This window comes from Phyllobates terribilis, unplaced genomic scaffold, assembly GCF_046119375.1.
Source record: "Phyllobates terribilis strain yellow unplaced genomic scaffold, ASM4611937v1 Scaffold_9__5_contigs__length_417890890, whole genome shotgun sequence".
Lineage (NCBI taxonomy): Eukaryota > Metazoa > Chordata > Amphibia > Anura > Dendrobatidae > Phyllobates > Phyllobates terribilis.
The window spans coordinates 26,213,497-26,285,585 of NW_027362769.1; positions in this window are offsets into that span (position 1 = coordinate 26,213,497).

Genomic DNA, 72,089 nt, shown 5'->3' on the forward strand with positions numbered 1-72,089 from the left:
GGTATTCACCACCGAGAGACAGTATGGACAATGTTACCTGGTGGTCGCAACAAATACATACAAGTAAGTATGATAATGTGTCAATAACTAACATGTAACCGACAAATAGACACATAACCACAAAAAGATGAATAAAATACCAATTTTATTAAATAATTCATGTAAAAATATATATAGAAAGAAAAAAGGGGGAACAAGAAATGGTAAAAATGGGAAAGGTCAATCAGACCACACACAAAAAAGACACCATAAATAGAAAGGTAAACCCATCAATATGAATATATGCCTACCAAAATGTATATGTTTCCACAAATAACAAATAAAGTGCACTGTGCAAAAGAGTACAAAAATTATTATTAAATTCATCCATATAACACAATTATATATATATAGTAAATAAATCCAAGTGGATATGTATTATTGGATGAATCCATAGATATGCGTACATATAATAAGTATTGCACTCCACCAATAAATATAATAAGACCATATACATTAGAATGCAAAATAATAAATACACAGATAGGTACTAACCCTCAAGGTAAGTAGTGTCACATGTGTGAGTCCTGCATCCAACGCACGTTTCGCTGTCGCTTTCTCAAGGATACTGAGGTGAACATGGGAGAGAGTGTATATATATAAGAGTCTGGATCCGCCATAAATGATTATAACCAGGTGGAGCAGGGAAAGAAAAATTAGTACCATGCATGGTAACATCCGGAATGGCGTCCCCCCAACAGCAGGTGCGTCTCAGAAGAGCGCAACCACCCAGGGAGACGATAAACCGGAGTGCGTTCCACAGTGGAACACATAGGGGCCGGAAATGCGCTCCACCGTGGAACGCTGGGAACGGAACCGGAAATGATGTCACTAAAGGAAATTGCATAAGCGCTGATAAGGGGTGAGTCCGATAATAGAATGATGCGTTCCACAGTGGAACGCAATGAGCAAAGCCCAGAATGGTAATAGCGCTGAATAGCAGCCTATAATGAGGAAACCATAGAAATACAGAAAAGTGGATCAATTAAAGTGACTATGTGAAGTGCCATAATGAGACCCAAGGAGGAGTATAGAAAAGTATATATAGGTGAAAAAATATATCAATATGAATGACACATAAATAATATATATATATATATATATACATATATATATATATATATATATACATATATATATATCTAAAAGAGAAATATATATATGAATGATCTCATGTGAAATCTCTAGTGTAGAAATATAATACAAAAGTGTATCCTAGCCCAAATTCATGTGAGTGAATGAAATAAAATAAAAAAATATATAAAAATAGAATTGTACAATACAGACAAAAATAATCATATATGAAATAGACATCAATGTGAATAAATGTGTATTATAAACATGTGCCTACATATTCTAAAAATGAATATGAAATACATAAGCAAGGTAAAAATTCTATACAAAGACAATTATATGAAGAATCAGATGAAAACGGGATCCTCATAGGCAGCCCAGTAGACCCAACTTCACCTCAGAAAAAGAACGCAGGTGGGCTAAACAGAGAAGAAAAAACAATAATTAAAATATAAGAAAGAGAAATAAAATAATAAAATAAGAAACAAAATAAAAAATAATGATAAAGCGCATAATAAGCTTCATAGACTAAATCTGAAGAACTCACGGAAAACTCACAAAAAACTCACAGGAAAGGGGCAAAACTATAGGACTCATTAAGGCCATATGGAGAGATAGAATTTAGAATAGTAATCCATTTTATCTCACTCTGGGCAAGAGCCTTCTTCCAATTGCCCCCCCTGATACCTGGATACACTCGATCAATCCCACTTACCTTTAAAGATGATGGATCACAGTTATGATACTTCTTGTAATGGCGAGGGATGGTCTTTAAATCTTCAAGGTTTTCAATTTCGCTGGCTGCCCGGATGTCCAATACATGCTCGTGTGTCCGCCTTCTCAACTCTCGTGATGTCATTCCGATATAGATTTTATTACAAGGACATCTTGCGCTATAAATAACGCCAATTGTATTACAAGAGACAGTATGGGTGATTTTATAGTTCTTTGAGCCCTCTGCATTGGTGAAATTGTTGGTGCATTCTATGTTAGGACATGCAACACACCCACCGCAGGGGCGACATCCCCATTGAGGTCCTTTTGAATTGAAAATAAATTTCTTACCAGATGTCAGATGACTATGGACTAAAATGTGCTCTCCGATAGGTGATGGTAGGACGGTTGGAAATGAATGGTGCTAATGAATGATCTAATTCAAGAATACGCCAATGTTTTTTGAGCGCAGCCCAAACATCGGAACTCCTGGCATTAAAGGTAGAAATAAAACGAACAATATCTGTTGTTTCTACTTTACGTCGTTTATATAGTAGGTCCTGGCGATCCGAAAATTTAGCCCTCCTATAACTACGTTGAATAACCTTCTCACTGTAACCCCTGTCAAGAAAACGTTCTTTCAATTGGTTGGCTTGAATTTCAAATTCCGTATTATTTGAGCATATGCGGCATATCCTTAAAAATTGTCCGGTGGGAATATTGTTAACCAGACTCTTGGGATGTGACAAAGTAGCACACAATAGTGAATTAGCCGAGGTTGGTTTTCAGTACACATCTGTCTGAAGAAAACCATCATCATCTATGTCAACCAAGACATCCAGAAAATCCATTTTACATCGTCCAGCTTTGAAGGTAAGTTTGATATTAAGATTGTTTACGTTGAGAATATTCATAAACGATGACAAGTCAGCACCAGAACCCTGCCACAAAAAGAAAACATCATCGATAAAGCGACCCCAAAAAATAACTTTATCAATATTTGGAATGGGGTTGATAAGGAAAATGTCTCTTTCCCACAGCCCCAGGAAAAGATTAGCACATTTTTTTGTGTGTGGTCTGATTGACCTTTCCCATTTTTACCATTTCTTGTTCCCCCTTTTTTCTTTCTATATATATTTTTACATGAATTATTTAATAAAATTGGTATTTTATTCATCTTTTTGTGGTTATGTGTCTATTTGTCGGTTACATGTTAGTTATTGACACATTATCATACTTACTTGTATGTATTTGTTGCGATTATATTCTGTAGATTTACAGAGTTTCTTTTTTCACTATGGACTTTAAAGCCAGAGAGGCCATGTGGCATTCACAGGCCACATCAGTTTTTAAAGGGAAAGGGATATCATCAGAGAACATCACTCAAGTTGATATTAATGAATGTAAGCGTGTTTTGAAATCACTTTATCATAGACGCATATGCTCAAATAATACGGAATTTGAAATTCAAGCCAACCAATTGAAAGAACGTTTTCTTGACAGGGGTTACAGTGAGAAGGTTATTCAACGTAGTTATAGGAGGGCTAAATTTTCAGATCGCCAGGACCTACTATATAAACTACGTAAAGTAGAAACAACAGATATTGTTCGTTTTATTTCTACCTTTAATGCCAGGAGTTCCGATGTTTGGGCTGCGCTCAAAAAACATTGGCGTATTCTTGAATTAGATCATTCATTAGCACCATTCATTTCCAACCGTCCTACCATCACCTATCGGAGAGCACGAAATTTACGTGACATTTTAGTCCATAGTCATCTGACATCTGGTAAGAAATTTATTTTCAATTCAAAAGGACCTCAATGGGGATGTCGCCCCTGCGGTGGGTGTGTTGCATGTCCTAACATAGAATGCACCAACAATTTCACCAATGCAGAGGGCTCAAAGAACTATAAAATCACCCATACTGTCTCTTGTAATACAATTGGCGTTATTTATAGAGCAAGATGTCCTTGTAATAAAATCTATATCGGAATGACATCACGAGAGTTGAGAAGGCGGACACGCGAGCATGTATTGGACATCCGGGCAGCCAGCGAAATTGAAAACCTTGAAGATTTAAAGACCATCCCTCGCCATTACAAGAAGTATCATAACTGTGATCCATCATCTTTAAAGGTAAGTGGGATTGATCGAGTGTATCCAGGTATCAGGGGGGGCAATTGGAAGAAGGCTCATGCCCAGAGGGAGATAAAATGGATTACTATTCTAAATTCTATCTCTCCATATGGCCTTAATGAGTAGAGATGAGCGTTGTTCTACTCGAACTGTTCGCCAATCTCAAATTCGAGCTGTTTTGGGCGGTGTTCGAGCCGGTCGGCGAACACGAACAATTTGAGAAAAATTCGGCTGTTCGAGGTTATGTTCGATAACTGTTCGTGCACCAAAATCATAACTGGATTTTTTCTCAGTAATGATGAAAATTAATGTTAATACGCAGTTTGAGTGTACAGCGGGGCGGGGGGAGGGGCAGGGGATGGATCTCTGCAGGAACAATGAAGATCTCCATTTTTTTTTCTCTTTCCCGCATTTGCAGTGGGGAGGTGCAATCTGTCAGCCTATCAGCAGCGCACACACGGAGCGAAGTGCTTTTTTTCACACAAGCAAGGGCATGTGTGATTGGCAGTGTATGTCACATGTCCTTGCCCTATAAGACCAAGCCATTTTCCCCGTCGCCACCATTTTCTCACTGCTGCAGCTGCGTGTTAGACGGCACCGCTGTTGCTGTGTGCGCTATACCTAGTTAATTTCAAGCCAATTTTCGCACAAATATACAGATAGCTTGGGAGTAGGGAATAGTTGTGATTGCAGTCCTTTTAAGGACTAGGTTACAGCATTTCCTACGACTTTTATCAGGCAGGTCTGTGCTCTTAAATAGATAGATTGTGGGAGTAAAGACTAATTGTAACTGGAGTCCTTTTCAGGACTAGGTTACATCAGTTCCTATCAGTTTTTGCCAGGCAGGTCTGTGCCAGTGCTGTGCAAGTTTTTTTCACAGCATTTGGCTGAATCTAGCAAAGCTAATCCTTTTTGGCCTATTGCAGAGTGTGTTAGTCAGTGGAGTAGCCTATCTGTGTTGCAAGATATACCACCTGTGTATAGAATACCAATTTTTTTACTGCACCTAGTGAAGTAAAATCTTTTGGGCATAGCATCATTCTATTAGTCCATCTATACTGACCTCCATCAGGTTGCAAACTGAATATAATTTTTTTCTGCATCTAGCTCTGAAAAAATATTTGGGCTTCTAGCAGTGTGTGGGACTTGGTCTATTAGTCCATCTATACTGACCTCCATCAGGTTGCAAATTAAAAATAATTTTTTTCTTCATTTAGCTCTGAAAAAATATTTGGGCTTCTAGCAGTGTGTGGGACTTGTTCTATTAGTCCTTCTATACTGACCTCCAGCAGGTTGCAAATTGAATATAATTTTTTTCTGCATCTAGCTCTGAAAAAATATTTGGGCTTCTAGCGGTGTGTGGGACTTGGTCTATTAGTCCATCTATACTGACCTCCATCAGGTTGCAAATTAAAAATAATTTTTTTCTGCATCTAGCTCTGAAAAAATATTTGGGCTTCTATCAGTGTGTGGGACTTGGTCTATTAGTCCATCTATACTGACCTCCATCAGGTTGCAAATTAAAAATAATTTTTTTCTTCCTTTATCTCTGAAAAAATATTTGGGCTTCTAGCAGCGTGTGGGACTTGTTCTATTAGTCCATCTATACTGACCTCCATCAGGTTGCAAATTAAAAATAATTTTTTTCTGCATCTAGCTCTGAAAAAATATTTGGGCTTCTAGCAGTGTGTGGGACTTGGTCTATTAGTCCATCTATACTGACCTCCATCAGGTTGCAAATTAAAAATAATTTTTTTCTTCATTTATCTCTGAAAAAATATTTGGGCTTCTAGCAGCGTGTGGGACTTGTTCTATTAGTCCATCTATACTGACCTCCATCAGGTTGCAAATTAAAAATAATTTTTTTCTGCATCTAGCTCTGAAAAAATATTTGGGCTTCTAGCAGTGTGTGGGACTTGGTCTATTAGTCCATCTATACTGACCTCCATCAGGTTGCAAATTAAAAATAATTTTTTTCTGCATCTAGCTCTGAAAAAATATTTGGGCTTCTAGCAGTGTGTGGGACTTGGTCTATTAGTCCATCTATACTGACCTCCATCAGGTTGCAAATTGAATAAAAAAAATTTCTGCATCTAGCTCTGAAAAAATATTTGGGCTTCTAGCGGTGTGTGGGACTTGGTCTATTAGTCCATCTATACTGACCTCCATCAGGTTGCAAATTAAAAATAATTTTTTTCTGCATCTAACCCAGCCAATAGTTTTGGCCTAATACCACAGTTTGGCCACTCAGCTCTGCTCGGTTACCATCCATTGTTTTTTTGTGCAAACAACTCCAGAGTTGTGAATTAGTTAACCACCAAAATGAGTGGAAAAAGGCCTGCTGCTGGTGGAAAGGGGAATAGGCGTGTTGGGAAGGGGAAAAAAGGTTGTGTCCGTGGGGTAGGTGCAGAAGAAAGACCATCTTCCAGCCAAACTAAAATGTCTACTTCTTTTAGCGGACAATGTGATAAGATCCCTTTCTTACGGCCACGCCAATCGCTACAAATTCCAGATGAGGCACAAAAACAGCAGGTGCTTCAACGGATATCAAGTGCTCCTTTAAGTGGGCTCTCCTCCACATCAACTTCAACATCACAAATACTCCAGTCCTCAAAGGTGTCACCCAAATCGCACTTGCTTCCTCACAGCTCCCAAATCTCCAGCTGCCCGTCTGAGTATGAGGTAGAACAGATGGTTGAGTCTGCAGAGCTGTTTACTCATACTATAGCCTGGGAATCAGAGGTCGACTCCAGCGCTTCTGTAAATCCAGACGAGGAAATGATCTGCACTGATGCCCAGAATCTTTATGAGTCGGATCCAGGACCAGACGCAGAAGGTTCTGACCATAATGTAGACCCTCATTCCCAAACTGTAACTCCTGTTGGTGGAGACAATGAGGAAGACGATGATAAGACTCAAATACCTGATTGGAGCGACAACTTTAGTTTTTTGTCAGGGCAGGAACAGGTTGGCTCTGAGGACGACGGGTGTGATAACGCACAGGGTGATGATGATGAGGTCGGAGATCCCACTTACTGTCAACCCACAGTCAGCCAAGAGATGAGGTCAGAAGAGGAGGTGGAGGAAGATGCTAGTGACGACGAGGTCAGGTTGCGCCTTCCTGGACAGAGACATAGTACTGGAAGCACGTCAACAACTGCATCCTCAAACACAACTCTGCCTCTCACCACAAGTCGTGGTGGCTCTTCAGGTCGCATGGGTGCTAAGCCTTGCATAGCCTGGGCATTTTTTCAGATCGATAAAGATGACCCAACTCGTGTTATCTGTAACATTTGTCAGCAAAAGCTAAGTAGAGGCCAAAAAATACATAGTTTGAGTACTTCATGCATGAACCGGCACATGGACATGAAGCATAAGTTGCAGTGGGAAGCTCAGTGTGCTACAATGCGGTCTAGCCGGCCGGGCCAACCACCGTCTGCCATATCTTGTGCATCCGCGGCCTCTTCATCCTCTGTGACTGGGGGGACAGCAGTCACACCTGTTTTGGGGCGCAGACCTGCCACCTCTTTACCCGCAACAGCCAGCGTGATTGGCAGGTCATCATTTTCTTTGGAGGTGGTAACACCAGCTGGTCTTGAGCGCTGTCCGACATCGATAGCACCACCTTTGGATCAAGGCAACCTAACATGTCCGCCTGCATCTTCCTCACAGACCGTCAGTTTGCCGGGGACACCCTTATCAACCCCGTCTAAGCACAATAGCCAGCCCTCGGTCCCTCAGATGTGGACAAGTAAAAGACCATTTCCTCCTAGCCATGAGAAAGCTAAGAGGTTGAATTTCACCATCTGCAAGCTCTTGGCTACAGAAATGCTGCCTTTCCGCCTGGTGGACACAGAGGATTTTCGAGACCTTATGTCCGTCGCAGTGCCCCAGTACCAGATGCCCAGTCGGCACTACTTCTCAAAGAAAGGTGTGCCTGCGCTCCACCAGCATGTCGCACACAACATCACCGCTTCTTTGAGAAACTCTGTGTGTGACAGGGTGCATTTCACCACAGACACTTGGACGAGTAGGCATGGACAGGGGTGTTACATGTCGCTGACTGGGCACTGGGTAACTATGGTGACAGCAGGACAAGGGGCTGCTGTCCAAGTCTTGCCGTCCCCACGAGTTGTGCGTCAATCCTCTTTATGTCATTTTTCCTCCACTGCTTCTGCCTCCTCAACCTCCTCTCGGTCTTCCACCTGCACCCAAAGCCTGTCTGGTCATGCCACAAGCTTTCTAACTGCGCAGAAGGGATCCTGCACACCTCCTTACTATGCTGGCAGTAGGGCTCAACGTCATCAGGCGGTTTTTACATTGAAATGTCTGGGAAATGTGAGTCACACAGCTGAGGAGTTGTGGTCAGCTCTGGAGAACCAATTTCATGAATGGTTGTCTCCACTGGACCTGAAACCAGGGAAGGCCGTGTGCGACAATGCTGCAAACCTGGGTGCGGCCCTTCGCCGGGGCAATGTCACACAGGTGCCTTGTATGGCTCACGTGTTGAACCTGGTTGTCCAGCAATTTTTAGCCCACTATCCCAGACTAGATGGCCTTCTGCAGAGGGCACGGTCGCTGTGTGCTCACTTCCGCCGTTCGCATCCCGCAGCTCAGCGACTTACATCTCTACAGAAGTCGTTGGGCCTGCCACTTCACCGGCTAAAATGCGATGTGCCTACCCGGTGGAATTCAACTCTGCACATGTTGCAGCGACTGTGGCAGCACCGACAAGCCCTGGTGCAATACGTTCTGACGTATAGCCTGGGCCAACGAGATTCAGAGGTGGGGCAAATCACGCTGGAGGAGTGGTCTCAGATCAGGGACCTATGCACCCTTCTGCACAGTTTTGAAATGGCGACGAAGATGTTTAGTGCTGACGATGCCATTATCAGCATGACTATTCCGGTGATTTACATGCTGGAGCACATGTTAAACAGAATTCGGAGTCAGGTGGTGGCACAAGAGGAGGTGGAGGAAGTAGAGGAGGAGGAGTTGTATGCGGAAGGGCTAACATCTGCAAGGTCCAGACGGTCGGCAGCACCAAGGCGGCAGGCATGTGAGGGTGGGGGAGATGATTTTACCAGGGCGCATGGTAGCAGCCAAACTAGTGAGGAAGGTGCAGGAGCCCAGGAAGAAGTGGAGGACGAACTGATGGAAGACTCATCAGATGAGGGAGACCTTGATCACATTTCTGTTGTGCGAGGTTGGGGGGAGAGGACAGAGGAAGGAAGCATGATTGCTACCTCGCCACCAACACAACAGGGACTTGGTGCTCCTGGATGCGCAACACACATGAGTGCCTTCTTGCTGCACTACCTGCAACATGACCCTCGAATTGTGAGAATTAGAAATAATCCTGACTACTGGGTTGCCACACTGTTAGATCCCCGGTACAAAAGTAAATTTGCAGAAATTATTCCTGCCATAGAAAGGGATGCACGCATGCAGGAGTATCAGCAGAGACTGTTGCAGAATCTTACATGTGCTTTTCCACAAAATACCAGTGGTGCACGTAGTGAATCTCACAGTTCCAACTTGCCAACCGTGGGACCGTCAAGTGTTCAGCACTCAAACCGTAACAGAACCACAGTATCTGCTGGTAACATCAATTTTGCGGAATCATTTCACCACTTTTTTAGCCCATCCTTTGCAAGGCCACAGTAGACAAGAAGTCTGACACATAGTCAACGCCTAGAGACGATGGTACAGGAGTATCTCCAAGTAAACATTGAAGCCACGACTGTGTCACTGGACCCTTGCTCTTTTTGGGCTTCCAATCTGGATAAATGGCCGGAGCTAGCCACTTACGCCTTGGAGATCTTGTCATGCCCCGCAGCCAGCGTTCTGTCTGAACGTGTGTTCAGCGCTGCTGGTGGTGTGCTGACAGATAAGCGCACGCGGCTCTCCACTGATAATGTAGACAGACTCACGTTCATAAAGATGAACAAATCATGGATCCGAAACGACTTTTCTACCCCTGTGTCATCCTGGGGAGAGCAAAAGCTTGATGATTGGTTAAAATCACCCTACCAACCGTTTTAAGCTTTCAAATTACTAATCATGTTTATCTGTATCTTGACTGGAAAATAATTTGGGCTTTGTAGCAGTGTGCAGCACTGATCCTATTAGGCCATCTATAATAAGCTTCACCAGATTTAAAATTAAAAATAATTTTTAGCTGCATCTAGCCCGGAAAATAATTTTGGGGCTCCGAGATGCGCAAGACACATAAGTGCCTTCTTGCTGCACTACCTGCAGCATGACCCTCATATTGTCAGAATTCGAAGTAATCATGACTACTGGGTTGCCACACTCTTAGATCCCCCAAACTTTTCGATCAACCTTTTCATTTTAATAAAGACCAAAAAAATGGTCATTTTTGAAATTATAAGCATTAGCAGGTTGTTAGAAACTGAAATCAAACAGTTTTCAACTCAAAACTTTATTCTAGGTGATGTTACATTTTCACATAGGACCCCTTGTTCGAAAGGAGCTTCTGAACTCTCTCGTCCATTGAATTTGTCAGGTTTTGGATGGTTTCTGCTTCAATTGTTTTGCATGAGGACAGAATACCCTCCCAGAGCTGTTGCTTAGATGTGAACTGCCTCCCGCCATCATAGACACTCCTTTTAATGATGCTCCAAAGGTTCTGAATGGGGTAGAGGTCAGGGGAGCATGGGGGTCACACCATAAGTTTGTCCCCTTTTATGCCCATATCAGCCAGAGATGCAGATGTTTTATGTGCAGCATGAGATGGTGCATTATCATGCAGAAAAATGATCTTGCTGTGAAATACACGGTTCTTCTTCTTGAACCATGGCAGGAAGTGCTGTTTGAGAAAATCCACATACATTATGGAGTTCATCTTTAGCGCCTTCAGGGATCCTAAAGGGGCCGACAATCTCTCTCCCCATGATTCCAGCCCAAAACATTACTCCACCTCCTCCTTGTTGGCGCTGTAGCCGTGCTTGCGTGGGGTGTCCATCAACCAGCCATCCTCCACTCCATTCATCTGGACCATCGAGCGCTGCACGGCACTCATCCGTGAACAAAACAGTTTTGAAATCAGTCTTCATGTAATGTTTGGCCCACTGGAGCCGTTTCTGCTTGTGTGAAGTGGATAGAGGAGGTCGACAGGATGGCATATGCACAGCTGCAAACCTCTGAAGGACCCTGCATCTTGTTGTTCGGGGGACGTTGGAGGCACAAGCAGCTTCAAAAACTTGTCTGCTGCTATGACAAGGCTTTTTTGCCGCTGCTGTTTCAACCTGACGTAATTGCCTGTAGGAAAGAGTCCTCAATTTGCCCTTATCAGCACGCACACGTGTGTACTGTGAATCAGCTACATACTTCTTGATTGCCAAGACACTTAATCCTGATCATCGCACAATGTTGATTGTAGTTATGCCTTGACCTAAACACTCCACAATTTGTTGCTTCTCAGCAGCCGACACATCCTTTTTCTTTCCCATTTTGGCAGAAAATGTAGGCTGCTTAATAATGTGAGAGAGCCTTCTTAAGTAGTCTTGCCTTTCATTGGACACACCTGCCAAACTAATTAGCACAGGTGTCTGCAATTGCTTACAGTGATATAAAGAGCCCTGACACACATCACCATCAATGAGTTTAACTGACAAACAAACAAATTCTTCCCTTATCACTCCTAAACACTTTTTGCATAATAATTTGGAACGCGGTGTACATGTGCTTTTCCACAAAACACCAGTGGTTCACGTAGTGAATCTTACAGTTCTAACTTGCCAACCGTGGTCTGTATGGAATTGTTCAATAAAGGGCCCAAAATTAAGATAACATAGATGGGAGAGGTCTCTATGAATAGGAATTCCTAAGTATTTGATACCCTGTGAGGGCCAGGCAAAGGGAAAGTTGGACTGGATGGAATCCTATATGGATTTAGGGAGGGAGACATCGAGGGCCTCAGACTTCGCTGCATTGATTTTAAAATTTTACCATGTAACAAAGTGATCTATTTCAGCCATAACAGCAGGGATGGATATATGTGATTGAGTGATATATACTAGGACATCATCAGCAAATAGAGAGCACTTGTACTCGGTGCCTCCCACCTCAATCCACCTAATATTGGGGTTATGGCGAATTGATGAGAGCAGGTGCTCCGTCACTAGGATGTATAAGAGAGGGGACAGAGGACATCCCTGCCTTGTCCCATTGGTGATTGTGAAAGGTGATGAAAATGTTCTGACGCACCCCCTGGGCCTTGGGACACCCGGAGCCGGACCCTTTTTGGTGGATGCTGGTGGTTGTAGTCTTCGTGGCGGCGATCCGGTTCCGTGGCTCAGGGCGGTCAAACCAGTGGCGGAACTATTTATGTGGTTTTGATGTTTAAATGTCCGACTACGCCACCCGTGGATTGCGGTCAGAGTGAACCGCCGCTACAGGGCAGACCGCTAAGGCTGGTGTTGTGGGTGCAGCAGAGCGTAGCATAACTCCCCACGGGAGGAGTATAGCCTCAGGGCAGTGTATGCGGAGGATGGGGGTGATGGTGCAGGGCAGCAGCAGTAACGACACGGAGTCAGTGATGCAGTTCAGGGCCTTTACTCACAGTTCTTATTATCCAGACCACGTCTGCAGGTAACGGCTGCCCACGTCGTACTGTGCTCACCAGGTGAGGGGCTCAGACAACTTCCAGATAACTTTGGAGCGCTTCACAGGACCCCCTTTGTGTGTCCTTTGTCTGGCCTTTCTTACCAACACTTCTGTCCGGCTGCCTCGGGCCTCCTCTTGGTAAACTTGGCGCCAGTTTCCCTGACCCTATGTGGTGCCTTCCTAGCGGGTGGAGCAAGGGGCTGCGCCACATAAAATGTCAGAGCCTCCGGTTTCTAGCTGAGGGTCGTTTCCTGCCTCCACTAGTTCGGGGACCGGTCTCCCCCTTTGGCCTGACCCCTCCACGCAGGTGGATTCGGGCGTGCGGTGGCGACTCGCCCGTCCGCACCCCTGGGATCCCTTCATTCCTCGTTCCTGGAGCCTTCTCCGCTCCTCTTCCTTCCTTCTCCCTCTTGCAGGCCTGGGCCTCTGTTACTAGGCCCGCCTCCGGAGCAGAGCTCATGCAGAGCCCCTGCTCCCTGCCACTTCTGCTCAGACTTCTCTGCACTGAACTAAGATGGTGCCCACCTTTTATACTCCCTTCTCAATGCACCCAGGAACTGCTTCCTCCCTGCTCCTGCACTGCAGGGTTCCCCTTCCTCAGTGTTCCCTCCCCCCACTCCAGCCAGGGACAGGGACTGTCGTGCCCATCTCAGGGGCATATTGGTCGCCCTGCCCCACGGCAATGTGGTGTAATGCATGCAGGTGTCGGGTCCTGATCCACACTCCATCCTTATCTGAGAGTGAGATATCACACCTCTGGGTGAGGTGCAATACGTCTGTAGCAACCGAGCCCTCGGTGCTACAGTTCCATTTATCTTCAGCCTAGGTGACGTATTGTGATACAGGGCCGTGATTTTGGCTATAAAAGGGTCCCCTAGACCCCTACCCCAAGCTTTTTAAGAGAATCATATATGGCGTGCCAGGAGACTCTATGGAATGCTTTCTCAGCATCCAACGAGAGTATCTACTTACAAATTTTTAACTGCATCTAGCCCAGGAAATACTTTGTGCCTAGTAGCAGTGTCTGCTAGTCAGCGGATTATCCCGGCTGTTAAGCAAGCTACACCACTTGTAGTTTGGACACTTAATTTTTTCAAAGGAAATGCTTCAGGACCACGGGATACTTAGTGAAGAGCATCAGTAGGCACCCCAAGGCATAGGGGCTGGGACTGGCACTAGGATGCCTTGCGGTGGACAGCCGAGCTCGATCCTTATAAAAGCTTTTTAACTGCAGCAGCTTTAGTGGACGCTACTGGAGCTGGAATTACGCGGCTGCTGGCATGAGACTTGCCCTCCAATAGATCCTTGTAAATGGATTTAAAGTGTATTCATTCAAATTAGAGGGACAATTTAAATTAAAAAGCTTAGAGCTGCCTCCACCACAGGGGGGCTCTCTCGACCCACCAGCGGACAGGCACCAGTATTGGGAGAGGGGGGCTGGCCGTCAGGGTTCACCGCGGCTCTGGCACAAACCCGGCGACACGGAGGTGGAACAGGCAGGAGCGGACTGGCCGTCTCGGCTTCTCACTTTTTGGATTTTAGAAGGGCATGACATGCCTATATCTGTGTCTCCCCCTCCTTTTACTCCTCCACCTCTTTTCTTTTCGCATGACTATATGTACTTGTCACTTTTCCATGTGTTAGTTGTGTCTTCTGAGCAGTTTGTCAGCTTTTGGACACCTTTGAAGGTGTTTTCTATGTGTTTCTATGTGTTTTTGTTTGCCTGCCATTGGTTTTAACGGTGTTCGAAGGTGTTCGACGAACAGTTCGACGAACAGTTCGGCGAACACACGGGTGTTCGACGAACCGAACCGAACTCGAACACTACGGGGGTGGCTCAACACTATTAATGAGTCCTATAGTTTTGCCCCTTTCCTGTGAGTTTTTTGTGAGTTTTCCGTGAGTTCTTCAGATTTAGTCTATGAAGCTTATTATGCGCTTTATCATTATTTTTTATTTTGTTTTTTATTGTATTATTTTATTTCTCTTTCTTATATTTTAATTATTGTTTTTTCTTCTCTGTTTAGCCCACCTGCGTTCTTTTTCTGAGGTGAAGTTGGGTCTACTGGGCTGCCTATGAGGATCCCGTTTTCATCTGATTCTTCATATAATTGTCTTTGTATAGAATTTTTACCTTGCTTATGTATTTCATATTCATTTTTAGAATATGTAGGCACATGTTTAAAATACACATTTATTCACATTGATGTCTATTTCATATATGATTATTTTTGTCTGTATTGTACAATTTTATTTTTATATATTTTTTTATTTTATTTCATTCACTCACATGAATTTGGGCTAGGATACACTTTTGTATTATATTTCTACACTAGAGATTTCACATGAGATCATTCATATATATATTTCTCTTTTAGATATATATATATGTATATATATATATATATATATATATATATATGTATATATATATATATATTATTTATGTGTCATTCATATTGATATATTTTTTTCACCTATATATACTTTTCTATACTCCTCCTTGGGTCTCATTATGGCACTTCACATAGTCACTTTAATTGATCCACTTTTCTGTTTTTTCTATGGTTTCCTCATTATAGGCTGCTATTCAGCGCTATTACCATTCTGGGCTTTGCTCATTGCGTTCCACTGTGGAACGCATCATTCTATTATCGGACTCACCCCTTATCAGCGCTTATGCAATTTCCTTTAGTGACATCATTTCCGGTTCCGTTCCCAGCGTTCCACGGTGGAGCGCATTTCCGGCCCCTATGCGTTCCACTGTGGAACGCACTCCGGTTTATCGTCTCCCTGGGTGGTTGCGCTCTTCTGAGACGCACCTGCTGTTGGGGGACGCCATTCCGGATGTTACCATGCATGGTACTAATTTTTCTTTCCCTGCTCCACCTGGTTATAATCATTTATGGCGGATCCAGACTCTTATATATATACACTCTCTCCCATGTTCACCTCAGTATCCTTGAGAAAGCGACAGCGAAACGTGCGTTGGATGCAGGACTCACACATGTGACACTACTTACCTTGAGGGTTAGTACCTATCTGTGTATTTATTATTTTGCATTCTAATGTATATGGTCTTATTATATTTATTGGTGGAGTGCAATACTTATTATATGTACGCATATCTATGGATTCATCCAATAATACATATCCACTTGGATTTATTTACTATATATATATAATTGTGTTATATGGATGAATTTAATAATAATTTTTGTACTCTTTTGCACAGTGCACTTTATTTGTTATTTGTGGAAACATATACATTTTGGTAGGCATATATTCATATTGATGGGTTTACCTTTCTATTTATGGTGTCTCTTTTGTGTGTGGTCTGATTGACCTTTCCCATTTTTACCATTTCTTGTTCCCCCTTTTTTCTTTCTATATATATTTTTACATGAATTATTCAATGTTACGTGGTGAAAAGACTTGTTTTGGCCTAGTGAGAGAGAGAGCTGGTTGAAGATCTACAAAAAGCTCCGGCAGAAGAGATGCTGATTGTTTTAATTGTGTATTTCTTACAGGAGTTCTACAAGCAAAAGGTCATAAGAATAGGTTGTTATTGAACTTTGTAAATGTTATGCCAATTTGACCATGCCAAATTGTATATAAAGTTATTCAACTTTTACCACTGTCTCAGAATTGGTCAGATTCACCAATTAAGACGAATGTCGAGGACGACATTCAAAAAGGAGGGAAGAGTGTGACATGCAGAAATAGTGTTGTTGCTTCAAAAGCATCCAGCAACTGTTACAAATAACAAAAGCACAGGAGACAGGAAGTGTTGTGCTTCAGAAGCATTCAGCAACTAGAGGGGTTAACACAGTCACAGGAGACAGGGAGTGTTTCAGCAGAGCCCCATGGGGATTGTGGGGAACTTGTTATTGTAGTCTGGCTGAAGCCGAAGAAAAAGGTGGTATGTTATCTGGATCTGACAGAGGGCAACTGAACAGGATTCAGATCAGGAGAAAAACTAAACACAGGTCAGATAAACTCCCTGAACTAACAGTGCAGAGTATTATTGAGCAGGAAGATAAGCACTGAAAGGAATTGTGTCACGGGGATCATCTCCCTCATCAAACCCTCCCCCTCTCCATCTCCATGCAGGATAAAGAATACTGTGTACTAATGTGTCCTTGTGAAGGAAAAGCCTGTGGTTGTGTATGCATAGAAGTGTGCTGCTAAGAGATCTAACCTATGCTGAATTATGCTACTGAAGAGACTGCAATACTGTGCCTTGTGAAGAAACTACTGTATTGTTACGGGAGCTGGTTGCTCAAGAAACTCAGACTGTACTATAATGAAGATTGTTGCTGTAATATCCTTGAATTGCACTGGCCGTGCTTCAGATTCAATTCCACTGTTAAACTGTTGAAAAAGACTTGTCAGATGTGTCTGATCAGCAATTAAATCTATCGTGTGCCTGAGAGAAGCTACAGCCAATGGTCACCCTGAGTAACGGTTCCCCCAGGATTCCAAAGAATTCATGAAACCCGTCTCGCCCTATCTGAACCTAGCGGCATGCGTGTAACACCTTGCTGCCCCTGCAAGCTGCAGACCTGCCACCGCTGCTGACAACAGCCACAGTTGTGGCTAAGGATGCAGTTCTCATTGTGATTGTGTAGCGCCCCGTGGGTTCGGCTGCTACAGGGGTATTGCACCTCTGCCAGACGTGTGATATTCCACTCCCGGGTAAGGATAGAGTATGGACCAGGGCTCAGTTAGCTGCATACAGCACACTCACCCCATTTCCGAGGGACAGTTCAACGGTGCTCCCATTAGACAGAAATGCAGGCACGACAGACCATGTCCCTGGCTGGAGTGGGGAGGGGGGAGGAATACTCAGTGATGTAGAAGCAGATAGGGGTTGGTTCCTGAGCGTAGATAGGAGCCCATTGGTTGCTGATCACCTGGCCTCATGTTTCTAGAGGGAGGTATAAAAGGTGGGCACCATCTTAGTTCTGAGTCAGTTCAAGCAGGAGGAGAAGAGAGAGAAGGAGTTCGGCCAGAGAGGGCTGACAGGGAGCTGTGGCTCAGTCTGGTCCCAGCTCCATGAGGCAGGCCTGGGGAGAGGGCCAGGAACAGAAAGGAACAGAAACAGAAAGGAACAGCAAAGAAAGAGAGGAAGAAACAGAAGGGCTCAGGAACAAGAAGGTAGAAGGGACCCTAAGAACCCACGAGAATACAGGGTGAAGGGTCAGGCAGATTAAGGGTACCAGATCCCAAGTTGGTGGAGGAGAAACTACCCTCAGCCAAAAGACCGGAGGTCGTGATCATTTATTGGTGCGACACCTCATCAAACCTGCTAGGAAGGCACCATATAGGACAGCGGGGGACGGGGGCCCACGTTTACCCACGCAGATCCGCGGCAGCTGGACAAAAGTGGGTCACTGGTGAGGCAGGCCAGAGAAAGGATTGAAGGGGGTCCTGTGCCATGCTCCTGAACTGCCTGGGGGTTGACCGAGCCCCTCACCTGGTGGACACTGCACGGCTTGGGTGGTCACTGCTTGCGCAGGAGTGACCCGGAGCATCTGAACTGTAAGTAAAAGACATTGGACTGCAGTACGTTGTCTGTGTACTCTTTCGCTCCTCCAGCACTAGCGGCACGGGGACTCTCTGCACCATCACCCCCACCATCCACCGCACTGCCCTGGGGTTCCACTCTTCCCGTGGGGAGTTATATAATCTCAGCTGCACACACCATCAACCTCAGGGGACTGTCTTGCAGCGGCGGTTCCTAATAACCGCAATCCACGGGTGGCGTAGTCGGACATCACTTAAAACATCTAAAAGACTGCCACTGGTCTGACTACCCTGAGCCACGGGACCGGGTCGCCACTACTACCCCCATCGTCTCCCTATTGCCCGGTTCCGAGTGCCCCACGGCCCAGGGGGCGAGTCAGCTTTGGCATAGTCGGCAGGATCGTTACCAACCCGCCACAAGCGGGTATTGCACGCCTGAAAAGAGACTGTTTTATTGTATTAAAGATGGCGCCCGCCCCAGAAGAACGAGCGCCATAATGTGCATGCCGAAAGACAACAGGAAGCCACCTCCCATCGTGGGCCAGGTCCCAGAATGGCGCCAAAGAAGGAGTCCACCCCCAACAGCCATGAGTATGGCTGTGGAAATGTCCGTCAACGTGGGGGGGCTGCCCCTGAGAGTGATTGTCAGCAGAATGCCACAGGACCACCCCCCATGGGGGCGGAAAGAGAAGAAAACTGTGGGGCAGGGGGTGGTCTGGATCAGTCTGGCCAGACCACACCCGGAGATGGAGAGAGGAGCCAGCTCCAACACCTTGGCGATGGGCCTGCTGCAGGCCGAACCACCATGCAGCTTCACGGAGCTGCTAGAACACCTCCCCAAGGGAGACCCCGAGTTTGCGCGCGCTGCGCTGGAGGAGCTGGACCGGAGGATGGTCCGGGCGCAGCGGGACGTGATTGCCGGGTGGAAGGAGGAGATGGTCCGGCGGGCCGTGGTCCCGCAGCAGGAGGCGCCGCCGGCACGCAGCAGCATGCCTGCCTCCGAGGGCAGTGAGAACAGAGCGGAGGCTGAGGGCGACGCCGTGGAGGAGGCCGCGACAGCAGAGGCAGGTAACGGAGACGCCCTTACCCCGAGCCCTAGGGCCGCCGACCTGCACCTGCGCCCCGTTGCAGAGCCCGGCATACCTGAAACCGCTGCAGACGCCGTGTCTCCACCGCTACCAACCGGTTCCCAGGCCGTCGACGCCGCCAGCGAGCCCCGCCCCACGCCGTGCCCTATGACCCCGGGCGTGATCAAGAGACCACCATCGCAGGCCTGGTCGCAAGGCCCAGCGCCCTCGGGCGCCGCTGCCCTGCCAGAGCCCCGTGCTTTTGCTGTGCCACCCCCCGGGTGCAACCAGGAAACGACCACTGCGGGCCTGGTCACAAGGCCGAGTACAGCGGGGCGCCGCCGACCCGCTCGCTCCCCCTGCTCCTGCAATACCACCTCTGGGCGCGGATCTGTTTGCCCAACATACCGGTCCGGATGGGCTCCCTTTCAGCTGGCCCTCCGAGTATGTTAACCCCCGCCTTCGGAGAAGCCCGTCTGCGGAGGCTGGAGTACCATCTGAGCCCCTCATACCTGCTCCGGAGCCTCTGGAAGTCTCCCAGCTTCCGTTGGAGGATGCTCAGTACGAGTGGGATCCGACCGGAGAGGACCTGATGGGGTTCACGCAGGAAACACGGGCGAACGCAGCCAGCCGACGGGAGGCCTGCCGCCAACAGCTAGAGATGTTCGAGAGGGAGCAGCGAGAGCGGCGCGTGAAATAGGAGAAGTTGCAGGCCCGAAGTGCGGAGCAGAAAATGAAGGCCCGGCGAGATCCCCGAACTGCCCGCGGTCCCCGAGTCACCGGGACTGTCGTAAAATTTCAGATAGAGCATGGCTTCATCAAAGATCCAGATACCATCAGTGATGTATTCGTGACCCGGAGGGATGTAGAGAGCCACCTGCCAGAAGGTCATCGAGGGCGGGATCTATATCCAGGGGACGTGGTGTCTTACACCCGACACCAAGGCGTGAAGGGATGGTACGCCCTCCACGTCCACAGAGTGGTAGAAGAGGAGGAGCAGTACCACTCGGACCCCGAGTACCGAGAGGGCCCGGAAGGGCCTGAAGATTATGAGGAGCAAGGAGCAGCTGGAGGGTATCGCTACCAGTGAACAGTGGCATACCAGTGTACATAGTTACCCGTCTGGGTACAGATAGCTGTTGTGGGACTGTTTCCACTGAGAGTGTGGGCCCCGTTGGGACTGATGTGAAACTGTAAGAAGTTGCCCCTTTCCTAAGTTACCTGGCTGAGGACTGAGAGCAGCCATCCCTTTATCCTAAACTGGCTGGCGACTGAGAACAGCCATCCCCTTCCCTTCCTGGCCGAGGACTGGGAGCGGCCAATTCCCTGTATATAGTTGCGCTTCTTAAAGCGCCCCCTACTGGTTTTATAAAAAGACTGCAATGTCTACCTCAAGACAAATTTGCTGGACTGTTGCACCTTTAAGAAGAAAGAACACCTGGTCGCAAGTTGCACCGCGGCCAGTACACAAGAATATGTCTTACTTAAAAATGTTTTATATGAAAAGTTTTATATGCTGCTAGGTAATAATGCAAATGTTTTATATGCTGTTTTATATAAAAGAGTTCCAGTAATATGAAAGTGTGTTATAATGTTTTGACAAAAGAAAAGTGTTTCCCATAAAGGGAATTGAACTATGCCGTCTGTTTTCAAATGTGAAAAGTTTTGAAAAGTTTTGCATGTCCTGTACTTAATTGTTTTTGCTCTTTTCCAGCCCGAGGACGTGCTGTGGTTTACCGGGGGGGAATGTAGCGCCCCGTGGGTTCGGCTGCTGCAGGGGTATTGCACCTCTGCCAGACGTGTGATATTCCACTCCCGGGTAAGGATGGAGTATGGACCAGGGGTCAGTTAGCTGCATGCAGCACACTCACCCCATTTCCGAGGGACAGTTCAACAGTGCTCCCATTAGACAGAAATGCAGGCACGACAGACCATGTCCCTGGCTGGAGTGGGGAGGGGGGAGGAATACCCAGTGATGTAGGAGCAGATAGGGGTTGGTTCCTGAGCGTAGATAGGAGCCCATTGGTTGCTGATCACCTGGGCTCATGTTTCTAGAGGGAGGTATAAAAGGTGGGCACCACCTTAGTTCTGAGTCAGTTCAAGCAGGAGGAGAAGAGAGAGAAGGAGTTCAGCCAGAGAGGGCTGACAGGGAGCTGTGGCTCAGTCTGGGCCCAGCTCCATGAGGCAGGCCTGGGGAGAGGGCCAGGAACAGAAAGGAACAGAAACAGAAAGGAACAGCAAAGAAAGAGAGGAAGAAACAGAAGGGCTCAGGAACAAGAAGGTAGAAGGGACCCTAAGAACCCACGAGAATACAGGATGAAGGGTCAGGCAGATTAAGGGTACCGGATCCCAAGTTGGTGAAGGAGAAACTACCCTCAGCAAAAGACCGGAGGTCGTGATCATTTATTGGTGCGACACCTCATCAAACCTGCTAGGAAGGCACCATATAGGACAGCGGGGGACGGGGCCCACGTTTACCCGCGCAGATCCGCGGCAGCTGGACAAAAGTGGGTCACTGGTGAGGCAGGCCAGAGAAAGGATTGAAGGGGGTCCTGTGCCATGCTCCTGAACTGCCTGGGGGTTGACCGAGCCCCTCACCTGGTGGACACTGCATGGCTTGGGTGGTCACTGCTTGCGCAGGAGTGACCCAGAGCATCTGAACTGTGAGTAAAAGACATTGGACTGCAGTACGTTGTCTGTGTACTCTTTCGCTCCTCCAGCACTAACGGCACGGGGACTCTCTGCACCATCACCCCCACAATCCACCGCACTGCCCTGGGGTTCCACTCTTCCCGTGGGGAGTTATATAATCTCAGCTGCACACACCATCAACCTCAGGGGACTGTCTTGCAGCGGCGGTTCCTAATAACTGCAATCCACGGGTGGCGTAGTCGGACATCACTTAAAACATCTAAAAGACTGCCACTGGTCTGACCACCCCGAGCCACGGGACCGGGTCGCCACTACTACCCCCATCGTCTCCCTATTACCCGGTTCCGAGTGCCCCACGGCCCAGGGGGCGAGTCAGTTGCATTACTCCATGTCTGTGCCGCAGGCCACAAGGTAATTTCCTCCTCAGCTGAGCTACTCAGCTGTGTGTCTCTGGGTTCACACTAAGTGCGATCCACAACTTCATCATCATCCTCTCTGTTCTCCCATTCCTCGCCCTGGGAGTCACTCTTCTCCTCTTCCTGCCCTGACAGTACAGTACAGTCCGCGTGAGCCTCAGGTATCTGAGTCTCATCAGGATCACCTCCCTCCGTGGGTTAACATCTGGTTACAAGGGTTAGGATTCTGCTTGGACCCTACTTCGTCCTGCCCCAGATCCAACCTAAAAAAATTTGGACATCGGCGCAGATGCTTTCCTCCTCTTGAGTCTATGAATCTTTGGAGCAGACTTCTGATGCCCATGGCATAGAATATGTGAATAGCTCTGCAGATTCACCCATCTGTGGTTCCCTACAGTGAGTTTGGCGGTTGGAGAGCTGTGACACAGGGGGAAACATGAGTAATTGGGGTGCCAACTCTGAGGACTGTATTGTGTGTCATGTTGAGGTGGAGGAAGAGGAGGAGAGGCTACTTGATGCAGCGCTTGCTGGAGCACATGCTCTTTCTGGCCCTCATCTACAAGGCGTACCTCTGTGTGGCTGCCAAAAAAAGGAAATGGAGTAGCCCGTCCAGTAACAGAAGTCGTCAGTTCTGTTTGGATAGAACGTGACGGTGTTGGTTCACAAGAGCTTTCTTAACATTACCACCTACCCCACGTATACCTTGAACATAAAGCCTATTCCCCCTTCCACCACGACCTCGCTTTTTCCCGCTCATGTTGCTCAGATAGTGTGGTTGGAGCATGCTATTAGCAACAAAAAAAATGTTTTTTTACTGTGGATGGGGCCTGTATAAAATAGCATGTATGCTCCAAACAATTTCAAACTGAGATCTTCCCTGCTGTATCACATTTGTAAAAGAAGAATTTTTTTTTTACTGTGGATGAGGCCACGAGCTTTACATGCAGCTGAATTTCGCCGCCACAAGATGACAAGCTGAGATGTGGCATGCTGTATTACGTTAGTAACAGGCAAAATTAGATTTCTAAAGGTGTACTCGTGCATGGAGTGCAATAGAAGCAGTGCACAACAGAGTTCTATGCTTAAATGTGCCCTGCTGTCTTTGTCTGGACACTAATAGCAGAAAAAAAAATCTGCTGGAAGGTCGATTCCACAGCCACACATGAAACGAGTTATCTAAACTATCTGGGTCCTAAAAAGAGAAGAATCTTAAAAGGATCAGGGAGATGTTTGTAAGGCCAAACGCAGCGTCTTTCTACAGCTGGACACCATATGACTGTCTGTCAACCCTGACACACCCGTGACAGTACCCTCCCCTTCTACGAGTGGTCTCCAGACACTTAGGACCAGATTTATCTGGATGAGAGGCATGGAATGAATGAACCAACCGAGGAGCATTCACCTCCAATGCTGAAACCCACATCCTTTCCTCTGGACCGTAACCCCTCCAGTACACTAAGTACTGAAGGGAACAATGCTAAAAATGAGAATCCACAATCTTCGATATTTGGAACTCTAAATTGCCATCAACCATGATTGGGGGCAGCAGCAAGGGAGAGGACTCAAGAGGTCTCACATACTTCTTGAGCAGAGACCTGTGAAACACATTGTGGATCCTAAGAGCCTGAGGTAACTCCACACAAAACGCTGCTGGGTTAATGACGTGCGGTTATTTTATAGGGACCAATAAATCTAGGTCCCAGCTTCCAGAAAGGAATCTTCAACTTGATATTCCTTTTAGACAAACCACACAAAGTCATTAAAACTTAGGTTCGGACCTGGCGAGCGCTTCCTGTCAGCCATACGTTTGTATCTGTCTCCCATGAATTTCAAATTATTCTGAACCCCCTGCCACACAGATGAGAGCGACAAAATAAAACGTTCCTCCTCCTCAGGAACTCCCGAAGCCCCTCCACCTCAAAAGGTACAAAACTGTGGATGAAAATCGTATGCACCCAAGAAAGGTTATCTGCCCGTAGAATTTTGGTGCCGATTGTTTATAGCGAACTCAGCCAGCGGTAAGATGCCCACTCCTCCTGGTTCTCAGAGACAAAACATCGCTGTAAGTATTTATGTGCTCAGTCTATCCATTTGACTGAGGATGGAAGGTAGAAGAAAAAGATAATTGCACCCCCAGTCGAGTACAAAGAGATTTCCAGAAATTAGAAACAAACTGGGTCCCCCGATCTGACACCACATCGGAAAGAACACCATGAAGCTTCTCTGATTACCTGAGCCAGTTTTGGCATTCGGAAGTGCCGGTAAGGTGATGAAATATACAGTGGGTACAGAAAGTATTCAGACCCCTTTAAATTTCTCACTCTTTGTTTCATTGCAGCCATTTGGTAAATTCTAAAAGTTCATTTTTTTTTCATTAAATTACACTCAGCACCCCATCTTGACTGAAAAAAAAACGAAATGTAGAATTTTTTCCAAATTTATTAAAAAAGAAAAACTGAAATGTTACATGGTCATAAGTATTCAGACCCTTTGCTCATTATTGAGTAGAAGCACCCTTTTGAGCTAGTACAGCCATGGGTCTTCTTCGGAATGATGCAACAAGTTTTTCACACCTGGATTTGGGGATCCTCTGCCATTCTTCCTTGCAGATCCTCTCCAGTTCCGTCAGGTTGGATGGTGAACGTTGGTGGACAGCCATTTTCAGGTCTCTCCATAGATGCTCAATTGGATTTAGGTCAGGGCTCTGGCTGGACCAGTCAAGAATGGTCACAGAGTTGTTCTATAGCCACTCCTTTGTTATTCTAGCTGTGTGCTTAGGGTCTTTGTCTTGTTGGAAGGTGAACCTTCGGCCAAGTCTGAGGTCCAGAGCACTCTGGAAGAGGTTTTCATCCTGGATATCTCTGTACTTGGCCTCATTCATGTTTCCTTCAATTGCAACCAGTCGTCCTGTCCCTGCAGCTGAAAAACACCCCCATAGCATGATACTGCCACTAGAGATGAGCGTTGTTCTACTCGAACTGTTCGCCAATCTCAAATTCGAGCTGTTTTGGGCGGTGTTCGAGCCGGTCGGCGAACACGAACAATTTGAGAAAAATTTGGCTGTTCGAGGTTATGTTCGATAACTGTTCGTGCACCAAAATCATAACTGGATTTTTTCTCAGTAATGATGAAAATTAATGTTAATACGCAGTTTGAGTGTACAGCGGGGCGGGGGGAGGGGCAGGGGATGGATCTCTGCAGGAACAATGAAGATCTCCATTTTTTTTTCTCTTTCCCGCATTTGCAGTGGGGAGGTGCAATCTGTCAGCCTATCAGCAGCGCACACACGGAGCGAAGTGCTTTTTTTCACACAAGCAAGGGCATGTGTCATTGGCAGTGTATGTCACATGTCCTTGCCCTATAAGACCAAGCCATTTTCCCCGTCGCCACCATTTTCTCACTGCTGCAGCTGCGTGTTAGACGGCACCGCTGTTGCTGTGTGCGCTATACCTTGTTAATTTCAAGCCAATTTTCGCACAAATATACAGATAGCTTGGGAGTAGGGAATAGTTGTGATTGCAGTCCTTTTAAGGACTAGGTTACAGCATTTCCTACGACTTTTATCAGGCAGGTCTGTGCTCTTAAATAGATAGATTGTGGGAGTAAAGACTAATTGTAATTGGAGTCCTTTTCAGGACTAGGTTACATCAGTTCCTATCAGTTTTTGCCAGGCAGGTCTGTGCCAGTGCTGTGCAAGTTTTTTTCACAGCATTTGGCTGAATCTAGCAAAGCTAATCCTTTTTGGCCTATTGCAGAGTGTGTTAGTCAGTGGAGTAGCCTATCTGTGTTGCAAGATATACCACCTGTGTATAGAATACCAATTTTTTTACTGCACCTAGTGAAGTAAAATCTTTTGGGCATAGCATCATTCTATTAGTCCATCTATACTGACCTCCATCAGGTTGCAAACTGAATATAATTTTTTTCTGCATCTAGCTCTGAAAAAATATTTGGGCTTCTAGCAGTGTGTGGGACTTGGTCTATTAGTCCATCTATACTGACCTCCATCAGGTTGCAAATTAAAAATAATTTTTTTCTGCATCTAGCTCTGAAAAAATATTTGGGCTTCTAGCAGTGTGTGGGACTTGGTCTATTAGTCCATCTATACTGACCTCCATCAGGTTGCAAATTAAAAATAATTTTTTTCTTCATTTATCTCTGAAAAAATATTTGGGCTTCTAGCAGCGTGTGGGACTTGTTCTATTAGTCCATCTATACTGACCTCCATCAGGTTGCAAATTAAAAATAATTTTTTTCTGCATCTAGCTCTGAAAAAATATTTGGGCTTCTAGCAGTGTGTGGGACTTGGTCTATTAGTCCATCTATACTGACCTCCATCAGGTTGCAAATTAAAAATAATTTTTTTCTGCATCTAGCTCTGAAAAAAAATTTGGGCTTCTAGCAGTGTGTGGGACTTGGTCTATTAGTCCATCTATACTGACCTCCATCAGGTTGCAAATTGAATAAAAAAAATTTCTGCATCTAGCTCTGAAAAAATATTTGGGCTTCTAGCGGTGTGTGGGACTTGGTCTATTAGTCCATCTATACTGACCTCCATCAGGTTGCAAATTAAAAATAATTTTTTTCTGCATCTAGCTCTGAAAAAATATTTGGGCTTCTAGCAGTGTGTGGGACTTGGTCTATTAGTCCATCTATACTGACCTCCATCAGGTTGCAAATTAAAAATAATTTTTTTCTTCATTTATCTCTGAAAAAATATTTGGGCTTCTAGCAGCGTGTGGGACTTGTTCTATTAGTCCATCTATACTGACCTCCATCAGGTTGCAAATTAAAAATAATTTTTTTCTGCATCTAGCTCTGAAAAAATATTTGGGCTTCAAGCAGTGTGTGGGACTTGGTCTATTAGTCCATCTATACTGACCTCCATCAGCTTGCAAATTAAAAATAATTTTTTTCTGCATCTAGCTCTGAAAAAATATTTGGGCTTCTAGCAGTGTGTGGGACTTGGTCTATTAGTCCATCTATACTGACCTCCATCAGGTTGCAAATTAAAAATAATTTTTTTCTTCATTTATCTCTGAAAAAATATTTGGGCTTCTAGCAGCGTGTGGGACTTGTTCTATTAGTCCATCTATACTGACCTCCATCAGGTTGCAAATTAAAAATAATTTTTTTCTGCATCTAGCTCTGAAAAAATATTTGGGCTTCTAGCAGTGTGTGGGACTTGGTCTATTAGTCCATCTATACTGACCTCCATCAGGTTGCAAATTAAAAATAATTTTTTTCTGCATCTAGCTCTGAAAAAATATTTGGGCTTCTAGCAGTGTGTGGGACTTGGTCTATTAGTCCATCTATACTGACCTCCATCAGGTTGCAAATTAAAAATAATTTTTTTCTTCATTTAGCTCTGAAAAAATATTTGGGCTTCTAGCAGTGTGTGGGACTTGTTCTATTAGTCCTTCTATACTGACGTCCAGCAGGTTGCAAATTGAATATAATTTTTTTCTGCATCTAGCTCTGAAAAAATATTTGGGCTTCTAGCAGTGTGTGGGACTTGGTCTATTAGTCCATCTATACTGACCTCCATCAGGTTGCAAATTAAAAATAATTTTTTTCTGCATCTAGCTCTGAAAAAATATTTGGGCTTCTAGCAGTGTGTGGGACTTGGTCTATTAGTCCATCTATACTGACCTCCATCAGGTTGCAAATTGAATAAAAAAATTTTCTGCATCTAGCTCTGAAAAAATATTTGGGCTTCTAGCGGTGTGTGGGACTTGGTCTATTAGTCCATCTATACTGACCTCCATCAGGTTGCAAATTAAAAATAATTTTTTTCTGCATCTAACCCAGCCAATAGTTTTGGCCTAATACCACAGTTTGGCCACTCAGCTCTGCTCGGTTACCATCCATTGTTTTTTTGTGCAAACAACTCCAGAGTTGTGAATTAGTTAACCACCAAAATGAGTGGAAAAAGGCCTGCTGCTGGTGGAAAGGGGAATAGGCGTGTTGGGAAGGGGAAAAAAGGTTGTGTCCGTGGGGTAGGTGCAGAAGAAAGACCATCTTCCAGCCAAACTAAAATGTCTACTTCTTTTAGCGGACAATGTGATAAGATCCCTTTCTTACGGCCACGCCAATCGCTACAAATTCCAGATGAGGCACAAAAACAGCAGGTGCTTCAACGGATATCAAGTGCTCCTTTAAGTGGGCTCTCCTCCACATCAACTTCAACATCACAAATACTCCAGTCCTCAAAGGTGTCACCCAAATCGCACTTGCTTCCTCACAGCTCCCAAATCTCCAGCTGCCCGTCTGAGTATGAGGTAGAACAGATGGTTGAGTCTGCAGAGCTGTTTACTCATACTATAGCCTGGGAATCAGAGGTCGACTCCAGCGCTTCTGTGAATCCAGACGAGGAAATGATCTGCACTGATGCCCAGAATCTTTATGAGTCGGATCCAGGACCAGACGCAGAAGGTTCTGACCATAATGTAGACCCTCATTCCCAAACTGTAACTCCTGTTGGTGGAGATGTAGCACCCTGAGGATTCGGCTGCTACAGGGGTATTGCACCTCAACCCAGAGGTGTGATATTCCACTCCCGGGTAAGGATGGAGTGTGAAACTGAGCCCAGAGAGCTGCATGCACTACACACATCCCATTTCCGAGGAGCAGACCAACGGTACTCCCACTTAGAAATGTGCAGGTACGACCGAGTCTGTTCCTGGCTGGAGTGGGAGGGGGGTGGTACATCCCAGTAGTGTAGGGGCAGATAGGGGGAGCAGCCTGGGTAAAGATAGGAGCTCATTGGGTGCTGGTCACCTGAGCTCACACATAGAGGGAGTATTTAAGGTGGGCACCATCTAAGGTCAGTCAGTCAGTCTTTGCAGAGGAGTCAGTCTGTCAGTCTTTGCAGAGGAGTCAGTCTGTCAGTCTGCCACAGTCAGTCAGTCTGTGAGAAGTCAGAGGAAGAGGAGCAGAGCAGCCCCAGAGAGAGAGAGAGGAGAAAGGAAGAAAAACCCAGAGGGGGTGAAAGAAAAGGACTCTGAGAACCCAAAGTCCATCACCGGGTGAAGAGTTGGCAAAAGGGTACCGGATCCCAAACTGGTGGGGGCTAAAGCACACCCTAGCCAGAGACCGGAGGCCGTGGGCAGGATCTGCCACGGCCACCCACCACATCCACCCTGAAGGCAAACCACGTGAAGGGTCAGGGAACCCAAGGCCAAGGGTCTCCCAACAGAAGGCCCGAGGGAGCTGGACCTAGGTGGATCCCTGGTGGGGACGGCCAGAAGACAGGACAGGAAGGAGGGCTCAGGGTCACGCTCCGGACTTGCTTGGGGGTTGGCTGAATCCAGGACCTGGTGGACGCAGCACGGCTCGGGTGGTCACTTGAAGCTGGAGTGACCGGAACATCAGCAGTAAGTAAATACCCTAAACTGCACAACCCGACTCTGTCTTTAATTACCATCTATGCTGCACCACCACAACCCCCATCCTCTGCACCTGACCCCCTGAGGCTATACCCCACCCGTTGGGGGTTATACTATCAAAAGCTGCACCAACACCATCAGCCTCAGCGGACCCTGCTGCAGCGGCGGCCGTAGTGACCGCAATACAACGGGTGGCGTAGTCGACATAAAGAACTTTATAACATCTGTAGGACTGCCACATACTCTGAGCTTGACACCCTGGGCACGGACCGGGTCACAGCCACTCGGAGACTACAACCCCCATCTGATCCGGCTCCGGGTATTCCCTTAAAGAATATGGCCCAGGGGGTGCGTCAGAGACAATGAGGAAGACGATGATAAGACTCAAATACCTGATTGGAGTGACAACTTTAGTTTTTTGTCAGGGCAGGAACAGGTTGGCTCTGAGGACGACGGGTGTGATAACGCACAGGGTGATGATGATGAGGTCGGAGATCCCACTTACTGTCAACCCACAGTCAGCCAAGAGATGAGGTCAGCAGAGGAGGTGGAGGAAGATGCTAGTGACGACGAGGTCAGGTTGCGCCTTCCTGGACAGAGACGTAGTACTGGAAGCACGTCAACAACTGCATCCTCAAACACAACTCTGCCTCTCACCACAAGTCGTGGTGGCTCTTCAGGTCGCATGGGTGCTAAGCCTTGCATAGCCTGGGCATTTTTTCAGATCGATAAAGATGACCCAACTCGTGTTATCTGTAACATTTGTCAGCAAAAGCTAAGTAGAGGCCAAAAAATACATAGTTTGAGTACTTCATGCATGAACCGGCACATGGACATGAAGCATAAGTTGCAGTGGGAAGCTCAGTGTGCTACAATGCGGTCTAGCCGGCCGGGCCAACCACCGTCTGCCATATCTTGTGCATCCGCGGCCTCTTCATCCTCTGTGACTGGGGGGACAGCAGTCACACCTGTTTTGGGGCGCAGACCTGCCACCTCTTTACCCGCAACAGCCAGCGTGATTGGCAGGTCATCATTTTCTTTGGAGGTGGTAACACCAGCTGGTCTTGAGCGCTGTCCGACATCGATAGCACCACCTTTGGATCAAGGCAACCTAACATGTCCGCCTGCATCTTCCTCACAGACCGGCAGTTTGCCGGGGACACCCTTATCAACCCCGTCTAAGCACAATAGCCAGCCCTCGGTCCCTCAGATGTGGACAAGTAAAAGACCATTTCCTCCTAGCCATGAGAAAGCTAAGAGGTTGAATTTCACCATCTGCAAGCTCTTGGCTACAGAAATGCTGCCTTTCCGCCTGGTGGACACAGAGGATTTTCGAGACCTTATGTCCGTCGCAGTGCCCCAGTACCAGATGCCCAGTCGGCACTACTTCTCAAAGAAAGGTGTGCCTGCGCTCCACCAGCATGTCGCACACAACATCACCGCTTCTTTGAGAAACTCTGTGTGTGACAGGGTGCATTTCACCACAGACACTTGGACGAGTAGGCATGGACAGGGGCGTTACATGTCGCTGACTGGGCACTGGGTAACTATGGTGACAGCAGGACAAGGGGCTGCTGTCCAAGTCTTGCCGTCCCCACGAGTTGTGCGTCAATCCTCTTTATGTCATTTTTCCTCCACTGCTTCTGCCTCCTCAACCTCCTCTCGGTCTTCCACCTGCACCCAAAGGCTGTCTGGTCATGCCACAAGCTTTCTAACTGCGCAGAAGGGATCCTGCACACCTCCTTACTATGCTGGCAGTAGGGCTCAACGTTATCAGGCGGTTTTTACATTGAAATGTCTGGGAAATGTGAGTCACACAGCTGAGGAGTTGTGGTCAGCTCTGGAGAACCAATTTCATGAATGGTTGTCTCCACTGGACCTGAAACCAGGGAAGGCCGTGTGCGACAATGCTGCAAACCTGGATGCGGCCCTTCGCCGGGGCAATGTCACACACGTGCCTTGTATGGCTCACGTGTTGAACCTGGTTGTCCAGCAATTTTTAGCCCACTATCCCAGACTAGATGGCCTTCTGCAGAGGGCACGGTCGCTGTGTGCTCACTTCCGTCGTTCGCATCCCGCAGCTCAGCGACTTACATCTCTACAGAAGTCGTTGGGCCTGCCACTTCACCGGCTAAAATGCGATGTGCCTACTCGGTGGAATTCAACTCTGCACATGTTGCAGCGACTGTGGCAGCACCGACAAGCCCTGGTGCAATACGTTCTGACGTATAGCCTGGGCCAACGAGATTCAGAGGTGGGGCAAATCACGCGGGAGGAGTGGTCTCAGATCAGGGACCTATGCACCCTTCTGCACAGTTTTGAAATGGCGACGAAGATGTTTAGTGCTGACGATGCCATTATCAGCATGACTATTCCGGTGATTTACATGCTGGAGCACATGTTAAACAGAATTCGGAGTCAGGTGGTGGCACAAGAGGAGGTGGAGGAAGTAGAGGAGGAGGAGTTGTATGCGGAAGGGCTAACATCTGCAAGGTCCAGACGGTCGGCAGCACCAAGGCGGCAGGCATGTGAGGGTGGGGGAGATGATTTTACCAGGGCGCATGGTAGCAGCCAAACTAGTGAGGAAGGTGCAGGAGCCCAGGAAGAAGTGGAGGACGAACTGATGGAAGACTCATCAGATGAGGGAGACCTTGATCACATTTCTGTTGTGCGAGGTTGGGGGGAGAGGACAGAGGAAGGAAGCATGATTGCTACCTCGCCACCAACACAACAGGGACTTGGTGCTCCTGGATGCGCAACACACATGAGTGCCTTCTTGCTGCACTACCTGCAACATGACCCTCGAATTGTGAGAATTAGAAATAATCCTGACTACTGGGTTGCCACACTGTTAGATCCCCGGTACAAAAGTAAATTTGCAGAAATTATTCCTGCCATAGAAAGGGATGCACGCATGCAGGAGTATCAGCAGAGACTGTTGCAGAATCTTACATGTGCTTTTCCACAAAATACCAGTGGTGCACGTAGTGAATCTCACAGTTCCAACTTGCCAACCGTGGGACCGTCAAGTGTTCAGCACTCAAATCGTAACAGAACCACAGTATCTGCTGGTAACATCAATTTTGCGGAATCATTTCACCACTTTTTTAGCCCATCCTTTGCAAGGCCACAGGAGACAAGAAGTCTGACACATAGTCAACGCCTAGAGACGATGGTACAGGAGTATCTCCAAGTAAACATTGAAGCCACGACTGTGTCACTGGACCCTTGCTCTTTTTGGGCTTCCAATCTGGATAAATGGCCGGAGCTAGCCACTTACGCCTTGGAGATCTTGTCATGCCCCGCAGCCAGCGTTCTGTCTGAACGTGTGTTCAGCGCTGCTGGTGGTGTGCTGACAGATAAGCGCACGCGGCTCTCCACTGATAATGTAGACAGACTCACGTTCATAAAGATGAACAAATCATGGATCCGAAACGACTTTTCTACCCCTGTGTCATCCTGGGGAGAGTAAAAGCTTGATGATTGGTTAAAATCACCCTACCAACCGTTTTAAGCTTTCAAATTACTAATCATGTTTATCTGTATCTTGACTGGAAAATAATTTGGGCTTTGTAGCAGTGTGCAGCACTGATCCTATTAGGCCATCTATAATAAGCTTCACCAGATTTAAAATTAAAAATAATTTTTAGCTGCATCTAGCCCGGAAAATAATTTTGGGGCTCCGAGATGCGCAAGACACATAAGTGCCTTCTTGCTTCACTACCTGCAGCATGACCCTCATATTGTCAGAATTCGAAGTAATCATGACTACTGGGTTGCCACACTCTTAGATCCCCCAAACTTTTCGATCAACCTTTTCATTTTAATAAAGACCAAAAAAATGGTCATTTTTGAAATTATAAGCATTAGCAGGTTGTTAGAAACTGAAATCAAACAGTTTTCAACTCAAAACTTTATTCTAGGTGATGTTACATTTTCACAAAGGACCCCTTGTTCGAAAGGAGCTTCTGAACTCTCTCGTCCATTGAATTTGTCAGGTTTTGGATGGTTTCTGCTTCAATTGTTTTGCATGAGGACAGAATACCCTCCCAGAGCTGTTGCTTAGATGTGAACTGCCTCCCGCCATCATAGACACTCCTTTTAATGATGCTCCAAAGGTTCTGAATGGGGTAGAGGTCAGGGGAGCATGGGGGTCACACCATAAGTTTGTCCCCTTTTATGCCCATATCAGCCAGAGATGCAGATGTTTTATGTGCAGCATGAGATGGTGCATTATCATGCAGAAAAATGATCTTGCTGTGAAATACACGGTTCTTCTTCTTGAACCATGGCAGGAAGTGCTGTTTGAGAAAATCCACATACATTATGGAGTTCATCTTTAGCGCCTTCAGGGATCCTAAAGGGGCCGACAATCTCTCTCCCCATGATTCCAGCCCAAAACATTACTCCACCTCCTCCTTGTTGGCGCTGTAGCCGTGTTTGCGTGGGGTGTCCATCAACCAGCCATCCTCCACTCCATTCATCTGGACCATCGAGCGCTGCACGGCACTCATCCGTGAACAAAACAGTTTTGAAATCAGTCTTCATGTAATGTTTGGCCCACTGGAGCCGTTTCTGCTTGTGTGAAGTGGATAGAGGAGGTCGACAGGATGGCATATGCACAGCTGCAAACCTCTGAAGGACCCTGCATCTTGTTGTTCGGGGGACGTTGGAGGCACAAGCAGCTTCAAAAACTTGTCTGCTGCTATGACAAGGCTTTTTTGCCGCTGCTGTTTCAACCTGACGTAATTGCCTGTAGGAAAGAGTCCTCAATTTGCCCTTATCAGCACGCACACGTGTGTACTGTGAATCAGCTACATACTTCTTGATTGCCAAGACACTTAATCCTGATCATCGCACAATGTTGATTGTAGTTATGCCTTGACCTAAACACTCCACAATTTGTTGCTTCTCAGCAGCCGACACATCCTTTTTCTTTCCCATTTTGGCAGAAAATGTAGGCTGCTTAATAATGTGAGAGAGCCTTCTTAAGTAGTCTTGCCTTTCATTGGACACACCTGCCAAACTAATTAGCACAGGTGTCTGCAATTGCTTACAGTGATATAAAGAGCCCTGACACACATCACCATCAATGAGTTTAACTGACAAACAAACAAATTCTTCCCTTATCACTCCTAAACACTTTTTGCATAATAATTTGGAACGCGGTGTACATGTGCTTTTCCACAAAACACCAGTGGTTCACGTAGTGAATCTTACAGTTCTAACTTGCCAACCGTGGTCTGTATGGAATTGTTCAATAAAGGGCCCAAAATTAAGATAACATAGATGGGAGAGGTCTCTATGAATAGGAATTCCTAAGTATTTGATACCCTGTGAGGGCCAGGCAAAGGGAAAGTTGGACTGGATGGAATCCTATATGGATTTAGGGAGGGAGACATCGAGGGCCTCAGACTTCGCTGCATTGATTTTAAAATTTTACCATGTAACAAAGTGATCTATTTCAGCCATAACAGCAGGGATGGATATATGTGATTGAGTGATATATACTAGGACATCATCAGCAAATAGAGAGCACTTGTACTCGGTGCCTCCCACCTCAATCCACCTAATATTGGGGTTATGGCGAATTGATGAGAGCAGGTGCTCCGTCACTAGGATGTATAAGAGAGGGGACAGAGGACATCCCTGCCTTGTCCCATTGGTGATTGTGAAAGGTGATGAAAATGTTCTGACGCACCCCCTGGGCCTTGGGACACCCGGAGCCGGACCCTTTTTGGTGGATGCTGGTGGTTGTAGTCTTCGTGGCGGCGATCCGGTTCCGTGGCTCAGGGCGGTCAAACCAGTGGCGGAACTATTTATGTGGTTTTGATGTTTAAATGTCCGACTACGCCACCCGTGGATTGCGGTCAGAGTGAACCGCCGCTACAGGGCAGACCGCTAAGGCTGGTGTTGTGGGTGCAGCAGAGCGTAGCATAACTCCCCACGGGAGGAGTATAGCCTCAGGGCAGTGTATGCGGAGGATGGGGGTGATGGTGCAGGGCAGCAGCAGTAACGACACGGAGTCAGTGATGCAGTTCAGGGCCTTTACTCACAGTTCTTATTATCCAGACCACGTCTGCAGGTAACGGCTGCCCACGTCGTACTGTGCTCACCAGGTGAGGGGCTCAGACAACTTCCAGATAACTTTGGAGCGCTTCACAGGACCCCCTTTGTGTGTCCTTTGTCTGGCCTTTCTTACCAACACTTCTGTCCGGCTGCCTCGGGCCTCCTCTTGGTAAACTTGGCGCCAGTTTCCCTGACCCTATGTGGTGCCTTCCTAGCGGGTGGAGCAAGGGGCTGCGCCACATAAAATGTCAGAGCCTCCGGTTTCTAGCTGAGGGTCGTTTCCTGCCTCCACTAGTTCGGGGACCGGTCTCCCCCTTTGGCCTGACCCCTCCACGCAGGTGGATTCGGGCGTGCGGTGGCGACTCGCCCGTCCGCACCCCTGGGATCCCTTCATTCCTCGTTCCTGGAGCCTTCTCCGCTCCTCTTCCTTCCTTCTCCCTCTTGCAGGCCTGGGCCTCTGTTACTAGGCCCGCCTCCGGAGCAGAGCTCATGCAGAGCCCCTGCTCCCTGCCACTTCTGCTCAGACTTCTCTGCACTGAACTAAGATGGTGCCCACCTTTTATACTCCCTTCTCAATGCACCCAGGAACTGCTTCCTCCCTGCTCCTGCACTGCAGGGTTCCCCTTCCTCAGTGTTCCCTCCCCCCACTCCAGCCAGGGACAGGGACTGTCGTGCCCATCTCAGGGGCATATTGGTCGCCCTGCCCCACGGCAATGTGGTGTAATGCATGCAGGTGTCGGGTCCTGATCCACACTCCATCCTTATCTGAGAGTGAGATATCACACCTCTGGGTGAGGTGCAATACGTCTGTAGCAACCGAGCCCTCGGTGCTACAGTTCCATTTATCTTCAGCCTAGGTGACGTATTGTGATACAGGGCCGTGATTTTGGCTATAAAAGGGTCCCCTAGACCCCTACCCCAAGCTTTTTAAGAGAATCATATATGGCGTGCCAGGAGACTCTATGGAATGCTTTCTCAGCATCCAACGAGAGTATCTACTTACAAATTTTTAACTGCATCTAGCCCAGGAAATACTTTGTGCCTAGTAGCAGTGTCTGCTAGTCAGCGGATTATCCCGGCTGTTAAGCAAGCTACACCACTTGTAGTTTGGACACTTAATTTTTTCAAAGGAAATGCTTCAGGACCACGGGATACTTAGTGAAGAGCATCAGGAGGCACCCCAAGGCATAGGGGCTGGGACTGGCACTAGGATGCCTTGCGGTGGACAGCCGAGCTCGATCCTTATAAAAGCTTTTTAACTGCAGCAGCTTTAGTGGACGCTACTGGAGCTGGAATTACGCGGCTGCTGGCATGAGACTTGCCCTCCAATAGATCCTTGTAAATGGATTTAAAGTGTATTCATTCAAATTAGAGGGACAATTTAAATTAAAAAGCTTAGAGCTGCCTCCACCACAGGGGGGCTCTCTCGACCCACCAGCGGACAGGCACCAGTATTGGGAGAGGGGGGCTGGCCGTCAGGGTTCACCGCGGCTCTGGCACAAACCCGGCGACACGGAGGTGGAACAGGCAGGAGCGGACTGGCCGTCTCGGCTTCTCACTTTTTGGATTTTAGAAGGGCATGACATGCCTATATCTGTGTCTCCCCCTCCTTTTACTCCTCCACCTCTTTTCTTTTCGCATGACTATATGTACTTGTCACTTTTCCATGTGTTAGTTGTGTCTTCTGAGCAGTTTGTCAGCTTTTGGACACCTTTGAAGGTGTTTTCTATGTGTTTCTATGTGTTTTTGTTTGCCTGCCATTGGTTTTAACGGTGTTCGAAGGTGTTCGACGAACAGTTCGACGAACACACGGGTGTTCGACGAACCGAACCGAACTCGAACACTACGGGGGTGGCTCAACACTATTAATGAGTCCTATAGTTTTGCCCCTTTCCTGTGAGTTTTTTGTGAGTTTTCCGTGAGTTCTTCAGATTTAGTCTATGAAGCTTATTATGCGCTTTATCATTATTTTTTATTTTGTTTTTTATTGTATTATTTTATTTCTCTTTCTTATATTTTAATTATTGTTTTTTCTTCTCTGTTTAGCCCACCTGCGTTCTTTTTCTGAGGTGAAGTTGGGTCTACTGGGCTGCCTATGAGGATCCCGTTTTCATCTGATTCTTCATATAATTGTCTTTGTATAGAATTTTTACCTTGCTTATGTATTTCATATTCATTTTTAGAATATGTAGGCACATGTTTAAAATACACATTTATTCACATTGATGTCTATTTCATATATGATTATTTTTGTCTGTATTGTACAATTTTATTTTTATATATTTTTTTATTTTATTTCATTCACTCACATGAATTTGGGCTAGGATACACTTTTGTATTATATTTCTACACTAGAGATTTCACATGAGATCATTCATATATATATTTCTCTTTTAGATATATATATATGTATATATATATATATATATATATATGTATATATATATATATATTATTTATGTGTCATTCATATTGATATATTTTTTTCACCTATATATACTTTTCTATACTCCTCCTTGGGTCTCATTATGGCACTTCACATAGTCACTTTAATTGATCCACTTTTCTGTTTTTTCTATGGTTTCCTCATTATAGGCTGCTATTCAGCGCTATTACCATTCTGGGCTTTGCTCATTGCGTTCCACTGTGGAACGCATCATTCTATTATCGGACTCACCCCTTATCAGCGCTTATGCAATTTCCTTTAGTGACATCATTTCCGGTTCCGTTCCCAGCGTTCCACGGTGGAGCGCATTTCCGGCCCCTATGCGTTCCACTGTGGAACGCACTCCGGTTTATCGTCTCCCTGGGTGGTTGCGCTCTTCTGAGACGCACCTGCTGTTGGGGGACGCCATTCCGGATGTTACCATGCATGGTACTAATTTTTCTTTCCCTGCTCCACCTGGTTATAATCATTTATGGCGGATCCAGACTCTTATATATATACACTCTCTCCCATGTTCACCTCAGTATCCTTGAGAAAGCGACAGCGAAACGTGCGTTGGATGCAGGACTCACACATGTGACACTACTTACCTTGAGGGTTAGTACCTATCTGTGTATTTATTATTTTGCATTCTAATGTATATGGTCTTATTATATTTATTGGTGGAGTGCAATACTTATTATATGTACGCATATCTATGGATTCATCCAATAATACATATCCACTTGGATTTATTTACTATATATATATAATTGTGTTATATGGATGAATTTAATAATAATTTTTGTACTCTTTTGCACAGTGCACTTTATTTGTTATTTGTGGAAACATATACATTTTGGTAGGCATATATTCATATTGATGGGTTTACCTTTCTATTTATGGTGTCTCTTTTGTGTGTGGTCTGATTGACCTTTCCCATTTTTACCATTTCTTGTTCCCCCTTTTTTCTTTCTATATATATTTTTACATGAATTATTCAATGTTACGTGGTGAAAAGACTTGTTTTGGCCTAGTGAGAGAGAGAGCTGGTTGAAGATCTACAAAAAGCTCCGGCAGAAGAGATGCTGATTGTTTTAATTGTGTATTTCTTACAGGAGTTCTACAAGCAAAAGGTCATAAGAATAGGTTGTTATTGAACTTTGTAAATGTTATGCCAATTTGACCATGCCAAATTGTATATAAAGTTATTCAACTTTTACCACTGTCTCAGAATTGGTCAGATTCACCAATTAAGACGAATGTCGAGGACGACATTCAAAAAGGAGGGAAGAGTGTGACATGCAGAAATAGTGTTGTTGCTTCAAAAGCATCCAGCAACTGTTACAAATAACAAAAGCACAGGAGACAGGAAGTGTTGTGCTTCAGAAGCATTCAGCAACTAGAGGGGTTAACACAGTCACAGGAGACAGGGAGTGTTTCAGCAGAGCCCCATGGGGATTGTGGGGAACTTGTTATTGTAGTCTGGCTGAAGCCGAAGAAAAAGGTGGTATGTTATCTGGATCTGACAGAGGGCAACTGAACAGGATTCAGATCAGGAGAAAAACTAAACACAGGTCAGATAAACTCCCTGAACTAACAGTGCAGAGTATTATTGAGCAGGAAGATAAGCACTGAAAGGAATTGTGTCACGGGGATCATCTCCCTCATCAAACCCTCCCCCTCTCCATCTCCATGCAGGATAAAGAATACTGTGTACTAATGTGTCCTTGTGAAGGAAAAGCCTGTGGTTGTGTATGCATAGAAGTGTGCTGCTAAGAGATCTAACCTATGCTGAATTATGCTACTGAAGAGACTGCAATACTGTGCCTTGTGAAGAAACTACTGTATTGTTACGGGAGCTGGTTGCTCAAGAAACTCAGACTGTACTATAATGAAGATTGTTGCTGTAATATCCTTGAATTGCACTGGCCGTGCTTCAGATTCAATTCCACTGTTAAACTGTTGAAAAAGACTTGTCAGATGTGTCTGATCAGCAATTAAATCTATCGTGTGCCTGAGAGAAGCTACAGCCAATGGTCACCCTGAGTAACGGTTCCCCCAGGATTCCAAAGAATTCATGAAACCCGTCTCGCCCTATCTGAACCTAGCGGCATGCGTGTAACACCTTGCTGCCCCTGCAAGCTGCAGACCTGCCACCGCTGCTGACAACAGCCACAGTTGTGGCTAAGGATGCAGTTCTCATTGTGATTGTGTAGCGCCCCGTGGGTTCGGCTGCTACAGGGGTATTGCACCTCTGCCAGACGTGTGATATTCCACTCCCGGGTAAGGATAGAGTATGGACCAGGGCTCAGTTAGCTGCATACAGCACACTCACCCCATTTCCGAGGGACAGTTCAACGGTGCTCCCATTAGACAGAAATGCAGGCACGACAGACCATGTCCCTGGCTGGAGTGGGGAGGGGGGAGGAATACTCAGTGATGTAGAAGCAGATAGGGGTTGGTTCCTGAGCGTAGATAGGAGCCCATTGGTTGCTGATCACCTGGCCTCATGTTTCTAGAGGGAGGTATAAAAGGTGGGCACCATCTTAGTTCTGAGTCAGTTCAAGCAGGAGGAGAAGAGAGAGAAGGAGTTCGGCCAGAGAGGGCTGACAGGGAGCTGTGGCTCAGTCTGGTCCCAGCTCCATGAGGCAGGCCTGGGGAGAGGGCCAGGAACAGAAAGGAACAGAAACAGAAAGGAACAGCAAAGAAAGAGAGGAAGAAACAGAAGGGCTCAGGAACAAGAAGGTAGAAGGGACCCTAAGAACCCACGAGAATACAGGGTGAAGGGTCAGGCAGATTAAGGGTACCAGATCCCAAGTTGGTGGAGGAGAAACTACCCTCAGCCAAAAGACCGGAGGTCGTGATCATTTATTGGTGTGACACCTCATCAAACCTGCTAGGAAGGCACCATATAGGACAGCGGGGGACGGGGGCCCACGTTTACCCACGCAGATCCGCGGCAGCTGGACAAAAGTGGGTCACTGGTGAGGCAGGCCAGAGAAAGGATTGAAGGGGGTCCTGTGCCATGCTCCTGAACTGCCTGGGGGTTGACCGAGCCCCTCACCTGGTGGACACTGCACGGCTTGGGTGGTCACTGCTTGCGCAGGAGTGACCCGGAGCATCTGAACTGTAAGTAAAAGACATTGGACTGCAGTACGTTGTCTGTGTACTCTTTCGCTCCTCCAGCACTAGCGGCACGGGGACTCTCTGCACCATCACCCCCACCATCCACCGCACTGCCCTGGGGTTCCACTCTTCCCGTGGGGAGTTATATAATCTCAGCTGCACACACCATCAACCTCAGGGGACTGTCTTGCAGCGGCGGTTCCTAATAACCGCAATCCACGGGTGGCGTAGTCGGACATCACTTAAAACATCTAAAAGACTGCCACTGGTCTGACTACCCTGAGCCACGGGACCGGGTCGCCACTAGTACCCCCATCGTCTCCCTATTGCCCGGTTCCGAGTGCCCCACGGCCCAGGGGGCGAGTCAGCTTTGGCATAGTCGGCAGGATCGTTACCAACCCGCCACAAGCGGGTATTGCACGCCTGAAAAGAGACTGTTTTATTGTATTAAAGATGGCGCCCGCCCCAGAAGAACGAGCGCCATAATGTGCATGCCGAAAGACAACAGGAAGCCACCTCCCATCGTGGGCCAGGTCCCAGAATGGCGCCAAAGAAGGAGTCCACCCCCAACAGCCATGAGTATGGCTGTGGAAATGTCCGTCAACGTGGGGGGGCTGCCCCTGAGAGTGATTGTCAGCAGAATGCCACAGGACCACCCCCCATGGGGGCGGAAAGAGAAGAAAACTGTGGGGCAGGGGGTGGTCTGGATCAGTCTGGCCAGACCACACCCGGAGATGGAGAGAGGAGCCAGCTCCAACACCTTGGCGATGGGCCTGCTGCAGGCCGAACCACCATGCAGCTTCACGGAGCTGCTAGAACACCTCCCCAAGGGAGACCCCGAGTTTGCGCGCGCTGCGCTGGAGGAGCTGGACCGGAGGATGGTCCGGGCGCAGCGGGACGTGATTGCCGGGTGGAAGGAGGAGATGGTCCGGCGGGCCGTGGTCCCGCAGCAGGAGGCGCCGCCGGCACGCAGCAGCATGCCTGCCTCCGAGGGCAGTGAGAACAGAGCGGAGGCTGAGGGCGACGCCGTGGAGGAGGCCGCGACAGCAGAGGCAGGTAACGGAGACGCCCTTACCCCGAGCCCTAGGGCCGCCGACCTGCACCTGCGCCCCGTTGCAGAGCCCGGCATACCTGAAACCGCTGCAGACGCCGTGTCTCCACCGCTACCAACCGGTTCCCAGGCCGTCGACGCCGCCAGCGAGCCCCGCCCCACGCCGTGCCCTATGACCCCGGGCGTGATCAAGAGACCACCATCGCAGGCCTGGTCGCAAGGCCCAGCGCCCTCGGGCGCCGCTGCCCTGCCAGAGCCCCGTGCTTTTGCTGTGCCACCCCCCGGGTGCAACCAGGAAACGACCACTGCGGGCCTGGTCACAAGGCCGAGTACAGCGGGGCGCCGCCGACCCGCTCGCTCCCCCTGCTCCTGCAATACCACCTCTGGGCGCGGATCTGTTTGCCCAACATACCGGTCCGGATGGGCTCCCTTTCAGCTGGCCCTCCGAGTATGTTAACCCCCGCCTTCGGAGAAGCCCGTCTGCGGAGGCTGGAGTACCATCTGAGCCCCTCATACCTGCTCCGGAGCCTCTGGAAGTCTCCCAGCTTCCGTTGGAGGATGCTCAGTACGAGTGGGATCCGACCGGAGAGGACCTGATGGGGTTCACGCAGGAAACACGGGCGAACGCAGCCAGCCGACGGGAGGCCTGCCGCCAACAGCTAGAGATGTTCGAGAGGGAGCAGCGAGAGCGGCGCGTGAAATAGGAGAAGTTGCAGGCCCGAAGTGCGGAGCAGAAAATGAAGGCCCGGCGAGATCCCCGAACTGCCCGCGGTCCCCGAGTCACCGGGACTGTCGTAAAATTTCAGATAGAGCATGGCTTCATCAAAGATCCAGATACCATCAGTGATGTATTCGTGACCCGGAGGGATGTAGAGAGCCACCTGCCAGAAGGTCATCGAGGGCGGGATCTATATCCAGGGGACGTGGTGTCTTACACCCGACACCAAGGCGTGAAGGGATGGTACGCCCTCCACGTCCACAGAGTGGTAGAAGAGGAGGAGCAGTACCACTCGGACCCCGAGTACCGAGAGGGCCCGGAAGGGCCTGAAGATTATGAGGAGCAAGGAGCAGCTGGAGGGTATCGCTACCAGTGAACAGTGGCATACCAGTGTACATAGTTACCCGTCTGGGTACAGATAGCTGTTGTGGGACTGTTTCCACTGAGAGTGTGGGCCCCGTTGGGACTGATGTGAAACTGTAAGAAGTTGCCCCTTTCCTAAGTTACCTGGCTGAGGACTGAGAGCAGCCATCCCTTTATCCTAAACTGGCTGGCGACTGAGAACAGCCATCCCCTTCCCTTCCTGGCCGAGGACTGGGAGCGGCCAATTCCCTGTATATAGTTGCGCTTCTTAAAGCGCCCCCTACTGGTTTTATAAAAAGACTGCAATGTCTACCTCAAGACAAATTTGCTGGACTGTTGCACCTTTAAGAAGAAAGAACACCTGGTCGCAAGTTGCACCGCGGCCAGTACACAAGAATATGTCTTACTTAAAAATGTTTTATATGAAAAGTTTTATATGCTGCTAGGTAATAATGCAAATGTTTTATATGCTGTTTTATATAAAAGAGTTCCAGTAATATGAAAGTGTGTTATAATGTTTTGACAAAAGAAAAGTGTTTCCCATAAAGGGAATTGAACTATGCCGTCTGTTTTCAAATGTGAAAAGTTTTGAAAAGTTTTGCATGTCCTGTACTTAATTGTTTTTGCTCTTTTCCAGCCCGAGGACGTGCTGTGGTTTACCGGGGGGGAATGTAGCGCCCCGTGGGTTCGGCTGCTACAGGGGTATTGCACCTCTGCCAGACGTGTGATATTCCACTCCCGGGTAAGGATGGAGTATGGACCAGGGGTCAGTTAGCTGCATGCAGCACACTCACCCCATTTCCGAGGGACAGTTCAACAGTGCTCCCATTAGACAGAAATGCAGGCACGACAGACCATGTCCCTGGCTGGAGTGGGGAGGGGGGAGGAATACCCAGTGATGTAGGAGCAGATAGGGGTTGGTTCCTGAGCGTAGATAGGAGCCCATTGGTTGCTGATCACCTGGGCTCATGTTTCTAGAGGGAGGTATAAAAGGTGGGCACCACCTTAGTTCTGAGTCAGTTCAAGCAGGAGGAGAAGAGAGAGAAGGAGTTCAGCCAGAGAGGGCTGACAGGGAGCTGTGGCTCAGTCTGGGCCCAGCTCCATGAGGCAGGCCTGGGGAGAGGGCCAGGAACAGAAAGGAACAGAAACAGAAAGGAACAGCAAAGAAAGAGAGGAAGAAACAGAAGGGCTCAGGAACAAGAAGGTAGAAGGGACCCTAAGAACCCACGAGAATACAGGATGAAGGGTCAGGCAGATTAAGGGTACCGGATCCCAAGTTGGTGAAGGAGAAACTACCCTCAGCAAAAGACCGGAGGTCGTGATCATTTATTGGTGCGACACCTCATCAAACCTGCTAGGAAGGCACCATATAGGACAGCGGGGGACGGGGCCCACGTTTACCCGCGCAGATCCGCGGCAGCTGGACAAAAGTGGGTCACTGGTGAGGCAGGCCAGAGAAAGGATTGAAGGGGGTCCTGTGCCATGCTCCTGAACTGCCTGGGGGTTGACCGAGCCCCTCACCTGGTGGACACTGCATGGCTTGGGTGGTCACTGCTTGCGCAGGAGTGACCCAGAGCATCTGAACTGTGAGTAAAAGACATTGGACTGCAGTACGTTGTCTGTGTACTCTTTCGCTCCTCCAGCACTAACGGCACGGGGACTCTCTGCACCATCACCCCCACAATCCACCGCACTGCCCTGGGGTTCCACTCTTCCCGTGGGGAGTTATATAATCTCAGCTGCACACACCATCAACCTCAGGGGACTGTCTTGCAGCGGCGGTTCCTAATAACTGCAATCCACGGGTGGCGTAGTCGGACATCACTTAAAACATCTAAAAGACTGCCACTGGTCTGACCACCCTGAGCCACGGGACCGGGTCGCCACTACTACCCCCATCGTCTCCCTATTACCCGGTTCCGAGTGCCCCACGGCCCAGGGGGCGAGTCAGTTGCATTACTCCATGTCTGTGCCGCAGGCCACAAGGTAATTTCCTCCTCAGCTGAGCTACTCAGCTGTGTGTCTCTGGGTTCACACTAAGTGCGATCCACAACTTCATCATCATCCTCTCTGTTCTCCCATTCCTCGCCCTGGGAGTCACTCTTCTCCTCTTCCTGCCCTGACAGTACAGTACAGTCCGCGTGAGCCTCAGGTATCTGAGTCTCATCAGGATCACCTCCCTCCGTGGGTTAACATCTGGTTACAAGGGTTAGGATTCTGCTTGGACCCTACTTCGTCCTGCCCCAGATCCAACCTAAAAAAATTTGGACATCGGCGCAGATGCTTTCCTCCTCTTGAGTCTATGAATCTTTGGAGCAGACTTCTGATGCCCATGGCATAGAATATGTGAATAGCTCTGCAGATTCACCCATCTGTGGTTCCCTACAGTGAGTTTGGCGGTTGGAGAGCTGTGACACAGGGGGAAACATGAGTAATTGGGGTGCCAACTCTGAGGACTGTATTGTGTGTCATGTTGAGGTGGAGGAAGAGGAGGAGAGGCTACTTGATGCAGCGCTTGCTGGAGCACATGCTCTTTCTGGCCCTCATCTACAAGGCGTACCTCTGTGTGGCTGCCAAAAAAAGGAAATGGAGTAGCCCGTCCAGTAACAGAAGTCGTCAGTTCTGTTTGGATAGAACGTGACGGTGTTGGTTCACAAGAGCTTTCTTAACATTACCACCTACCCCACGTATACCTTGAACATAAAGCCTATTCCCCCTTCCACCACGACCTCGCTTTTTCCCGCTCATGTTGCTCAGATAGTGTGGTTGGAGCATGCTATTAGCAACAAAAAAAATGTTTTTTTACTGTGGATGGGGCCTGTATAAAATAGCATGTATGCTCCAAACAATTTCAAACTGAGATCTTCCCTGCTGTATCACATTTGTAAAAGAAGAATTTTTTTTTTACTGTGGATGAGGCCACGAGCTTTACATGCAGCTGAATTTCGCCGCCACAAGATGACAAGCTGAGATGTGGCATGCTGTATTACGTTAGTAACAGGCAAAATTAGATTTCTAAAGGTGTACTCGTGCATGGAGTGCAATAGAAGCAGTGCACAACAGAGTTCTATGCTTAAATGTGCCCTGCTGTCTTTGTCTGGACACTAATAGCAGAAAAAAAAATCTGCTGGAAGGTCGATTCCACAGCCACACATGAAACGAGTTATCTAAACTATCTGGGTCCTAAAAAGAGAAGAATCTTAAAAGGATCAGGGAGATGTTTGTAAGGCCAAACGCAGCGTCTTTCTACAGCTGGACACCATATGACTGTCTGTCAACCCTGACACACCCGTGACAGTACCCTCCCCTTCTACGAGTGGTCTCCAGACACTTAGGACCAGATTTATCTGGATGAGAGGCATGGAATGAATGAACCAACCGAGGAGCATTCACCTCCAATGCTGAAACCCACATCCTTTCCTCTGGACCGTAACCCATCCAGTACACTAAGTACTGAAGGGAACAATGCTAAAAATGAGAATCCACAATCTTCGATATTTGGAACTCTAAATTGCCATCAACCATGATTGGGGGCAGCAGCAAGGGAGAGGACTCAAGAGGTCTCACATACTTCTTGAGCAGAGACCTGTGAAACACATTGTGGATCCTAAGAGCCTGAGGTAACTCCACACAAAACGCTGCTGGGTTAATGACGTGCGGTTATTTTATAGGGACCAATAAATCTAGGTCCCAGCTTCCAGAAAGGAATCTTCAACTTGATATTCCTTTTAGACAAACCACACAAAGTCATTAAAACTTAGGTTCGGACCTGGCGAGCGCTTCCTGTCAGCCATACGTTTGTATCTGTCTCCCATGAATTTCAAATTATTCTGAACCCCCTGCCACACAGATGAGAGCGACAAAATAAAACGTTCCTCCTCCTCAGGAACTCCCGAAGCCCCTCCACCTCAAAAGGTACAAAACTGTGGATGAAAATCGTATGCACCCAAGAAAGGTTATCTGCCCGTAGAATTTTGGTGCCGATTGTTTATAGCGAACTCAGCCAGCGGTAAGATGCCCACTCCTCCTGGTTCTCAGAGACAAAACATCGCTGTAAGTATTTATGTGCTCAGTCTATCCATTTGACTGAGGATGGAAGGTAGAAGAAAAAGATAATTGCACCCCCAGTCGAGTACAAAGAGATTTCCAGAAATTAGAAACAAACTGGGTCCCCCGATCTGACACCACATCGGAAAGAACACCATGAAGCTTCTCTGATTACCTGAGCCAGTTTTGGCATTCGGAAGTGCCGGTAAGGTGATGAAATATACAGTGGGTACAGAAAGTATTCAGACCCCTTAAAATTTCTCACTCTTTGTTTCATTGCAGCCATTTGGTAAATTCTAAAAGTTCATTTTTTTTTCATTAAATTACACTCAGCACCCCATCTTGACTGAAAAAAAAACGAAATGTAGAATTTTTTCCAAATTTATTAAAAAAGAAAAACTGAAATGTTACATGGTCATAAGTATTCAGACCCTTTGCTCATTATTGAGTAGAAGCACCCTTTTGAGCTAGTACAGCCATGGGTCTTCTTCGGAATGATGCAACAAGTTTTTCACACCTGGATTTGGGGATCCTCTGCCATTCTTCCTTGCAGATCCTCTCCAGTTCCGTCAGGTTGGATGGTGAACGTTGGTGGACAGCCATTTTCAGGTCTCTCCATAGATGCTCAATTGGATTTAGGTCAGGGCTCTGGCTGGACCAGTCAAGAATGGTCACAGAGTTGTTCTATAGCCACTCCTTTGTTATTCTAGCTGTGTGCTTAGGGTCTTTGTCTTGTTGGAAGGTGAACCTTCGGCCAAGTCTGAGGTCCAGAGCACTCTGGAAGAGGTTTTCATCCTGGATATCTCTGTACTTGGCCTCATTCATGTTTCCTTCAATTGCAACCAGTCGTCCTGTCCCTGCAGCTGAAAAACACCCCCATAGCATGATACTGCCACTAGAGATGAGCGTTGTTCTACTCGAACTGTTCGCCAATCTCAAATTCGAGCTGTTTTGGGCGGTGTTCGAGCCGGTCGGCGAACACGAACAATTTGAGAAAAATTTGGCTGTTCGAGGTTATGTTCGATAACTGTTCGTGCACCAAAATCATAACTGGATTTTTTCTCAGTAATGATGAAAATTAATGTTAATACGCAGTTTGAGTGTACAGCGGGGCGGGGGGAGGGGCAGGGGATGGATCTCTGCAGGAACAATGAAGATCTCCATTTTTTTTTCTCTTTCCCGCATTTGCAGTGGGGAGGTGCAATCTGTCAGCCTATCAGCAGCGCACACACGGAGCGAAGTGCTTTTTTTCACACAAGCAAGGGCATGTGTCATTGGCAGTGTATGTCACATGTCCTTGCCCTATAAGACCAAGCCATTTTCCCCGTCGCCACCATTTTCTCACTGCTGCAGCTGCGTGTTAGACGGCACCGCTGTTGCTGTGTGCGCTATACCTTGTTAATTTCAAGCCAATTTTCGCACAAATATACAGATAGCTTGGGAGTAGGGAATAGTTGTGATTGCAGTCCTTTTAAGGACTAGGTTACAGCATTTCCTACGACTTTTATCAGGCAGGTCTGTGCTCTTAAATAGATAGATTGTGGGAGTAAAGACTAATTGTAATTGGAGTCCTTTTCAGGACTAGGTTACATCAGTTCCTATCAGTTTTTGCCAGGCAGGTCTGTGCCAGTGCTGTGCAAGTTTTTTTCACAGCATTTGGCTGAATCTAGCAAAGCTAATCCTTTTTGGCCTATTGCAGAGTGTGTTAGTCAGTGGAGTAGCCTATCTGTGTTGCAAGATATACCACCTGTGTATAGAATACCAATTTTTTTACTGCACCTAGTGAAGTAAAATCTTTTGGGCATAGCATCATTCTATTAGTCCATCTATACTGACCTCCATCAGGTTGCAAACTGAATATAATTTTTTTCTGCATCTAGCTCTGAAAAAATATTTGGGCTTCTAGCAGTGTGTGGGACTTGGTCTATTAGTCCATCTATACTGACCTCCATCAGGTTGCAAATTAAAAATAATTTTTTTCTGCATCTAGCTCTGAAAAAATATTTGGGCTTCTAGCAGTGTGTGGGACTTGGTCTATTAGTCCATCTATACTGACCTCCATCAGGTTGCAAATTAAAAATAATTTTTTTCTTCATTTATCTCTGAAAAAATATTTGGGCTTCTAGCAGCGTGTGGGACTTGTTCTATTAGTCCATCTATACTGACCTCCATCAGGTTGCAAATTAAAAATAATTTTTTTCTGCATCTAGCTCTGAAAAAATATTTGGGCTTCTAGCAGTGTGTGGGACTTGGTCTATTAGTCCATCTATACTGACCTCCATCAGGTTGCAAATTAAAAATAATTTTTTTCTGCATCTAGCTCTGAAAAAAAATTTGGGCTTCTAGCAGTGTGTGGGACTTGGTCTATTAGTCCATCTATACTGACCTCCATCAGGTTGCAAATTGAATAAAAAAAATTTCTGCATCTAGCTCTGAAAAAATATTTGGGCTTCTAGCGGTGTGTGGGACTTGGTCTATTAGTCCATCTATACTGACCTCCATCAGGTTGCAAATTAAAAATAATTTTTTTCTGCATCTAGCTCTGAAAAAATATTTGGGCTTCTAGCAGTGTGTGGGACTTGGTCTATTAGTCCATCTATACTGACCTCCATCAGGTTGCAAATTAAAAATAATTTTTTTCTTCATTTATCTCTGAAAAAATATTTGGGCTTCTAGCAGCGTGTGGGACTTGTTCTATTAGTCCATCTATACTGACCTCCATCAGGTTGCAAATTAAAAATAATTTTTTTCTGCATCTAGCTCTGAAAAAATATTTGGGCTTCAAGCAGTGTGTGGGACTTGGTCTATTAGTCCATCTATACTGACCTCCATCAGCTTGCAAATTAAAAATAATTTTTTTCTGCATCTAGCTCTGAAAAAATATTTGGGCTTCTAGCAGTGTGTGGGACTTGGTCTATTAGTCCATCTATACTGACCTCCATCAGGTTGCAAATTAAAAATAATTTTTTTCTTCATTTATCTCTGAAAAAATATTTGGGCTTCTAGCAGCGTGTGGGACTTGTTCTATTAGTCCATCTATACTGACCTCCATCAGGTTGCAAATTAAAAATAATTTTTTTCTGCATCTAGCTCTGAAAAAATATTTGGGCTTCTAGCAGTGTGTGGGACTTGGTCTATTAGTCCATCTATACTGACCTCCATCAGGTTGCAAATTAAAAATAATTTTTTTCTGCATCTAGCTCTGAAAAAATATTTGGGCTTCTAGCAGTGTGTGGGACTTGGTCTATTAGTCCATCTATACTGACCTCCATCAGGTTGCAAATTAAAAATAATTTTTTTCTTCATTTAGCTCTGAAAAAATATTTGGGCTTCTAGCAGTGTGTGGGACTTGTTCTATTAGTCCTTCTATACTGACGTCCAGCAGGTTGCAAATTGAATATAATTTTTTTCTGCATCTAGCTCTGAAAAAATATTTGGGCTTCTAGCAGTGTGTGGGACTTGGTCTATTAGTCCATCTATACTGACCTCCATCAGGTTGCAAATTAAAAATAATTTTTTTCTGCATCTAGCTCTGAAAAAATATTTGGGCTTCTAGCAGTGTGTGGGACTTGGTCTATTAGTCCATCTATACTGACCTCCATCAGGTTGCAAATTGAATAAAAAAATTTTCTGCATCTAGCTCTGAAAAAATATTTGGGCTTCTAGCGGTGTGTGGGACTTGGTCTATTAGTCCATCTATACTGACCTCCATCAGGTTGCAAATTAAAAATAATTTTTTTCTGCATCTAACCCAGCCAATAGTTTTGGCCTAATACCACAGTTTGGCCACTCAGCTCTGCTCGGTTACCATCCATTGTTTTTTTGTGCAAACAACTCCAGAGTTGTGAATTAGTTAACCACCAAAATGAGTGGAAAAAGGCCTGCTGCTGGTGGAAAGGGGAATAGGCGTGTTGGGAAGGGGAAAAAAGGTTGTGTCCGTGGGGTAGGTGCAGAAGAAAGACCATCTTCCAGCCAAACTAAAATGTCTACTTCTTTTAGCGGACAATGTGATAAGATCCCTTTCTTACGGCCACGCCAATCGCTACAAATTCCAGATGAGGCACAAAAACAGCAGGTGCTTCAACGGATATCAAGTGCTCCTTTAAGTGGGCTCTCCTCCACATCAACTTCAACATCACAAATACTCCAGTCCTCAAAGGTGTCACCCAAATCGCACTTGCTTCCTCACAGCTCCCAAATCTCCAGCTGCCCGTCTGAGTATGAGGTAGAACAGATGGTTGAGTCTGCAGAGCTGTTTACTCATACTATAGCCTGGGAATCAGAGGTCGACTCCAGCGCTTCTGTGAATCCAGACGAGGAAATGATCTGCACTGATGCCCAGAATCTTTATGAGTCGGATCCAGGACCAGACGCAGAAGGTTCTGACCATAATGTAGACCCTCATTCCCAAACTGTAACTCCTGTTGGTGGAGATGTAGCACCCTGAGGATTCGGCTGCTACAGGGGTATTGCACCTCAACCCAGAGGTGTGATATTCCACTCCCGGGTAAGGATGGAGTGTGAAACTGAGCCCAGAGAGCTGCATGCACTACACACATCCCATTTCCGAGGAGCAGACCAACGGTACTCCCACTTAGAAATGTGCAGGTACGACCGAGTCTGTTCCTGGCTGGAGTGGGAGGGGGGTGGTACATCCCAGTAGTGTAGGGGCAGATAGGGGGAGCAGCCTGGGTAAAGATAGGAGCTCATTGGGTGCTGGTCACCTGAGCTCACACATAGAGGGAGTATTTAAGGTGGGCACCATCTAAGGTCAGTCAGTCAGTCTTTGCAGAGGAGTCAGTCTGTCAGTCTTTGCAGAGGAGTCAGTCTGTCAGTCTGCCACAGTCAGTCAGTCTGTGAGAAGTCAGAGGAAGAGGAGCAGAGCAGCCCCAGAGAGAGAGAGAGGAGAAAGGAAGAAAAACCCAGAGGGGGTGAAAGAAAAGGACTCTGAGAACCCAAAGTCCATCACCGGGTGAAGAGTTGGCAAAAGGGTACCGGATCCCAAACTGGTGGGGGCTAAAGCACACCCTAGCCAGAGACCGGAGGCCGTGGGCAGGATCTGCCACGGCCACCCACCACATCCACCCTGAAGGCAAACCACGTGAAGGGTCAGGGAACCCAAGGCCAAGGGTCTCCCAACAGAAGGCCCGAGGGAGCTGGACCTAGGTGGATCCCTGGTGGGGACGGCCAGAAGACAGGACAGGAAGGAGGGCTCAGGGTCACGCTCCGGACTTGCTTGGGGGTTGGCTGAATCCAGGACCTGGTGGACGCAGCACGGCTCGGGTGGTCACTTGAAGCTGGAGTGACCGGAACATCAGCAGTAAGTAAATACCCTAAACTGCACAACCCGACTCTGTCTTTAATTACCATCTATGCTGCACCACCACAACCCCCATCCTCTGCACCTGACCCCCTGAGGCTATACCCCACCCGTTGGGGGTTATACTATCAAAAGCTGCACCAACACCATCAGCCTCAGCGGACCCTGCTGCAGCGGCGGCCGTAGTGACCGCAATACAACGGGTGGCGTAGTCGACATAAAGAACTTTATAACATCTGTAGGACTGCCACATACTCTGAGCTTGACACCCTGGGCACGGACCGGGTCACAGCCACTCGGAGACTACAACCCCCATCTGATCCGGCTCCGGGTATTCCCTTAAAGAATATGGCCCAGGGGGTGCGTCAGAGACAATGAGGAAGACGATGATAAGACTCAAATACCTGATTGGAGTGACAACTTTAGTTTTTTGTCAGGGCAGGAACAGGTTGGCTCTGAGGACGACGGGTGTGATAACGCACAGGGTGATGATGATGAGGTCGGAGATCCCACTTACTGTCAACCCACAGTCAGCCAAGAGATGAGGTCAGCAGAGGAGGTGGAGGAAGATGCTAGTGACGACGAGGTCAGGTTGCGCCTTCCTGGACAGAGACGTAGTACTGGAAGCACGTCAACAACTGCATCCTCAAACACAACTCTGCCTCTCACCACAAGTCGTGGTGGCTCTTCAGGTCGCATGGGTGCTAAGCCTTGCATAGCCTGGGCATTTTTTCAGATCGATAAAGATGACCCAACTCGTGTTATCTGTAACATTTGTCAGCAAAAGCTAAGTAGAGGCCAAAAAATACATAGTTTGAGTACTTCATGCATGAACCGGCACATGGACATGAAGCATAAGTTGCAGTGGGAAGCTCAGTGTGCTACAATGCGGTCTAGCCGGCCGGGCCAACCACCGTCTGCCATATCTTGTGCATCCGCGGCCTCTTCATCCTCTGTGACTGGGGGGACAGCAGTCACACCTGTTTTGGGGCGCAGACCTGCCACCTCTTTACCCGCAACAGCCAGCGTGATTGGCAGGTCATCATTTTCTTTGGAGGTGGTAACACCAGCTGGTCTTGAGCGCTGTCCGACATCGATAGCACCACCTTTGGATCAAGGCAACCTAACATGTCCGCCTGCATCTTCCTCACAGACCGGCAGTTTGCCGGGGACACCCTTATCAACCCCGTCTAAGCACAATAGCCAGCCCTCGGTCCCTCAGATGTGGACAAGTAAAAGACCATTTCCTCCTAGCCATGAGAAAGCTAAGAGGTTGAATTTCACCATCTGCAAGCTCTTGGCTACAGAAATGCTGCCTTTCCGCCTGGTGGACACAGAGGATTTTCGAGACCTTATGTCCGTCGCAGTGCCCCAGTACCAGATGCCCAGTCGGCACTACTTCTCAAAGAAAGGTGTGCCTGCGCTCCACCAGCATGTCGCACACAACATCACCGCTTCTTTGAGAAACTCTGTGTGTGACAGGGTGCATTTCACCACAGACACTTGGACGAGTAGGCATGGACAGGGGCGTTACATGTCGCTGACTGGGCACTGGGTAACTATGGTGACAGCAGGACAAGGGGCTGCTGTCCAAGTCTTGCCGTCCCCACGAGTTGTGCGTCAATCCTCTTTATGTCATTTTTCCTCCACTGCTTCTGCCTCCTCAACCTCCTCTCGGTCTTCCACCTGCACCCAAAGGCTGTCTGGTCATGCCACAAGCTTTCTAACTGCGCAGAAGGGATCCTGCACACCTCCTTACTATGCTGGCAGTAGGGCTCAACGTTATCAGGCGGTTTTTACATTGAAATGTCTGGGAAATGTGAGTCACACAGCTGAGGAGTTGTGGTCAGCTCTGGAGAACCAATTTCATGAATGGTTGTCTCCACTGGACCTGAAACCAGGGAAGGCCGTGTGCGACAATGCTGCAAACCTGGATGCGGCCCTTCGCCGGGGCAATGTCACACACGTGCCTTGTATGGCTCACGTGTTGAACCTGGTTGTCCAGCAATTTTTAGCCCACTATCCCAGACTAGATGGCCTTCTGCAGAGGGCACGGTCGCTGTGTGCTCACTTCCGTCGTTCGCATCCCGCAGCTCAGCGACTTACATCTCTACAGAAGTCGTTGGGCCTGCCACTTCACCGGCTAAAATGCGATGTGCCTACTCGGTGGAATTCAACTCTGCACATGTTGCAGCGACTGTGGCAGCACCGACAAGCCCTGGTGCAATACGTTCTGACGTATAGCCTGGGCCAACGAGATTCAGAGGTGGGGCAAATCACGCGGGAGGAGTGGTCTCAGATCAGGGACCTATGCACCCTTCTGCACAGTTTTGAAATGGCGACGAAGATGTTTAGTGCTGACGATGCCATTATCAGCATGACTATTCCGGTGATTTACATGCTGGAGCACATGTTAAACAGAATTCGGAGTCAGGTGGTGGCACAAGAGGAGGTGGAGGAAGTAGAGGAGGAGGAGTTGTATGCGGAAGGGCTAACATCTGCAAGGTCCAGACGGTCGGCAGCACCAAGGCGGCAGGCATGTGAGGGTGGGGGAGATGATTTTACCAGGGCGCATGGTAGCAGCCAAACTAGTGAGGAAGGTGCAGGAGCCCAGGAAGAAGTGGAGGACGAACTGATGGAAGACTCATCAGATGAGGGAGACCTTGATCACATTTCTGTTGTGCGAGGTTGGGGGGAGAGGACAGAGGAAGGAAGCATGATTGCTACCTCGCCACCAACACAACAGGGACTTGGTGCTCCTGGATGCGCAACACACATGAGTGCCTTCTTGCTGCACTACCTGCAACATGACCCTCGAATTGTGAGAATTAGAAATAATCCTGACTACTGGGTTGCCACACTGTTAGATCCCCGGTACAAAAGTAAATTTGCAGAAATTATTCCTGCCATAGAAAGGGATGCACGCATGCAGGAGTATCAGCAGAGACTGTTGCAGAATCTTACATGTGCTTTTCCACAAAATACCAGTGGTGCACGTAGTGAATCTCACAGTTCCAACTTGCCAACCGTGGGACCGTCAAGTGTTCAGCACTCAAACCGTAACAGAACCACAGTATCTGCTGGTAACATCAATTTTGCGGAATCATTTCACCACTTTTTTAGCCCATCCTTTGCAAGGCCACAGGAGACAAGAAGTCTGACACATAGTCAACGCCTAGAGACGATGGTACAGGAGTATCTCCAAGTAAACATTGAAGCCACGACTGTGTCACTGGACCCTTGCTCTTTTTGGGCTTCCAATCTGGATAAATGGCCGGAGCTAGCCACTTACGCCTTGGAGATCTTGTCATGCCCCGCAGCCAGCGTTCTGTCTGAACGTGTGTTCAGCGCTGCTGGTGGTGTGCTGACAGATAAGCGCACGCGGCTCTCCACTGATAATGTAGACAGACTCACGTTCATAAAGATGAACAAATCATGGATCCGAAACGACTTTTCTACCCCTGTGTCATCCTGGGGAGAGTAAAAGCTTGATGATTGGTTAAAATCACCCTACCAACCGTTTTAAGCTTTCAAATTACTAATCATGTTTATCTGTATCTTGACTGGAAAATAATTTGGGCTTTGTAGCAGTGTGCAGCACTGATCCTATTAGGCCATCTATAATAAGCTTCACCAGATTTAAAATTAAAAATAATTTTTAGCTGCATCTAGCCCGGAAAATAATTTTGGGGCTCCGAGATGCGCAAGACACATAAGTGCCTTCTTGCTTCACTACCTGCAGCATGACCCTCATATTGTCAGAATTCGAAGTAATCATGACTACTGGGTTGCCACACTCTTAGATCCCCCAAACTTTTCGATCAACCTTTTCATTTTAATAAAGACCAAAAAAATGGTCATTTTTGAAATTATAAGCATTAGCAGGTTGTTAGAAACTGAAATCAAACAGTTTTCAACTCAAAACTTTATTCTAGGTGATGTTACATTTTCACAAAGGACCCCTTGTTCGAAAGGAGCTTCTGAACTCTCTCGTCCATTGAATTTGTCAGGTTTTGGATGGTTTCTGCTTCAATTGTTTTGCATGAGGACAGAATACCCTCCCAGAGCTGTTGCTTAGATGTGAACTGCCTCCCGCCATCATAGACACTCCTTTTAATGATGCTCCAAAGGTTCTGAATGGGGTAGAGGTCAGGGGAGCATGGGGGTCACACCATAAGTTTGTCCCCTTTTATGCCCATATCAGCCAGAGATGCAGATGTTTTATGTGCAGCATGAGATGGTGCATTATCATGCAGAAAAATGATCTTGCTGTGAAATACACGGTTCTTCTTCTTGAACCATGGCAGGAAGTGCTGTTTGAGAAAATCCACATACATTATGGAGTTCATCTTTAGCGCCTTCAGGGATCCTAAAGGGGCCGACAATCTCTCTCCCCATGATTCCAGCCCAAAACATTACTCCACCTCCTCCTTGTTGGCGCTGTAGCCGTGTTTGCGTGGGGTGTCCATCAACCAGCCATCCTCCACTCCATTCATCTGGACCATCGAGCGCTGCACGGCACTCATCCGTGAACAAAACAGTTTTGAAATCAGTCTTCATGTAATGTTTGGCCCACTGGAGCCGTTTCTGCTTGTGTGAAGTGGATAGAGGAGGTCGACAGGATGGCATATGCACAGCTGCAAACCTCTGAAGGACCCTGCATCTTGTTGTTCGGGGGACGTTGGAGGCACAAGCAGCTTCAAAAACTTGTCTGCTGCTATGACAAGGCTTTTTTGCCGCTGCTGTTTCAACCTGACGTAATTGCCTGTAGGAAAGAGTCCTCAATTTGCCCTTATCAGCACGCACACGTGTGTACTGTGAATCAGCTACATACTTCTTGATTGCCAAGACACTTCATCCTGATCATCGCACAATGTTGATTGTAGTCATGCCTTGACCTAAACACTCCACATTTTATTGCTTCTCAGCAGCCGACACATCCTTTTTCTTTCCCATTTTGGCAGAAAATGTAGGCTGCTTAATAATGTGAGAGAGCCTTCTTAAGTAGTCTTGCCTTTCATTGGACACACCTGCCAAACTAATTAGCACAGGTGTCTGCAATTGCTTACAGTGATATAAAGAGCCCTGACACACATCACCATCAATGAGTTTAACTGACAAACAAACAAATTCTTCCCTTATCACTCCTAAACACTTTTTGCATAATAATTTGGAACGCGGTGTACATGTGCTTTTCCACAAAACACCAGTGGTTCACGTAGTGAATCTTACAGTTCTAACTTGCCAACCGTGGTCTGTATGGAATTGTTCAATAAAGGGCCCAAAATTAAGATAACATAGATGGGAGAGGTCTCTATGAATAGGAATTCCTAAGTATTTGATACCCTGTGAGGGCCAGGCAAAGGGAAAGTTGGACTGGATGGAATCCTATATGGATTTAGGGAGGGAGACATCGAGGGCCTCAGACTTCGCTGCATTGATTTTAAAATTTTACCATGTAACAAAGTGATCTATTTCAGCCATAACAGCAGGGATGGATATATGTGATTGAGTGATATATACTAGGACATCATCAGCAAATAGAGAGCACTTGTACTCGGTGCCTCCCACCTCAATCCACCTAATATTGGGGTTATGGCGAATTGATGAGAGCAGGTGCTCCGTCACTAGGATGTATAAGAGAGGGGACAGAGGACATCCCTGCCTTGTCCCATTGGTGATTGTGAAAGGTGATGAAAATGTTCTGACGCACCCCCTGGGCCTTGGGACACCCGGAGCCGGACCCTTTTTGGTGGATGCTGGTGGTTGTAGTCTTCGTGGCGGCGATCCGGTTCCGTGGCTCAGGGCGGTCAAACCAGTGGTGGAACTATTTATGTGGTTTTGATGTTTAAATGTCCGACTACGCCACCCGTGGATTGCGGTCAGAGTGAACCGCCGCTACAGGGCAGACCGCTAAGGCTGGTGTTGTGGGTGCAGCAGAGCGTAGCATAACTCCCCACGGGAGGAGTATAGCCTCAGGGCAGTGTATGCGGAGGATGGGGGTGATGGTGCAGGGCAGCAGCAGTAACGACACGGAGTCAGTGATGCAGTTCAGGGCCTTTACTCACAGTTCTTATTATCCAGACCACGTCTGCAGGTAACGGCTGCCCACGTCGTACTGTGCTCACCAGGTGAGGGGCTCAGACAACTCCCAGATAACTTTGGAGCGCTTCACAGGACCCCCTTTGTGTGTCCTTTGTCTGGCCTTTCTTACCAACACTTCTGTCCGGCTGCCTCGGGCCTCCTCTTGGTAAACTTGGCGCCAGTTTCCCTGACCCTATGTGGTGCCTTCCTAGCGGGTGGAGCAAGGGGCTGCGCCACATAAAATGTCAGAGCCTCCGGTTTCTAGCTGAGGGTCGTTTCCTGCCTCCACTAGTTCGGGGACCGGTCTCCCCCTTTGGCCTGACCCCTCCACGCAGGTGGATTCGGGCGTGCGGTGGCGACTCGCCCGTCCGCACCCCTGGGATCCCTTCATTCCTCATTCCTGGAGCCTTCTCCGCTCCTCTTCCTTCCTTCTCCCTCTTGCAGGCCTGGGCCTCTGTTACTAGGCCCGCCTCCGGAGCAGAGCTCATGCAGAGCCCCTGCTCCCTGCCACTTCTGCTCAGACTTCTCTGCACTGAACTAAGATGGTGCCCACCTTTTATACTCCCTTCTCAATGCACCCAGGAACTGCTTCCTCCCTGCTCCTGCACTGCAGGGTTCCCCTTCCTCAGTGTTCCCTCCCCCCACTCCAGCCAGGGACAGGGACTGTCGTGCCCATCTCAGGGGTATATTGGTCGCCCTGCCCCACGGCAATGTGGTGTAATGCATGCAGGTGTCGGGTCCTGATCCACACTCCATCCTTATCTGAGAGTGAGATATCACACCTCTGGGTGAGGTGCAATACGTCTGTAGCAACCGAGCCCTCGGTGCTACAGTTCCATTTATCTTCAGCCTAGGTGACGTATTGTGATACAGGGCCGTGATTTTGGCTATAAAAGGGTCCCCTAGACCCCTACCCCAAGCTTTTTAAGAGAATCATATATGGCGTGCCAGGAGACTCTATGGAATGCTTTCTCAACATCCAACGAGAGTATCTACTTACAAATTTTTAACTGCATCTAGCCCAGGAAATACTTTGTGCCTAGTAGCAGTGTCTGCTAGTCAGCGGATTATCCCGGCTGTTAAGCAAGCTACACCACCTGTAGTTTGGACACTTAATTTTTTCAAAGGAAATGCTTCGGGACCACGGGATACTCAGTGAAGAGCATCAGGAGGCACCCCAAGGCATAGGGGCTGGGACTGGCACTAGGATGCCTTGCGGTGGACAGCCGAGCTCGATCCTTATAAAAGCTTTTTAACTGCAGCAGCTTTAGTGGACGCTACTGGAGCTGGAATTACGTGGCTGCTGGCATGAGACTTGCCCTCCAATAGATCCTTGTAAATGGATTTAAAGTGTATTCATTCAAATTAGAGGGACAATTTAAATTAAAAAGCTTAGAGCTGCCTCCACCACAGGGGGGCTCTCTCGACCCACCAGCGGACAGGCACCAGTATTGGGAGAGGGGGGCTAGCCGTCAGGGTTCACTGCGGCTCTGGCACAAACCCGGCGACACGGAGGTGGCACGGGCAGGAGCGGACTGAATGTGTCGGCTTCTCACTTTTTGGATTTTAGAAGGGCATGACATGCCTATATCTGTGTCTCCCCCTCCTTTTACTCCTCCACCTCTTTTCTTTTCGCATGACTATATGTACTTGTCACTTTTCCATGTGTTAGTTGTGTCTTCTGAGCAGTTTGTCAGCTTTTGGACACCTTTGAAGGTGTTTTCTATGTGTTTCTATGTGTTTTTGTTTGCCTGCCATTGGTTTTAACGGTGTTCGAAGGTGTTCGACGAACAGTTCGACGAACAGTTCGGCGAACACACGGGTGTTCGACGAACCGAACCGAACTCGAACACTACGGGGGTGGCTCAACACTAACTGCCACCACGTTTCACTGTTGGGATTGTATTGGGCAGGTGATGAGCAGTGCCTGGTTTTCTCCGCACATACCGCTTAGAATTATCACCAAAAAGTTCTATCTTCGTCTCATCAGACCAGAGAATCTTATTTCCCATAGTCTTGGAGTCCTTCATGTGTTTTTGAGCAAACTCTTGATCTTGGGGTTCTTCTTTACTTCTCTCACCAAGGCTCTTCTCCCAGGATTGCTCAGTTTGGCTGGACGGTCAAGTCTAGGAAGACTTCTGGTGGTCCCAAACTTCTTGCATTTAAGGATTATGGAGGCCACTGTGCTCTTAGGAACCTTGAGTAATGCAGAAATTCTTTTATAACCTTGGCCAGATCTGTGCCTTGCCACAATTCTGTCTCTGTGCTCCTTGGGCATTTCCTTTGAGCTCATGATTCTCATTTGGTCTGACATGCACTGTGAGCTGTGAGGTCTTATACAGACAGGTGTGTGCCTTACCAAATCAAGTCCTATCAGTTTAATTAAACACAGCTGGACTCCAATGAAGGAGTAGAACCATCTCAAGGAGAATCACATGGAAATGGACAGCATGTGACTTAAATATGAGTGTATGAGAAAATGGTCTGGGTACTTATGATCATGTGATATTTCAGTTTTTCTTTTTTAATAAATTTTCAAAAATGTCTACATTTCTGTTTTTTTTTCAGTCAAGATGGGGTGCAGAGTGTACTTTAATGAGAAAAAAAATGAAATTTTTAGAACTTACCAAATGACTGCAGTGAAACAAAGAGTGAAAAAATTTAAAGGGGTCTGAATACTTTCCGTACCCACTGTACCATCTTACTGAACTTATCCGCAACCACCAAAACCACAGTCTTGCCTGCAGATACTGATAGGTCAGTAATAAAATCCATGGACCAGTGTGTCCATGGTCAACTAGGAATAGGCTGAAGAGAACCAGACGGACAAGTATGTGATACTTTAGAACCTGCGCAAGTACTGCAAACAGACACATGGTCAACCACATCCTGATGCAAAATGGCCACCAAAAACAACGGGAAAGGAGGTCCATAGTTGCCTTACTACCTGGATGTGTTATGTTCTGCTACCAAAGCTAAGGAAAGAGAGGAGATCTGTCCCTACTATAAGACTCAGCTGAATCCCTACGATGTAACAGGGAACCTGATCCTGCGATCAGACCTGCTAAAGTCCTAATCTAGTCTGTACGAAGACCTATAGATGTGGGGAGGGAATCCCTACGGGTCCGAAACCTTTCCAGGCCACAAGATACTGCAAACTACCTCTATACCGTCTAGAGTCAAGGATGCGAGAAATTTCATATTCCCCGTCCTCCACCACCGGAGGAACAGAGGCAGAGGCGTCACCATCCGACACAACAGCTTTTTTTAACAGAGAGACATGAAAGACCGGATTAATTCTCCAGGAGGTAGGAACCTCCAACCTAACAGCAGATTGGTTGACAACCTGAAGCACCTTAAAGGGCCCTACAAACTTGGGACCCAATTTCTTAGAAGGAATCCTCAACCGCAGATTCCTAGAGGACAACCAAACCATGTCACCAACAGCGAACAAAACCTCCTGTCGTTTCCTATCAAAGTAGTCTTTAGATTTTCTGTTGGCCTCCTGAAGATTACCACGCACATCCGTCCAAACTCTTTCCAAATCACCGGAAAAATTCTCCTCCTCAGGCACGGCAGATCCCAACTTGGAGAACGACCCAAACGACGGATGTCTCCCAGAACAACAAAAAAAAGGCGAACAACCAGCAGAAGAAGATGTATGATTGTTCAGAGCAAATTCGGCAAGTGGCAGAAACTCAGACCACCCCTCTTGATTGTCTGCCACAAAACAACGCAAGAACTGCTCAACATCCTGGTTTTTCCTTTCTGTCTGGCCATTAGATTCAGGATGATATCCGGACGAAAACGACAAATGAATTCCCAACCTGTCACAAAAGGCACGCCAAAAACGAGCCACGAACTGAGGACCCCTATCAGAAACAATGTCAGTAGGAACGCCATGAAGTCTGACAATTTCCTTGACAAAGGCCTTAGCGAGAGTTTTAGCGCAGGGCAGTTTGACGAAGGGAACCAAGTGACACATCTTGCTAAAACGGTCCACGATCACCCAGATGACAGTAAAACCCTCAGAGGGGGGAAGGTCAGTTATAAAGTCCATAGCCAAATGTGTCCAAGGAGCACTGGGGACCTCCAAAGGACAAAGCAACCCCGCAGCAGGAGTATGTGAGGACTTAGATCTAGCACATATAGTACATTGGCGCACCCACTTAATGACTTCCTTCTGCCATCCAGGCTACCAAAAACTGCGACCCACCAGTCTCTTGGTCTCAGAGATTCCGGGATGACCTGCCAACCGAGATTCGTGACACTCAACAAACAAATCTCTCCTAAAGGTCTCAGGCACAAACAACCTCCCATGAGGAGTGTTAGATGGGGCATTCTCCTGAGCTTTAAGAATCTCATCTTCCAAAACGGAGTCTAAAGCAGCTATCACAACACCTTCTTGTAAAATGTTTTCCTCTTTCTCAGCACCGACTATGGGAGAAAAACTGCGAGACAAGGCATCCGCCTTAACATTCTTAGTACCAGGGATGTAAGTAACGGAGAAATTAAACCGCGAGAAAAACAGTGCCCACCTAGCCTGACGGGCATTCAGGCGCTTGGCAGCATCAAGATATATCAGATTTTTATGATCCGTAAGAACCTGAACGGGAAATTCCGCACCTTCCAAGAAGTGGCGCCAGTGTTCAAATGCGAGTTTAATAGCCAATAATTCCCGATTACCAATATCGTAATTCAGTTCAGTCTCCGAAAATTTTTTTTGAAAAAAAGGCACAGGGATGTAATCCATCCCCGTTATCCTGAGACAATACTGCGCCAACCCCCACAGAGGAAGCATCAACCTCAACCAAAAACGGCCTAGTAACATCAGGCTGCATAAGGATGGGAGCAGAGGTGAACCTCTCCTTGAGATACACAAAAGCTTCAATGGCCTCAGAAGACCACTGAACCGCATCAGCACCTTTCCTGGTGAGATCAGTCAGAGGTTTGACAATACTAGAAAAATTTTTTATGAATTTTCTGTAGTAATTGGCGAAACCCAAAAACCTCTGTGTCGATTTCAAACCAATAGGCCTAGGCCATTCCTGCACAGCCTGAACCTTAACCGGATCCATCTCAAAACCTTTGCTGGAGATAATGTAGCCCAAAAAACTAATTCTCTGTACAGCGAACTCACATTTCTCCAGCTTAGCAAAAAGCGAATTGTCCATTAATAACTGTAATACCTCACGCACGCTCCGCCAATGGGACTCCAGATCTGGCGAATAAATCAAAATGTCATCCAAATACACAACCACATTTTTACCGATCAAAGGTCTAAGGATGTCATTAATCAGATTCTGAAAAAATGCAGGAGCATTAGTAAGACCAAAAGGCATAACCAGATTCTCAAAATGACCCACAGGAGTGTTAAAAGCAGTCTTCCATTCATCACCCTCCTTCATGCGCAACAGATTGTATGCCCCCTTAAGGTCAATTTTAGAGAACCACTTGGCCCCCAATAACTGGTTAAACAGATCAGGAATCAATGGCAGTGGGTAAGGATTGCGTACCGTAATTTTGTTGATCTCACGAAAATCCAGACAAGGACGTAAACCGCCGTCCTTTTTTTTTACAAAAAAAAATCCAACCGCCACAGGAGACTTAGAGGGCCTAATGTGACCGGCGGCCAAACTTGTCTGTATGTATTCCTCCAAAGCCTTCCTCTCAGGAATAGTAAGGTTAAATAAACGACTTTTAGGAAGAGTCGCTCCAGGGACAAATTCAATAGAACAATCATAGTCTCTATGGGGAGGCAAAACCTGCGATTCCTTCTCAGAAAAAACTCTCCAAAAATCCTGAATAGGAACAGGCAATTCTCCCCTATCCAAAGCTGCAATACGCCCGTTACAACACTTGTCATAACATTTATGGCTCCAGGATTTAATTTCACTGGTAGACCAATCCAGTACAGGATTGTGAAATTTTAACCAGGGCAAACCCAATATTACTGGAGAAGGCAAGTTATTCAACACTACCAAATCCAATTTCTCATGGTGAACACCATTAATAGTGAGAGGAAATTCACTGACCTTGAGAGTAATATTCTTCAAAGGGGAACCATCCACAGAAACCACAGCAATGGGGGATGACAAAGGTTCAGGTTTTAAATTGAGTTTTTCCACGAATCCCCCATCAATTACATTCAGTGTAGACCCGCAATCAACACCCGAAATTCCATTAATTTTTCCTGAGCAATCGTGGAAGCAGCTAAAAATATACCCTTGGAATTTAAACAGGCAATACGGGCGTGACTGACCATTTTTTTTTCTTTCTTCATACGAAGCTCACAGCCTTTAATCAAATGACCAGATTTTCCGCAATAGAAACACAAGCCTTGCGAAAAACTACGGTCTTTTTCTTGAGAGCGAGGTGCCACCGATCCAATCTCCATCGGTTCACCACTGTTAGTACACACATTATCATAACCAGAAACTGACATAGCAGAGGATTTGCTCTCATTAACCCTAGCACGCAGTCTTCTATCCACCCGTATAGCTAATTGCATAGCCTGTTGCAAATCCTCAGGTGTAGGATAAGCAATTAGCAGGTCTTTAACCCTTTCACTGAGCCCAGCAAGAAATAGACTTTTCAGAGCAGAATCGTTCCACCCTGTTTGAGTGGACCAACGACGAAAATGAGTACAATATTTTTCGACATTACCTGATCCTTGTTTTAAACGTCTCAACTCAGTCTCAGCTGATGCCACACGGTCAGGATCATCATATAATAGTCCCAAAGCAGAAAAAAAACTATCCACTGATCTGAAGCATGTATCACTAGGTTGCAAAGAAAAGGCCCACTCCTGAGGCTCTTTGCGCAAAAGTGACATTATGAACCCTACGCGCTGGGATTCATCCCCAGAGGACTTGGGTCTCAAACGAAAATACAATAAGCAAGCATTTTTAAATGAAAAAAATTCTCGATGTTCACCAAAAAATAAATCCGGCAAACATACCTTAGGCTCCAAGAAATATGCTCCAGGACAGTTACTCACGTGCTGACGGAGCTCGGCCACTTCCAGAGAGAGTCCCTGCAGGTGTTTAGCCAAATCCTGAACCGACACCATGATGGAACAAAAAAAAAAAAAAAATCTTTCCTTAGAGAATTTGCAGGCTGGACTTACTGTTATGTTCTGCTACCAAAGCTAAGGAAAGAGAGGAGATCTGTCCCTACTATAAGACTCAGCTGAATCCCTACGATGTAACAGGGAACCTGATCCTGCGATCAGACCTGCTAAAGTCCTAATCTAGTCTGTACGAAGACCTATAGATGTGGGGAGGGAATCCCTACAAGTACTAAGGACTGGGAGGAATATGGGACACCTCCTAACAGAAATAGTAGCAGACAGACGAACAAACAAAATAGATAGAACATAGAGGTCCGTAGACCAAGCAAACTAACAGAGTCAGATACAGAGCACAGGCTAGCTAGAAAGTAGATATACAATGAAGTCCAGCAAAGCCAGAAGGGCGGAGCAGGATTAAATAGGCCAACAAGGTCATGTGACCAGCAAAGGAAAAAAAACCTAACAGCAAGGTTCTAACAGGATGACCAGCAAGCACAGAATTGTGATGTTCCCTAATTACTTTACGGTGCAGACTAGATTGCACAAACAACCTCCTCAAAGGAAAGGAGACAAGGCCATCCCCCTGAGCCTCCAACACCTCTCCTTCCAGGTCAGGGTACAAGGCCAAAATGACCACCCCCTTCTGCAAAATAGGGACAGGGTTCCCATAGTCACTACCACCAGGGAAGCTCTGGGACAACACATCAGCCTTGATGCTTTTAACCCCTGGATGGAAAGTGACAACATAATTGAACCTAGTAAAAAACAAAGACCATGTAGCCTGCCTAGGGTTGAGACGCTTAGCAGACTGGAGATATGACAGGTTCTTATGGTCCGTGATAGCAGTAACAGGATGCACTGCTCCCTCCAACCAATGTTGCCATTCCTCGAAAGCCAATTTAATCGCCAAAAGCTCCCTATTATCCATGGCATCATTTCTCTCAGTCGAAGACAGCTTCTTGGAAAAGAAAGTGCGTGGACGCAATTTACCAGGGGACCCTGAGAAAACACAGCCCCAACCCCCACCTCCGACGCAATAACTTCAACCACCAAATGTTGAGAAACATTGGGTTGACTGAGTATAGGTGCCATGGCAAAACATTTCTTTAAAGAGGAAAAAGCCTGCTGGGCGGCATTTGACCAATTAGAAATATCCGACCCCTTTTTTGTCATGTCAGCGAGGGGTTTCACTATTATCGAATAATTTTGGATAAACTTCCGGTAAAAATTAGTAAACCCCAGAAAGCGCTGCAATGACTTCAAGTTCTCAGGATGATCCCAATCAAGCATAACATGGTTCTTCTCTGGATCCATTCGATAACCCGACATTGACAACACATACACCAAAAATTGTACATCATGGACAGCAAAAACACATTTCTCCAGTTTGGCATAAAGTTTGTTATCTCTTAAAATCCATAGTACCTGTTTAACACTATCCTGATGTGTCTCTAAATCAGGAGAGTAAATCAAAACATCATCCAAATAGACCACCACAAACCTGCCCACTAAATGGTGGAAAATATAATTTACAAAATGCTGGAAAACCACAGGTGCATTTGTGAGACCAAAAGGCATAACCAGACTCTCAAAATGCCCCTCAGTAATATTGAAAGCCGTTTTCCATGCATCCCCCTCTCTCTTGTGGGAAATATGCAACGCAGTAGCTTCCCCTAACAGCATGGGCTCCTCCAAATCCATGAGTGCAGGTTCACCCCCAGACCGCCCCCCAGCAATGGCCCAGAAAAAGGGGCTCTGGAAAAGATGGTCTCACCCTACTATCCTGAAGGCGCCTATCTACGTGTAAAGCCAACGACATGCCAGCCTCCAAGCCATCCTTCAACTTTTCTGAAAGACCCTGACAAAATTGGCTTCTAAGAGCTGGGTCATTCCACTTGATATCGGTTGCCCATCTACTATATTCGGAACTATAAGTCTCCGCTGACCGATCCCCCTGCTGAAGGCGAACGCAGCCTGGATTCATCCAAGGAGATTCATTCAGGATCATCATAGATGAGGGCCAGAGCTCGAAAAATCCTTCAACCAATCAGAGCCAAGTAGAGCCCTGTGGCAAAGAGAAAGCCCAGGATTGAGGATCTCCTTGTAACAGTGAGATCACAATCTTCACTCGCTGTTCCTCATTTCCAAAAGACTGGGGTCGAAGTTTAAAGTATAATTTACAAGCTTCTTTAAAACACAAAAAAAATGTCTCTACCTCCTGAAAACCTGTCAGGACGGGCAATTTTGGGCTCAAGCTGGACCGGCCTACCTGCAGAGTCTCCTACATTAGGAGTCTGCAGCCGCAGCTGTTGCTGCTGAACAGCTGATCGAAGGTCAGCCACCTCCAGTGACAAACCTCGAAGCTCCTCCACCAGCACCAAAACGGGATCCATAACACAAAAAAACAACAAAAAAACAAAAGTCAGTTTTTTTATTTTAAACGGCTGGTGATAATGTCACGGGGAGCGCCCAGTGTATAATGACGGGGAAAGGGGATGGAACCCTACAACTAGGGAAAAGGAGAGTGGAGACCCCTAAACAGAGCTAACAACAAACTCTGACTCCCCTATAGACTTTAAATAGGTTCTGCACCTATCGCAGAGCAGGAAACCTGGCCCTTGCTGACCTAGCTGGCATAGAATGTGTGAACAGCTCTGCAGACTCACCCATCTGTGGTTCCCTACAGTCAGTTGGGTGGTTGGAGAGTTGTGACGCAGGGGGAAACAAGGGTAATTGGGGTGCCAACTCTGAGGACTGTATTGTGTGTGATGTTGAGGTGGAGGAAGAGGAGGAGAGGCCACTTGATGCAGCGCTTGCCATCAACTGGAGCATATGTTCATTCCGGCCCTCATCTACAAGGCATACTGCTGTGCGGCTGCCAAAGAAAGGAAATGGAGTGGCCATCCAGTAACAGAAGTTTTCAGTACTGTTTGGATAGGACGTGATGGTGTTGGTTCACTAGAGCTTTCACTAACATTACCACCTACCCCACGTATACCTTGAACACCAAGCCTATTCCCCCTTCCACCACGACCTCGATTTTTCCCCACTCATGTTGCTCTGATAGTGTGGTTGGAGCACGCTATTAGCAACAAAAAATTTGATTTTTTACTGTGGATGAGGCCTGTATAAAATGGAATATATGCTCCAAGCAATTTCAAACTGAGATCTCCCCTGCTTTATCACATTAGTAACAGAAGAATTTTTTTTTACTGTGGATGAGGCCTGTATTAAATAGAATATATGCTCCAAACAATTTCAAACTGAGATCTCCCCTGCTGTATTACGTTAGTAAAAGAAGAATTTTTTTTACTGTGGATGAGGCCTGTATTAAATAAAATATATGCTCCAAACAATTTTAAACTGAGATCTCCCTGACACGCTAGGTATAGGGAGAACCCAGCTTATAACGACGGGGAAAGGGAAGAGAGCTCTACAACTAGGGAAAGGGAGAGTGGAGTCCCCTAAACGGAGCTAACAACAAACCCTGACTCCCCTATAGACCCTAAATAGGTTCTGCATCTATCGCCAAGCAGGAAACCTGGCCCTAGCTGACCCTACGGCTAGGCCCTAGGTGGGGAGCGGGAGGCGTGAGCACTAAGTTAGCCCCACTACAAGCTAAAGTACACAAAGGGGAAACAAACAGGGGAATACCCTTAGCATCTTGGAGCATGGCATGGCAACAATCCACCAAGGAACTCCAAGGTAATTCTAGTCGACTACTAGAATCCCAGGCCTGAATAGGTATACATGCTATCACCAGCAACTCTCTGAGGATCTGAGGGTATTTAAGGACACAGCAAGGAAGTGCTGATTAACAGCAGAAAGGTGAGGATACCTCAGGGTCCTAAAGGGAAAGGTATAATCCCCAAGCAAGGTGAGGATCACCACTGGTTCCTAAAGAGAGAAGAATCATAAAAGGATCAGGGAGATGTTTGTAAGGCCAAATGCAGCGACCTTCTACAGCTGGACACCATATGACTGTCTGTCATCCCTGACACTCCCCTGCTGTATCACGTTAGTAACAGAAGAATTTTTTGTTCTTTTACTATGGATGAGGCCTGTATTGAATAGAATATATGTGTGGCGCTTCTGCGGGTCCAGTTGCCACAGAGGTACTGCATCTCAGCCAGAGGTGTGGTACCCCACTCTCAGGTAAGGAGGGAGCACTACCCGGGACCCACACACTCACATCCAACACTACACCATTGCTAGGAAGGGTCCAGATAGCTCCTGAGGGAGAGCACAGACCCGGTCCCTGTTTGGAAGGTGGAACTAAGTAGAGGAGGTGGGTGGAGGAAGTAGTTTAGGGGAGCACTGAAGGAAGAGTATAAAAGAAGGGTAGAAACATCTAGAAGGGGATTCCTGGTTCCAGTCCTTGGAGCAGGAGTTCAGTGAGTGAGGACCGTGGAGGAGAGGGGCCAGTCAGAGAAGCCCAGTAGGAGAGTGAGGAGAGAAGACCGGAGCGGTGAGAAGGGCTCCAGTGAGAGAGAGGATCCTAGGGGCACGGGAAGTGCGGAGTCCACCAGTGCGCCTGAGTTCACACTGACCGTGAAGGGATCAGGCCGCAGTAGGGGACTGGCCCCAGACTAGTGGAGGACTACAAAACTCTAGCAAACCGGAGGTTACGGTATGTTCACGTGCCGTAGCCAAACACCACACACATTCGCTGAAAAGGTGGCCATATAGGACAAAGGGGACAGAAAAGCCACTAGCTCGGGACACTGTGTGTGAGGCGCAGGGCAGGAGGGCGAGAGCCAGTGCAGAGAGAGACGACCTGGGAAGGTACACAAGAAGGGGGTCCCGATCAAGTGCACCCAAGTTATCTAAGAGTTGGCTGGATCACTTCCCCGGAGGACACAGGACTCGGCAGGTGGTTATAATCTGGCCATTGTAAACTGGAGCATCTTAACAACTGTGAGTAAATGCTTGAAGACTGCACCCCGCTGTGTCCTAGACTTAATTGCTGCGTCACCTTCCTTGCACCACAACACCAACATCCTAGTTCCCTTATTTTACTGCCCTGGGGCTTAGCTCTACCCATGGAGAGCTGAACCATCTCTGCTGCGTCACCAACAGCCCCATTGGATCTAAACAGCAGGGGCGGCCACCTATAGCCGCATACCATGGGTGGCGTCACAAACTTTATCCACAAAACTTTATTTCCCCAATTAACTTTATACTGATTGACCGCCCTGAGCCACGGACTGGGTCACTGCCGCCGTGACTACCCCTAAAAGGAACTGACCGGCCCGGCTACCAAGTACCCCACGGCCCTGGGGGGCACGTCATATGTTCCAAACAATTTGAAACTGAGATCTCCCCTGCTGTATCACATTAGTAACAGAAGTATTTTTTTTTTTCAGTAGATGAGGCCTGTATTAAATAGAATACATGCTCCAATTTCAAACCGAGATCTCCCCTGCTGTATCACGTTAGTAACAGAAGAATTTCTTTTTACTGTGGATGAGGCCTGTATTACATAGAATATATGCTCCAAAAAAATTCAAACTGAGATCTGACCTGCTGTATCACTAGTAACAGAAGAAAATATTTTTTTTTACTCTTAACGAGCTCTGAATACAGCTGATTTTCACCTCCACAAAATTACAAGCTGAGATGTGGCATGCTGTAACACGTTAGCAACAGAAAAAAATAGATTTTTTTACTTTGAACAAGCTCTGCATACAGCTGATTTTCACCGCCACAAAATGAGAAGCTGAGATATGGCGTGCTGCACCACATTTGTAACAGAAAAAAATAGATTTTTTTTTACTCTGAAGGAGCTCTGCGTACAGCTGATTTCACCACCACAAAATGACAAGCTGAGATGTGTATCACGTTAGTAACAGGCAAAATTAGATTATTAAAGGTGTACTCGTGCATAGGGTACAATAGAACCAGTGCACAACAGAGTACTATGCTGGAATGTGCCCTGATGTCTTTGTCTGGACCTCACTAAAGGCGCAAAAAAAAATCTGCTGGAAGGTCGATCTCACAGCCACACAGGACACAAGCTATCTAAACTATCTGACTTAGAAGCAACCGCCTAGCTAACTAGTTAAAATCTCTCAGTATCTAGGATCAGCATCAGGAGCATCCTCTCTGAGCTGTTATGCTGACAAAATGGTGCTAAAACAACATGTCCACTCTTTATATAGAGA